The sequence below is a fragment of the Gopherus evgoodei genome, unplaced genomic scaffold (genome assembly GCF_007399415.2).
Source record: "Gopherus evgoodei ecotype Sinaloan lineage unplaced genomic scaffold, rGopEvg1_v1.p scaffold_58_arrow_ctg1, whole genome shotgun sequence".
In the NCBI taxonomy this organism is placed as follows: domain Eukaryota; kingdom Metazoa; phylum Chordata; order Testudines; family Testudinidae; genus Gopherus; species Gopherus evgoodei.
Genome location: NW_022060079.1, coordinates 705061 through 774494, shown reverse-complemented (window position 1 = coordinate 774494; position 69434 = coordinate 705061). Strand labels below are relative to the sequence as shown.

The 69434-nt window shown below is 57.5% G+C and overlaps 2 protein-coding genes across 2 annotated transcripts; one reads left to right on the top strand and one right to left on the bottom strand.

Moving 5' to 3' along the window:
* Positions 1–31025: 31025 nt before the first annotated feature.
* On the bottom strand, positions 31026–35813 carry LOC115643414 (H-2 class II histocompatibility antigen, E-S beta chain-like). Its single transcript, XM_030547440.1, has 6 exons — positions 35617–35813; positions 34859–35128; positions 33871–34152; positions 32561–32671; positions 31991–32014; positions 31026–31622 (listed from the first exon to the last, which is right to left on the bottom strand). Exons 1-6 carry the CDS (start codon positions 35720–35722, stop codon positions 31609–31611), a joined length of 807 nt encoding a protein of 268 aa, XP_030403300.1. The 5' UTR covers positions 35723–35813; the 3' UTR covers positions 31026–31608.
* A 1934-nt stretch (positions 35814–37747) lies between these two features.
* On the top strand, positions 37748–41808 carry LOC115643415 (HLA class II histocompatibility antigen, DR alpha chain-like). Its single transcript, XM_030547441.1, has 5 exons — positions 37748–37866; positions 39289–39546; positions 40103–40384; positions 40523–40673; positions 41041–41808. Exons 1-5 carry the CDS (start codon positions 37785–37787, stop codon positions 41042–41044), a joined length of 777 nt encoding a protein of 258 aa, XP_030403301.1. The 5' UTR covers positions 37748–37784; the 3' UTR covers positions 41045–41808.
* The last annotated feature ends 27626 nt before the right edge of the window (positions 41809–69434 follow it).

Sequence of the window (69434 nt, the reverse complement as noted above, 5' to 3'; positions counted from 1 at the left end):
GCTGTTCCCAGGATGGGGGGCTGTGAGTGGGGAGACTGTCCCCCAGCATCCCCTTAGCGAGGGGCATGGGACTTGAGAATGGGGGGCAGGAGGGGGGATGGGGGGCAGGAGGGAGCAGACCCCCTCCCATATATCAGTAGCAGGCGCTGAAGGCCACCCCTGCCCCTGCAGCCCTGATTGCTAAGGGGGTGGGGGCAGAGAGGAGAACTCGCCTCTTCCCCCCCCCACCAGCTCCAATTGCTAGGGGGATGGGCAGACACCTGCTGGGGCCTCTCCCCCTGCAGAGCCCCATCTGCCTAGCGAGCTGGCAGGGACGCTCCCTGCATCCTGCCCCCTCCTTGGGCAGGAGGGCTGGCACCTAGGCCAAGAGCACCCTGTGGGGCAGGTGCTGCAGGACCAGAGCCCCAGCTCCAAGGCATCTGGGTGCACACGAGAGGAGCTGCCTTGGGGGGGTGGGGCGCTTGCACCGTGTGTCAGGGCTGGGCCTGCAGCCCCGTCCTTCAGCACCAGGGATTATCGCCTTCCCCACACTCAGTCCATTCACTGGCCCCCTGGTGCCACCCCAGTGCTAACCATGGGGGGTAGATCTGTGTGTGGGAGACATTGACGGGGACTCTGCCGCACCCAGTGCTGAGGGGGAGTTTGGGAGACTCAGAGGGAGGCCCCCACCCAGGAGCCAGAGGGGGAGCAGGGCAATGTGGTAGAGGGTAGGAGGGAACTTGGGGGGGGGCGGAGGGCTGTGGGAGGGGGTAGGAGGGAATCTGGAGGGGATAGCAGGTGGGGCAACCAGAGGTAAGCAGGAAGCTGCAGCGTCACCAACCCCAAGAGGGTGAAACGGCCATACAGACTCACACCCCATGGGAGTGTTTGTGTGTCAGGCTGAATTCCTGCTTCCCTCGGCTCTGAGCTGGGCACCTGGGAGGGGTGTGTGTGGGGCAGCCCTGGGGGGGTGGGCTGGGCACTGCAGGAAAGGTTGAAACCACCAAAACTCACACACAGACTAATGGGCCCCTGCCCTGTACTGCTGGGGGGGTGGGATCCTGACCCAACACTTGCTCCGGTCCCTGCCCATGGACACACACCAGCTCCCTCGCCGCACACCTCCCACCCCCAACACTGCCCAAGCCAAGCCCCTGTCTGAGCCAGCAGCAGAGGGGTAGTTGCGGGGGGTGAGTGCAGCCAGGCTGGAGATAGGGGGTGGAGCTCACCCATGGGATCCCTCCCCCCCACCACTCACTTTGGGTCCCCTCTGTCTCTCTAGATAGTAAGTGGGGTCAAGGGTCTGGCAGGAACTGCCTCTGAACCATAGAATATCAGGGTTGGAAGGGACCTCAGGAGGGATCTAGTCCAACCCCCTGCTCAAAGCAGGACCAATCTACCCCTCCCCCCCACACACAGTCCCACCAGCCCCAGCCCCCTCTGCACACACCACTCCTGGGGGAGTTCTCTGCCACTCTACACATGCAGAATTCATGTCCCCCCCAGATTTTTTTCCTCTGCAGAAGATACATTCAGCTGGAGAGGTGCTGCAGTTACACCTTCAGCCCAGCAGGGGATGCTATGGCACCAGAACAGCCAGCGGGGTTCCCCACAGCACCCCGCCCCACAGCCCCCTGCCTCACAGCACCCCGCCCGTGGGGCCAGGCCGGGATATGGGGGGCGGGACAGAGAGCGAGACACATGGGGCTACTAGGGGGTCACAGACTGGGCTCAGCAGGGCTAGCAGGGGGACAGACTGAATGGGAATGGAGGTGCAGGGCCCCAGGGGAACGGGGGCAGATGTTCCTCACTGAATGGGAGAGGCTGGGATCAGCCAGGGTCTGCAGGGGGGAGGCTCCCCAGCTCCCGAACAATCTCCCACCAAACAACCTGTTCCACACTTCTCCCAGCCACCCCCAATAACTCTCCGGGTTCACTCCTCGTTCCTGCACAGCAATTCCCCCCCTCTCAGCTCCTCAGTTACCCCGACTGCTCCCAGCCTTTGCACTGCACCTGAGCCACAAGGAACCCAGGTGTCAGGAACAGGCAGGGAATTCGCTCTCACTGCTGCTACTTCAGTGTTGGGGGGCGGATACCAGGAGGGGCTGGGGACACTCCGGGGTGAGGACCGATGCCACGGGCCGGTATCCCAGACACAGGGAGTCACGAGACCGGGCAGTGATAGTCCCTGCTCAGGAAGGGCAGGGCAGGGCAGGCACGGTGGAGCAAACGCAGCAGAGACCTGTCCCTAGCAGGGGGGGTCAGCAGCGCCCGGCACTCAACGCTTATGGATCACAACGCACAACAGCACAATCTCGGGGCCTGGCCAGGGGGCTACAGCCCCCCCTCAGGGACCCAGCAGGAGGAACGGCTCTTTACCCCTCTATTGATTGAGGCAGGTTCCCCTACTCACTCTCGGGGGGGTCCAACTGGGGGTGGGGGGAAGGGAAGCCACACGTGCTGGGGTTTGTGCTGCCAGGAGTCAGGCAGCCAGGGAGTTTCTGCACATTACAGGGGCTGATTCTCTGAATCGCCAGCCCGAGTCGATGTCAGACCCTGGTTCTGAGCAGGGGAGAGGAACCGACCGTCAAACTCAGACTGGAGACAAGACAAAACTCCTTCTAGGGAGGCTCCCTGCTAAGCGGCTTCTCCCCAGGAATGGGTGAACGCAGGGCTGCCGCTCGCCTGACTGTACTGTGCCTCTCAGGACACTGGGTGGGTTTGGTAAAGACCCAGCGCCTGGAGTCCTGGGATTAGGGGGAATCTCAGCTCTTCCTTACAGCCGTATGTACTAGCCCTCCTAGCGGCAGAGAGAACCCTGGAAATTTGACCCCTAAAGACACAAACCAGAGGCAAATAAAAAGAGAGCACAACTCCATTTATCCAACCCACCATTGGCAGCTCTCTGCATTAACCGGACACCCAGGAGTCCAGGGCCAGAAGCAAGAGCTCTCTCCCATGGTCGCTAGCTGGCCCTGTGGCACTGCATTTCCCCGTTATCCGGATTTCTGATGATCTGATCTCGCTCCAGATCCCAGCTAAGATCAGATACACAGGGCTCTGCTGTAACCGCCAACAGAATCACCACAAAACTGATATTTAAGCCAAACTCAGGATTTGTGGGGCCTGACTTGTGATTTCTGAACACATGGGGCAGAGGTGCTGGCACTAGGGGTGCTGCTGCACCCCCTGGCTTGAAGTGGATCCCACCATACCCAGGGTCCCAGTTTGGTTCAGTGGCTCTCAGCCCTCCCCCTCCATGTACAAACTGTCCCAGCACCCTGCCTTGGGGTGTCGATATTGGGACAGTGGCGCTGTCCCAGCAGGGAGGAACAGGGTCCCGCATGCAGGATCCGCAGGTGGGATTTTCTGGCCAGGGTGACCAGGAGACAGGACTAGCCAGGTCTGATGGGACCTTCTGGCCCTAACACTTGTGAGGGTCTGCCTGGGAACTGACCACAGCTGGACTAGGGGGCAGGGGGCCCTGAAGGGGGGCAAACTCAGCTGGAAGTGGGACTGATAGAAGTCTCGGGTGTTTGGGGTGGGGACTGTGACGAATTGTGGGGGGTTTCTTGGTTTTTCCGTGTTTTCCAGTGGGTTGCATGCAGTGGGGGTGGGGGAGGCAGACTCAGTTTCCCTGGATGTTACTGGTTTAATGAGGTGAGAGGAGAGGGAGTTTGTTGGTACACAGGACCAGAGAGGGAACTTGGGACCCCAGCTGATGGCCTGGAGAATGGAGACCCCAGCGACTGGTGACCCGGAGACCCGGCTCAGGAGACCCAGCCGGTTCTGGCCAGTGGGAGGACAATGGGCTGCGGGGAGAGGACCCCGGTGACCTCATAGACTCATAGACTCATAGGTCAGAAGGGACCAATCTGATCATCTAGTCTGACCTCCTGCACAAGGCAGGCCACAGAACCCCACCCATCCAATTTTATAACAACCCCTATCCCAGGACCGAGTTATTGAAATCCTCAAAAATGGTTTGAAGACCTCAAGCTGCAGAGAAACCACCAGCAAGCGACCCATGCCCCACGCTGCAGGGGAAGGCGAAAAACCTCCAGGGCACCTGCCAATCCGCCCTGGAGGAAAATTCCTTCCCGACCCCAAATATGGCGATCAGCTAAACCCTGAGCATGTGGGCAAGAGTCACCAGCTAGCACCCAAGAAGGAATTCTCCGCAGCAACTCAGTACCCATCGCATGCAACATCTCCCCGCAGACCATTGAGCAGACCTGTCTGGTGGTAATTCAAGATCAATTGTCCAAATTAACGATCCTATCATAACATCCCCTCCATATACTTATCAAGCTTTGTCTTAAAGCCAGGAAAGTCTTTTGCCCCTACTACTTCCCTCGGAAGGCTGTTCCAGAACTTCACTCCCCTAATGGTCAGAAACCTTCGTCTAATTTCAAGTCTAAACTTCCTAATATCCAGTTTATATCCATTCGTCCTCGTGGCTACATTCGTACTAAACTTAAATAATTCCTCTCCCTCCCTAACGTTAACCCCCTTGATATATTTATATAGAGCGAGCACATCCCCCCGCAGCCTTCTTTTGGCCAGGCTAAACAAGCCAAGCTCTTTGAGTCTCCTTTCATAAGGCAGTTTTTCCATTCCTCGGATCATCCTTGTAGCCCGTCTTTGAACCTGTTCCACTTTGAATTCATCCTTCTTGAACATGGGACACCAGAACTGCACACAGTATTCCAGATGGGGTCTCACCAACGCCTTATACAACGGTACTAACACCTCCTTATCCTTGCAGGAAATACCCCGCCTGATGCATCCCAAAATCGCATTTGCTTTTTTAACAGCCATATCACATTGGCGACTCATAGTCATCCTGCTATCAACCAGTACCCCAAGGTCCTTCTCTTCCTCCGTCGCTTCCAACTGATGCGCCCCCAACGTATATCCAAAATTCTTATTATTAATTCCTAAATGCATGCCCTTGCACTTTTCACGATTGTATTTCATCCTATTTCTATTACTCCAGTTTACAAGGTGGTTCAGATCTTCCTGAATGGTATCCCTGTCCTTCTCCGTGTTAGCAATACCCCCCCAGCTTCGTGTCATCCGCAAATTTTATTAGCACATTCCCGCTCTTTGTGCCAAGGTCAGTAATAAAAAGGTTAAATAAGATCGGTCCCAAAACCGATCCTTGAGGGACTCCACTAGTGACCTCCTTCCAGCCTGACAATTCACCTTTCAAAACAACCCTCTGGAGTCTCCCCTTTAACCAGTTCCTTATCCACCTTACAAATTTCATATTCATCCCCATCTTTTCCAATTTGACTAACAGTTCCCCGTGCGGAACCGTGTCGAACGCCTTACTGAAATCTAGGTAAATTATATCTACCGCATTTCCTTTATCTAAGTAATCCGTCACCTTCTCAAAGAAGGAGATCAGATTGGTTTGACACGATCTACGTTTACTAAATCCGTGTTGCAATTCGTCCCAATTACCATTGACCTCTATGTCCTTAACTACTTTCTCCCTTAAAATTTTTTCCAAGACCTTGCATACTACAGACATCAAGCTAACAGGCCTATAATTACCCGGATCACTTTTATTCCCTTTCTTAAAAATAGGAACTACATTAGCAATCCTCCAGTCATACGGCACAACCCCCGAGTTTATCGATTGCTTAAAAATTCTTGCTAACAGGCTCGCAATTTCACGCGCCAGTTCCTTTAATATCCTCGGATGGAGATTGTCCGGGCCCTCCGACTTCGTCCCATCGAGCTGTTCAAGTACGGCCTCTACCTCAGTTGCGGTAATATCCACTTCCATATCCACATTCCCGTTTATCATCCCTCCATCATCACTAGATTCCTTACTAGTCTTATTAAAAACTGAAGCAAAGTACTTGTTTAGATGTTGGGCCATGCCTAGGTTATCCGCTGAAGGAGGCTCTGGCTAGCGGCCCAGTTCTGGCAAACCCAGATTTTAACAAACCCTTTATGGTGTTCACCGACGCCTCAGACACAGCACTGGGGGCAGTGTTAATGCAGGAGGATGAAAAGGGGGAGAGACACCCCATCGTGTACCTGAGTAAGAAGCTGCTACCCCGGGAACAAAGCTGCGCGGCCATCGAGAAGGAATGCCTGGCCATGGTGTGAGCCCTTAAGAAGCTAGAGCCATATTTCTTTGGGCGACACTTCACCGTGTACACCGACCACTCTCCCCTGACCTGGCTGCACCAGATGAAAGGAGCCAACGCCAAGCTCCTGAGGTGGAGCCTGCTCCTGCAGGACTATGACATGGACGTGGTCCATGTGAAGGGAAGTGCCAACCTGATAGTGGACGTGTTGTCCCAGAGAGGGGACCCTGAACTTCCCCAGGTCACTGGGCAGAGTGACCCTGCTCAGTTCAGGGGGAGTCTGGTCCGGCACCCCTCTTCCTGGGACCCACAGTGACTCTCAGCCAGCCAGTAAAACAGAAGGCTTATTGGACAACAGGAATGCAGGTTACAGCAGAGCTTGGATGCCCAACCAGGACACCTCAATCAAGTCCTCCTGGGGGTTCAGGGCCTTTGGATCCCAGCTTAGGATACCCTGAATTTCACCCACACAGCCCCAAAACCGAAACTGAACTAACCCCCTCCAGTCGGCCCCTCCCTTTGTCCAGCTTCCCAGGCAAAAGTGTTGACCTCCCACCTCCCTTGCCTAGCTCAGGTTACAGGCTCAGGTATAGTCCATCCCCTAAAGTCCTCCCCGCTCTCCCATCCCCCATGCAGACAGCCCCTACTCCATCACACCAACGCTGGCGCAGCCAGGCAGGGGCCACCAGTATGACGTCCGCCTTGTCCCGGAAGACCTTGAGGAGCACCTTGTGGACCAGTGGAAATGGTGGGCAGGCGTAAAGCAGTTGGTCTACCACACGATCTGGAAGGCATCTGCTATCGAGCCCAGGCTGTGGCCCCGGAAGGAACAGAAGGCTGGGCACTTCCTGTTGGTCTGCGAAGTAAACAAGTTGCAAACAAACCCTAACCCAGATGCGGAAAACAGGGTGAATGATGTCCGAGCGGATCAACCAGTCATGCGTGAGAAAACGCCTACTCAAGCTGTCCGCCGGTACGTTCTGGACACCCAGCAGGTACGAGGCCTGAAAGGTGATGAAGTGGGCTAAGCAGAAGGCCCACAGAAGGAGGGCTTCTTGGCAGAGCGGCGATGACCATGCTCCACCTCGTTTGTTGAGGTAGAACATGGCTGTGGTGTTATCCGTTAGGGCTGCTACACAGTCGCCTTGTAAGTGAGGAAGGCAGGCTTGACACGCAAGGCGAATCGCCCTGAGCTCTTTGATATTGATGTGTAATGACAGCTCGCTTTCGTGCCATAAGCCCTGCATTGTCAGGCTCCCAAGGTGGGCCCCCCATCCCAGGGCAGATGCGTCTGTAACCAGGGTCAAGGTAGGTTGAGCACTTCGGGCATGAACTACTGTTGCTTGCCTCGGGCAGCTTCTGTGCCTGCAACTCCGGCATCCACCATACGGGGATCCAGCCACCAGCGTAGGGAGTCAAGTGTGTGCTCTGGGACTGTGAGCACCATATCTAGACTGTCATGGCCCCATTGATAAGCTGATGCTAACCACATCTGCAGAGACCTGAGTCTTAGCCTAGTGTGTTGCACCATGTAAGTACAGGATGCCATGTGACCCAGCAACCAGAGACACTGCCTTGCTGTGGTGGTGGGAAACCTGCAGAGGTTGGTAATTATGCTTGCTATAGCCAGGTGCCGGGCCTCCGGGAGGAAAGCCTGCGCTTAGTTTGCATCCAGGACTGCCCCGATGAACTCTATTGTTTGAGCAGGGGAGAGGACAGACTTGCTGACGTTCAGGATGATGCCCAAGCGACTGAACGTGTCCATGACCAGTTGCACTTGAGACCGGACTTGTTGGTAAGACTGGCCCCGTATAAGCCAGTTGTCGAGGTACAGGAAAACATGCACGTGGTGTCGGCGAAGAAAAGCTGCCATGACCACCATGAACTTGGCAGAGACGCGAGGGGCTGTGCACAAGCTGAACAGGAGGCCTGTGAACTGATAGTGCATCTTGCTCACCATGAAACAGAGGAAACGTCTGTGAGACGGAGTAATTGAAATGTGAAAGTACACGTCTTTCATATCGAGGGTGGCATACCAGTCTCCCAGATCCAGTGAGGGAATAACAGTGGCTAAGGAGACCATATGGAACTTCAGGTTGACAATGTACTTGCTGAGCTCCCTGAGGTCCCGAATAGGTCTTAGGCCTCCCTTCACCTTGGGGACAAGGAAATAAGGGGAGTAGAAACCCCTGCCCCTGAGCTCCTGAGGCACTTCCTCCACTGCCTCTAGGGTAAGGAGGGATCGAACCTCCTGGACGAGGAGCTGCTCGTGAGAAGGGTCCCTGAGGATGGACAGGGAAGGGGAGTGGGAGGATGGGATGGAATGGAAATGGATAGAATATCCCATCTGCACCATGTGGAGGACCCAACGGTCCAATGTAATATGGGACCAGGCATGGCAGAAACAGGATAGACAGTTCAGAAATGGGTAATTGTCCGGGGCGTGAGCTGGTAGTCTGTCCTCGGGCGCACCTTCAAAATGGGCACATAGGGCCTGGGGGTGGCTTGGATTGTCCTTGACCCTGTCCAGAGGGGGGATGTGATGGTCTACATCGAGAGTACCTGCTTCTCCAATGGGAGAAGTCCTGCCTGGATCTAGATGGGAAGGGACGTTACTGGGTGGTCTAGGGCTTAAACTGCTTTCTTTGGTGAGCCGGGGTATGCATACCCAAGGATTTAATAGTGTGCTTGTGTCCTTTAAGGTATGCAGGCAGGAACTGGTTTGCTCCGCAAAGAGGCCCTGACCATCAAAGAGGAGATCCTGGATGCTGTGCTGCACCTCAGATGGAAATCCCGAAGACAGGAGCCAGGCTTTCCATCACATGGCGATGCCTGATGCCAGAGTGCATGCAGCTGTGCTCGGAGCATCGAGGGAACCCTGACGCGAGGTTCGAGCTACCAATTTTCCCTCCTCAGCAATGGCCCCCAGTTCTGTACGAGCCTCTACTGGGAGAAGGTCTTGGAACTTAAGGACCACAGACCAGGAATTAAAATTGTATCTACTGAGGATCACCAGCTGGTTCGTGATCCGTAGTGAGAGACCACCAGTAGAATAAACTTTTCTTCTGAAAAGGTCCAGCCTCTTGGCGTCCTTTGATTTGGGAGTGGGCCCTTGTTGGCCCTGTCTGTCTTTTGCATTTACCGCATCCACCACAAGCGAACATGAGGTGGGGTGGGTGAAAAGGTATTCGTATCCCCTGGCGGGGACAAAGTATTTTCTTTCACTCCATGGGATGGAGGCTGGGGTTTGCCAGAGGGTTTTGACATTGGTTTGAATAGTTTTATTCATGGGAGGGCCACCCTGGAAGGCCCTTCTAGGCCTAAAATGTCCACGAGAGGATTCTCCTCCTTCACAACCTCTTCAACTTGGATGTTCATATTAAGGGCCACGCGCCTAAGCAGTTCTTGTAGGACTCTAAAATCCATTGAGGGTGGACCAGACGTGGACGTGCCAGCCACAGCCTCATCAGGGAAGGACAAAGCCGACTCCACCGGGAGAGACGGGTCAGAGGTGGCCCCTTGGTCAGCCGTGGGTAGCTCTTTCTGGGCACCTGGGGTAGACCTACTCCGGGTGCTGACTCCACGGGTTGCTCCGGGTCTGGAAGGGAGCGGCTGAGGGTTGCCTCAGGAGGCTGGGTGTCTGGCCGTGACGATGGCCCGGCAACCTGGGGGGGAGGGGGGGCGCCCTGGGCCTGGTGATATGCCCAGGGGGTCCAAAATTGCCACTGGGGTTGCCAGTTGGGTGCCGGAGGAGGGGGTCATGATTGAGGGTTCCTGGGCCTGACTGAGGAATGTCCAAAACTCCCGAAGCTCTCCCCGATCTGCTGGAAGGGGATTGGGGTCGCAACAGCCAAGGAGAAGCGGTGCGCGAATTGAGCAAGGGGGGCACCCAGTCCCAGATAGACAAGGGTCATATGGAGATCAGCATCGTAGAGCTGATTGTGACCGTGACTGATGCCGTGTTGAGGAGCGGTGCCACGATGGAGAGTGGTGCTACGAAGAGGATCGGTGGCGAGTTGCAGGCCGGTGCCGTGGTGACAGCTGGTGCGGGGATCGGTGCGCCATACAGCATCGGTCTGAATGGTGTCGTGAGGTCACTGAACATGACCTGGACCTCAAACGGGACCATGTTGCAGCAGTCGACAGCGACCTTGAGTGTGAACGGCTCTGAGGGTCGGGGCTGCGGGACCAGCATCGTGAGCCAGACCGGTACTTGGAGCGGTGCCGGGTTCCAAACGACCCTGGGACTCAGAGTGGCGTGGCTGCTGGTTCGAGGGCTGACAGATGGATCATTGCCGGTTTGCCCTTGGAGGGTACCAGGACCCGGGCTGGCACCGGTGCTTGGATCAGGGACACCTGTGCTGTCATTTCGATGAGTTACTGTAGGATTAAGTATAGCTCAATAGTCTTAGGGCAGTTTCGCTTTTCAACGGCTGCCCTAGGGGCATGCTCTGCTGGAGCGACTCCGCTTTTCCTGTGGCCTTGGGGGGGAGGAGGAGGCTGACGGCCGTGGGGACTGGTCTGCCTGCCCTGTGGTGCTCCCCAGCACAATCTGAGGGTGACAGGGACGTCTCTCGCCGCAGGGCTCAGAGGAGGCCCTGGCAGAGGGGAGGGTCCCGTTCCCTGGGCCTGACCCCACTGTGTGCCCAGCACTGAGTCCCTGGCCTGTGTCTCCGGAGCAGGAGGCTCTGACCGAGTCTGCACAGTGCAGGGCACCCCAGGGAAGGTCGCTACGGCGGATCCGGGTCCATGATGGGAAATCTCAGGTTTCAACCCGTCTGCTGGACAGAGACGTGGAATCTCCCCCAGGGATCAGGCTCCAGCCCCGCAGGGGAGGAAACGCCCTGGGCCTGAGGGAAGGAGGAGAAGGCCTGGGAACATGGAGCCTGAGGCACAAGCTGCCTGCGCTGGGGGAATCTGTGCTGCCGGTCCCTTGACATCTTCTCCTGAGCTCCCCTCCCCAATACATCTGACGGGGCTGGGGGGCCAAGCTGCCTGGCCTGCGGCTTTGCTGCCCAGCCAGAGGACAGGGGATCCAGGATGGTCCCTACCCTGGCTGGCTCTGCTGTCCTTCTCGCTGCTCACACACTCCCAGAGATTAATCACCCACCAGAACCGTCCCTCGCTGAGCCTTCAGCACACCTGGTCCTCGTCAATCCCCCTTCATTTTACTGCTCCCCAGTCACTTACTGCAGGAAGCGCCATTCTCGGGGTGCAGTACATCGCACCGCTGCCACCAGTTGTCACGGAGTCCCCAGGCGCTGCTCTGGAACTGCTCCCCACAAAGCCAGTCAGGACTCTGGGAAGCCTCCTCTCCCTTGGAGCAGACTTGTTCAGGGCAAGAAGCTCACACAACTTCACCTCCTGGGTCTCTCCTTGGAGCATTCAGCATCCTCTGCCCCTCCACGCGCTTCCCACAGCGAGTCCACCCTAGCGGGGTCCTGGGGAAGCCACCGGGTCCTGCACCTCCACTTTGCAGTCAGACGTGACTCTCAGCCAGCCAGTAACACAGAGGTTTATTCGATGACAGGAACAGGGTCTAAAACAGAGCTTGTAGATACAGCGAACCGGACCCCTCAGCAGGGTCCACTCTGGGGCCCAGCGAGCCAGACCCCCACGTCTGCCCTCACTTCCCGTCCCCAGCCAGCCCCAGACAAACTCCCTCCAGCCGTCTCACTCAGAATTCCCCCAGCCCCTCCCCCAGCCTTTGTCCAGCATCCCGGGCAGAGGTGTCACCTGGCCCCAACCCCCTTCCTAGGTTCTCATGTTACCTGCTCAGGTCTCCTCCCTCAAGGCCTCCCCAATGCAGATCATACCAGCCAAACTGCCCTGCAACCTTCCCAGGCCAACACTCCCCACATTAAGAACATTCCCCCTTCATCACACCTTCCCAGGGACACACGCCAGCTCCCTTGCTGGGCACCTCCCACCCCCAACGCTGCCCCAGCCAAGCCAAGCCTTGTCTGAACCAGCAGCAGAAGGGGAGGTGGGGGGGGAGGTGAGTGTGGCTGGGCTGGAGATGGGGCTTGGAGCTCACTCCTGGGATCCCTCCCCCCACCACTCACTTTGGGTCCCCTCCCTCTCTCCAGATGGCAGCAAGTGGGGTCAAGGGTCTGGCAGGAACTACCTCTGGTGCCCCCCCATGTCCTCCCAGCCCCAGCCCCCCCTGCACACACCGCTCCTGGGGGATTCTCTGCCCTGCACACGCAGAATTCATATCCCCCCGCAGATGATACATTCAGCTGGAGAGGCGCTGCAGTTACACCTTCAGCCCAGCAGGGGCTGCTATGGCACCAGAACAGCCAGCGGGGTTCCCCACAGCACCTGCCCCACAGCACCCCGCCCGTGGGGCCAGATCGGGATATGGGGGCAGGGCAGAGAGCGAGACACATGGGGCTACTAGGGGGTCACAGACTGGGCTCAGCAGGGCTAGTGGGGGGACAGACTGAATAGCAGTGGAGGTGCAGGGCCACATGGGAATGGGTGGGTGGCTGAGTGGGGTGCAGAGACACATGGGGACAGGGGCAGATGTGCCTCGCTGAATGGGAGAGGCTGGGGTCAGCCGGGGTCTACAAGGGGGAGGCTCCCCAGCTCCCGAACAATCCCTCCCCTCCTCCAAAACAACCTGTTCCACACTTCTCCCAGCCACCCCCCAAAACCCTCCAGGTTCACTCCCCGGCTCCTGCCCCACAACTACTTCCCTCTCCCTCAGCTCCTCCGTTACCCCGACTGCCCCCAGCCTTTGCACTGCTTCCAAGGGGGGCAGGAAATCTGGTTCTGCAGTGTAGTTGAAATGAATTACTCAACGCTCTGTACTGATAAGCCTAGTAAGGAATCTACGTGTCAAAAAACCATTTCCTGAATTGCTGTTGTCTCTAGTGGTACAGATATACTTGCTGAAAGATATTTTGAACTAAATTACAAAAAATAATTGAAACTGAAATGATTAGATAATATTATTTTGACAAATAAAATATGCAGAATTTTAAAATATTGTGCGCAGAATTGTTAATTGTTTGGCAATCCCTGCTCAGGAAGGGCAGGGCAGGCACAGGGGTTGCAAGCACAGCAGAGACCCACCCCTAGGGACAGGTCAGCAGCGCCCGGCACTGAACGCTTACAGATCACAACACGTGACATGAGACAGCACAATCCCGGAGCCTGGCCATGGAACTACAGCCCCACCAGGGACCAAACAGGAGGAACAGCTCTTTACCCCTCTATCGACAGCATGTAGGGGAACCTGCCTCACCCGAGGGGATCCAACTGGGGGGATATGTGTTGGAGTTTGTGCTGCCAGGAGTCAGACAGCCAGGGAGTCTCTGCACGTTATAGGGGCTGATTCTCCGACTCGCCAGCCCGAGTCAATGTCAGACCCTGGTTCTGAGCAGGGAAGAGGAACCTGACTGACCATGAACTCAGACTGGAGACAAGACAAAACTCCTCCTAGGGAGACTCCCTGCTGAACGGCTTCTCCCCAGGGCTGGGTGAACTCAGGGCTGCCACTCGCCTGACTGTACTGTGCCTCTCAGGACACTGGGTGGGTTTGGTAAAGCCCCAGCACCTGGAGTCCTGGGATTAAGGGGAATCTCAGCTCTTCCTTACAGCCGTAATTTCTAGCGCTCCTGGCAGCAGAGAAAAGCCTGGAAATTTGACTCCTGAAGGCTCAAACCAGAGGCAAATAAAAAGACAGCAGAACCCTGTTTATCCAACCCACCATTGGCAGCTCTCTGCATTAACTGGACCCCCAGGAGCCCAGGGCCAGAAGTGGGAGCTCTCTCCCGTGGCCGCTAGGTGGCCCTGCGGCATTTCCCCATTCTCCGGGTTATCCTGATTTCTGATGATCTGATTTCACTCCAGATCCCAGCTAAGATTCGACACACGGGACTCTGTTGTAATCGCCAAATATAATCACCACAAAACTCTGGTATTTAAGCCAAACTCAGGATTTGTGGAGCCGGACTCGTGATTTCTGAACACTTGGGGTACAGGAGCTGGAACTAGAGGTGCTGGGGGGGCTGCCACACCCCCTGGCTTGAAGTGGATCCCACCGTACCCGGGGTTACTTTAGCGGGTAACATTCTGCTGCCAGCATGGAAGGACACTGGTGCATGCCTAACAGAGACCTAGCTAGTCCTTGTGCCTGGTTTTCCTGGCCAGTTACCGCCACAAGCTACGAACCCAAGCGGCAAAATCAAGCCAGAAGTTCAAGCAATGTCCAGGACTGGAAACTATGCAGCAGCTGCAGAACATTTGATGAGAATGTGTGTGTGTGTGTGTGTGTGTGTGTAGGTATTAGGTATAACGTGTGTGTATAAGCATTACGATATCAGTTTTGGTCATAAATCAAATTGTTATCATAATAAATGTGGCATCTTTGTCTTGCCCTGAAAAGATCCTGTGTAGTTTTGTCTGTACAACGTTATTGGTGGAGAATGCAAAGGGGGGGCAAGCATACAGTTATTATAAACACTGGTGTGCCCCCCGCCAGCTTTAGTAAGCCTGGTACTGTAGGAAAGAGACTGTAAACTTTCAGTTAATTAACCACAAACTCTGAAGGAAATAGGAGTTTAGGTTTGAATCTTGTTCAAATAGTAAAACACTATGCATTGAGAATGTTTATAATTAAGAGGTATACACACCCTCGGTCATAGCAGGGCTGAGAAGAAGGGGAGAGGTTTAGCATTCCTCTCTCCACCCCGGACTGCTGGGGGGAAATAATTGGAGGTGGGTACATCCCTGGTCGTAGTAAGGTTGGGAAACAGGAGGAGGACTTAGAGATCCTCACTCCACACTGAAAAATCCTGTGTGCGGACACCCTCAGCCGCAGCAAGACTGACCTAAAGAGGAGAACGTGATGCTTCTCGCTGTGATCCCAAGAAGGATTTTTATAGTTGGTGTATGAACCCTCGGCGGTAGTAGGCCGAGTGATACAGAGGGAGGCTAGTGTCTCTCCCTCTGGCCCAGAAAAGGGAAAGTTGCCCTTTCAGAAGCTGTAAGCTGCTCTTTTAGGAATTGGGGGTTATAGTGCTTGATATTGATCAGTTTGGTTTTGTTGTGGTTGGTCGTTGCTCACAACTGTTGGGGAAAATGTTTAAAAAACAACAACACTGTCTAAAGATATTCTTAAAAACAACAAATTGGCTAGGTATATAAACCCTCAACTCCAATGAAAAAGGAAGTAGCCTCAGTTTGGCTTTTATGGAAAACCTGTCATGAGGTTTTCCTTCAATTGGCTCAATGTAAACATGAAAAACTGCACCAAGATTTACAAGCCTCTGCTGCAAAAGCAGAGAAATAAAAATGTTTGTAGTACCCAAACCCAGTTAAATGCCCTTAAGGTTGAGTACAGAGAGTTAAAACAGCACTCAAATCTTACAGCAGCAGCAACATCAGAAAAAGGAACATTTAAGACCCTAGAAGGGACAGATTTTTGGGATCCCTCTGGAGAGTGGAAAAGGGCTATTTGAAATATTTGGGTAGATTCCTCCTCCCAGGGCCAAAATGCCATTGCAACGGAGCCTGCTTCTGCCTCAGCTCTCCAGGCCATGGCAAAGTGGCTGGGGATTTTAAAATGGAAAAAATTTAAACTCACAAAGAAATGCACCACTTAATTAGCATTTGTGCAGCGCCAAGGACCAAACACACCGTGGCAGAGACTGAGCAGGGTCTGCCACGTGGGAGCACTGTGCTAATTTTGTTTCTAAGCTTCTATCTTTCAGGCTCTGAACGAGAACATCAAGAGAGCTGAAGAGTTATAAAATACCATGATTATAGTGTCACGACAAAGTCTGTGTTCAGTGTTGCATGTTCTGTGTTGCATGTTCTGTGCCTGTCTCTAGTGGTGTCCTGTGCTAGCATTGGGTCCAGAAACAGAGAAATACTACACTAGACAGGGGAAATGTCCTTTCCGCTCTCTACTTCCCCAATGTCCGTCCAACTCAACAGTCACCACTTGTGTCCAGAAGACTTTGGTCCTCAGTGCACCAGGTTTATTTTTTGTTAGGTTCTCGAACAGTCATTTTGTTGTTAATTTTTGTTATTGATTCATTTGTATTGTTAGTTACATTTGCTTGTATTGTTAATTGCACACTTTCCTCTATGCACCCTGGTTCTACTTCCCCAAGCCCTAAAGGGTAGTTCTTGGGCCCCCATAACCTGTAAGACCTTAGCCCATAATTGTAGGGCCCCATCTTTCAGGTCCCCAGAAACCTCTTGAGAACAACTGTTAAAAATAGGGGATTCTACAACTAAATGTTAGTTTAAGTCCAAATCAGCTTAACCTTGCATGACAACTGTGGTCCTCCTACAAAACCTTGTTTGTTGTGTGTGCTTAAGAAGGTCCTGACTTCAGTAACGTTTATTGTTTGATAGCTATTGCAGCATCAAACTTGGGCCTCATTTTATTTGTCAATGTATCCAATGATTGTAATGGTTTTACTGTATTCTCAATTATTATAACTATAATTGTTTGCATTTGTGTGTAGGTTATATCTGGTGTTGAGTCAATTGTAATGGGTTTAGTTATATTCATCTGGTTATAATTGTTTAGTTTGTTTGTAACAGATCACCTGTGCCCTACAATGCCTGATTTGCCAGTCGGAGCACTGAGGTATGCGGGCCCGGTCCCTTTAGTGGTGCCTGCCATGTCAGAAAAGGAGGTGATTGTCAGGAGTACCTGCCTAAAAGGCAGTAAGGGAACATTAGCTGTGGTAGAGCAGCCAACCAAGGGAGAGCTCCCAGAAGGAGTGCTGGTTCTCAGCGGAGTCATAACCCTACCTGCTGAAGCCCAGGAGGAGGTGACGATACTGGTTGCTAATGAAACATGCCGTGATGTGTTTGTAAAACCAGGGCAGAAGATTGCAGACATTTTTGAGCCTGAAAGCGTTGTGAGACCCCAGTGTGAAGCTGAAGTTCCAATGATAGATCCTGCGAAGTTTGACTTCGGGGACTCACCGCTGTCTGAGGAGTGGAAGGATCGCCTGAGGAAGAAGCTTTGCGAGAGATCCAAGGTGTTCTCACTACATGAGTGGGACGTGGGATGTGCAAAGGGAGTGGAACACCATATCAGGCTACAAGATCCCCGACCCTTCAGGGAGAGGTCTAGGAGGATTGCCCTCTCTGAGATGGAAGACGTGCGCCATCATCTTCAAGAGCTGATCGCGAATGGTATCATCACAGAGTCACGAAGCCCCTATGCCTCACCCATTGTGGTCGTTCGTAAGAAGAGTGGAAAAATCCGGATGTGTATTGACTACTGCACCCTAAACAGGCGCACTACAGTTGATCAATACACCATGCCTCGAGTACAAGATGCCTTGGACTGTTTGCTGGGTAGTCAGTGGTTCTCTGTGTTGGATCTTCGGAGTGGATACTACCAGATCCCTCTGGGAGAAGAGGATAAGGAGAAGACAGCCTTCATCTGCCCGTTAGGGTTCTACCAGTTCGAACGCATGCCACAAGGGATTTCTGGGGCCCCTGCCACATTTCAACGACTTATGGAAAAAGTCGTGGGAGACATGAATTTACTGCAGGTGTTAGTTTACTTGGATGACCTGATTGTGTTTGGAAGAACCCTGGAGGAACATGAAGAAAGACTTCTTAAAGTGCTTGACAGGTTGGAGGCATACGGTTTGAAGCTTTCAATTGATAAATGCCAGTTCTGCCAAACCTCAGTGAAGTATGTAGGTCACATCGTGTCCCAAGAGGGTGTGAGTACTGACCCTGATAAAATAGAAGCACTCACTACCTGGCCACGTCCCATTAACTACAGAAAACTCAAGATGTTTCTTGGATTTAGTGGCTACTACCGCAGATTTGTGAAGAACTATGCTACGATTGTAAAACCTCTGAATGATCTTACCAGGGGATACCAATCCAACAAGAGCAAATCTAAGACCCAGAATAAGCGAAGGCCTCCAAAGACTCCTTTGCAGAGACACTATGGCCCCTTCGAACCATTTGGGCAGCGGTGGGATGAAAGATGTGAGAGAGCTTTTCGGGAAATCATTACTCGCTTAACTCATGCTCCCATCCTAGTCTTTGCTGACCCGAGCAAACCGTTTATCCTGCATACTGATGCCAGTTTGGAGGGTCTGGGAGCAGTACTGTATCAGGAAGTGGAAGGCAAACGCAAACCGGTAGCCTTTGCCAGCCGAGGACTGTCTGACAGTGAAACTCGCTACCCCATCCACAAGCTGGAGTTCTTGGCCTTGAAATGGGCCATCACTGAGAAATTTCGAGACTACTTGTACGGTGCCCAGTTCCAGGTGTGGACAGACAACAACCCACTGACCTATGTGTTAACAAGTGCTAAATTGGATGCTACAGGCCAAAGATGGGTGGCCGCCTTGGCTAGCTATGAGTTCAGCATTCAATACCGATCGGGGAGGAGCAATGTAGATGCAGATGCCTTGTCCAGACGTCCGCAGGCACCTGATGTCGCTGTGATACCCACGGATGGCGTGAGAGCTATCTGCAGTGTGAGTCGCCGAGAGCCGGAGGCCCCTGAGAGCCTTCATGGATGTGTTGCTGAAGCTTTGGGCCTGCCCCCTGAATGCGTGCCTTCTGCTTCAGTGAACTATATTGCTTTGGACCAATCTCCCTTGCCCATGCTCAATGCAGCTGACTGGCAGGAAGCCCAGCTGCAAGATGTTGACATTTGTGATACACTACTTGCCAAAAGAGAGGGGCGAGGCCCAGCTGCGGTTGTCCCACCTACCCCAGATGGTAAACTACTATTAAGAGAATGGACCAAACTGAAACTGATTCAGGGAGTGCTACACCGCGTGACCACAGACCCTCTACAAAAGCAACGGAATCAACTAGTGCTGCCAAAAGAGTACAGAGCCCTGGCCATGAGGGCCCTGCATGATGACTTTGGACATTTAGGGATGGAGAGGACCCTGGAACTTATCCGCAGTAGGTTCTATTGGCCTCGGATGGCCGAAGATGTTCGCAGAAAATGTGATACCTGCGCTCGATGTGTTCAAAGGAAAACTCTGCCCACAAGGGCCGCATATCTGAAGAACATCACCAGCAACAAACCTCTGGAGCTGGTTTGCATTGATTTCTTGTCCTTAGAAGTAGACAAGAGGAATATTGGGAACATTCTAGTAGTGACCGACCACTATACGCGATATGCACAGGCATACCCCACACGTGATCAGAAGGCCACTACCGTCGCTCGAGTATTGTGGGAAAAATATTTCTCAGTTTATGGATTCCCAGCCCGGATACACTCAGATCAGGGACGAGATTTTGAGAGTCACCTTCTGAAGGAGGTGCTGAGGATAGCAGGTATTAAAAAGTCGAGGACAACGCCTTACCACCCACAAGGCGACCCTCAGCCAGAGAGGTTCAACCGAACCCTATTGGATATGTTAGGGACTTTGTGGCCAGAGCAGAAGGCAACCTGGAGCCAACATGTTGCATTTCTGGTGCACGCCTACAATGCCACAAAGAACGATGCTACGGGGGTCACCCCATATCTCTTAATGTTTGGGCGAGAACCAAGACTACCCATAGATTTGTGCTTTGGTGTATCAGAGGATGGCGATAGCTATGAAACCCATCAGCAATATGTATCCCGACTACGAGAAAAGCTACGGGATGCTTATCACTTAGCTACATCTGCAGTTCGGAAGAATGCAGACCGCAACAAACAGCGATATGATGCTAGGGTGCGTCTGCAAGAACTCCAGCCAGGGGACAGAGTCCTGCTGCGAAATTTGGGTATTGCTGGCAAGCACAAGATAGCTGACAGGTGGAAGGCAATACCTTACTTAGTGATGGAAAAGCTAGGAGACCTGCCGGTCTACAAGATCAAACCTGAAGAGGGTACAGGGCAGACCAAGACCGTGCACAGAAACCTTTTGCTCCCTGTGGGGGAATTGGTAGGCAGCCCTTATGAGATTGGCCACAACCGGGCAACTGGGCAGAACAAAGGTGCTGCACCAAAGCCGCTTTCCAACGTGGACAGCCGGATCCCTGCAGCTAATCTACCCCTACTCAGCACATCTGAGAGTGAGTCTGAGGAGGAAGACACAACCATGGTGTATCCTGGGATCAAGACAAGATTTCAGTCTCGATCCGCTGAATCAGAAGAGAGCACATCCTCTTCCGCCCTAAACCCTATGGCAGAAGTATTTAGGCCCATTCCTGACATCCCTGAGCCACTGGTGGGACCCCCATGTAATGACTTACACAGGCTATTGGACAGTGGTGACATACAGATGGAGTATGTCCAGAGCACCTGCGACCCTCCACTGTTAGAACTAGAAATGCAGGAGCCTATGCCAGTATCTGAGGGGAACTCACAGGAAACTTCCCCATCCATCACTCAAGAGAATGTCCCCCCTACCACAGCAACAGAGATTCTCAATAGGTGAGACAGGGTAATAAGACCAGTGAAACGGTTAACTTACGATGCACCTGGGGTGATTAGTGAGGAGCCTATACATTTAGCACACAGGTTTGTGAAAGCTAAAGTGGGCTATCTAATGCCTTTTGGAGGGGACCAATAAGTTGGTATAGTAGGGAATGTGATTTGTCGGGACAACAAATTCTTGGCTGGGGGGAGGATGTAAGCAGAGTCAGGATAAGCTCTACCCTGACATCTGGTGGAAAGAAGTTCAGAGAGTGTATCTGCATAGGTACGCCCACCCCATCCCAGACTCCCAAGCTGTGGGATTGCTTGGTGACAAATTGCTCACCCTCAGTTGGGTAGTACTGGCTAGACAAGGGACATGGGTTCCAAAACCCAGAGAATTGAGAGAGGTTGGGAACAGGTATCTGTGCCTGGTGGTGCAGGCTCCTTGTGGAGCTAGAAGCACCAGTTGCACCCCCTCCTCTCTCCACTGTGGAATGTCAGAGTTGATTTTTTTTATCCCCTCAAGAATCTCGATACAGGTCACTGAGCTGAACTCACTTTTGGCTAATGATGCACTAGCACTGGGGCTCCCCTACTAAGAGCCGAGATCACTAAAAGCTTAAATCACTAAAAGCTGAAATCACTGAGCTGAGAGCACTGAGTACGGTGCTAACTAGTGGGGGAGCCTGAAGATATGCTGTGGAACAGAGCAGCTGGTGGAGTGGAGCAGTTGCGGGGACGGCTGGAGTGGATCACGGGACAGCTGGTGGCAGCAGAGCGGAGTAGCTGTGGGACGGGTGGCATGGCCCACAGAGTGAGCAGAGCTGAGCAGTTTTGCAGAGCAGCTGGTGGAGCGGAGCAGTTCCTGAGGATGGCTGGAGGAGCAGAGTGGAGCAGCTGGTAAAGCAGAGCAGTTCTTGGAGAAGGCGGAAGCAAAACCCACGGAGAGGCAGGGCAGTTGGCCCCGGACCACGTAAGGTGCCCCTTTCTACCCAGGCTGGGGGGAGGGACCTCTACAGATAAACTCTTGAACTCTGGGGTGGCATTGACCAGAGACTTTTGGGTTGTTGGACTTTGGGGTGATTGGACTTAAAACCCTAAGCAGAAAAAGGACAGTGGCAAACGTACTTGGAGGTGGGTTTTTGTTTATGGTTTGTGTTATAACCCTGTTTGTGGTGTTTCTCCAATGGGATGCTGCATTGATTCCTTCCTTTATTAAAAAAGACTTTGCTACACTCAGACTCCGTGCTTGCGAGAGGGGAAGTATTGCCTCCTAGAGGCGCCCAGGGGGGTGTGGTATGTGAGTGTCCCAGGTCACTGGGTGGGGGCTCGAGCCGGTTATGCATTGTGTTACTGAAACGGAACCCCTGGATACTGAACCCGGCCCTTGTTGCTGCCAACTAGAGGGGCAGAAGGGTTACATGTGTGTGTATAGGTATTAGGTATAATGTGTGTGTATAAGAATTAAGATATTAGTTATTAGTCATAAATCATATTATCATAATAAATGTGGATCTTTGGCCATGGCTACACTTAGAGTTCTGCAGCGCTGGTAGTTACAGCTGTGTTCGTACAGCTGTGTAGGGCCAGCGCTGCAGTGTGGCCACACTGAGGCCATGGCTACACTAGAGAGTTGCAGCGCTGGTGAAGGGGTTACAGCGCTGCAACTTAGGATGTGGCCACACTTGCAAAGCACGGCCAGCGCTGCAACTCCCTGGTTGCAGCGCTGGCTGTACACCCGGTCGAGCCTCGGGTGTAGCGATTCCAGCGCTGGTGATCCAGCGCTGGTCAGCAAGTGTGGACCCCACCAGCGCTTTTATTGACCTCCGGGGTATAAGGAGGTATCCCAGAATTCCTGTCCACAACAAACCGGAAGAAAGGGAGAGCTCGGAGTTCAGCCAAACTGCTTATTTAAAAAACAAACACAGCTCCTGTTTGCTGAGCGAGCGGAGGCAGGCAGGGGAATTACTTTGGAATGTTCACAGCTGTTTGCTTGAAGAGAGAAACAGCACGCTCACACGGCGGGGGGGAGGGGGAAGTCCGTGTTGAGCAGTTGCTTATCTGGTCTGACGGCTATTTAGGAGTGCATAATTTGCATTTAGTGAATGAGAGAGGAGTGGGGGAAGGGGGTCAGAACTTTTAAAATGATTGAAGCTAGGCACTGTGTATCTTCCAGTCCTTAGAACTTGCAAGGCAGGGAGCTGACACAGTGTCAACTCCAAAAATCCATTCTCTCTGTCTCCCCCACGCTCCCTTTCACACTCCACCCCACCCCCCTCTTTTGACAAGCACGTTTCAGCCACTTGAATGCTGGGATAGCTGCCCACAATGCACCACTCCCAACAGCGCTGCAAATGTGGCCACACTGCAGCGCTGGTAGCTGTCAGGCCATGGCTAAACTTACAGTTCTGCAGCGCTGGTAGTTACAGCTGTGTTCATACAGCTGTGTAGGGCCAGCGCTGCAGTGTGGCCACATTTGCAGCATTTGCAGCGCTGTTGGGAGTGGTGCATTGTGGGCAGCTATCCCAGTGTTTAAGTGGCTGCAACATGCTTTTCAAAAGAGGGGGGTGGGGTGGAGTGTGACAGGGAGCGTGGGGGAGACAGAGAGAGTGGAGTTTTGGAGCTGATACTGTTCTCAGCTCCCTGCCTTGCAAGTTCTAAGGACTGGAAGATACACAGCACCAACCTGCAATCATTTTGACCTTTCCCCCACCCCTCTCTTATTCACTAAATGCTAATTATGCACTCCTAAATAGCCGTCAGACCACATAAACAGTTGCTCAACATTACCCCTCCCCGCCCCTCCTCAAGCAAACAGCTGTGAACATTCCAAAGCAATTCCCCTGCCTCCGCTGGCTCCTCGCTGGAGCACAGAGCAGCTGTGTTTGTTTTTTAGCAAGTAGCTATGGGGAGATCGGAGTTCAGCCATTTTTCTGGTTTGTTGTGGACAGGAATTCTGGGATATCTCCTTATACCCCGGAGGCCAATAAAAGCGCTGGTGGTGTCCACACTTGCTGACCAGCACTGCATCACCAGTGCTGGAATTGCTACACCCGAGGCAGACCAGGTGTACAGCCAGCGCTGCAACCAGGGAGTTGCAGCGCTGCCCATGCTTTGCAAGTGTGGCCACATCCTGAGTTGCAGCGCTGTAACCCCTTCACCAGCGCTGCAATTCTCCAGTGTAGCCAAGCCCTGAGTCTTGTCCCCTGAAAAGATCCTGTGTAGTTTTGTCTATACAACAACATGCTGAGGGTCTGACAGTGGCGCTGTCCCAGCAGGGAGGAACAGGGTCCTGCATGCAGGATCTGCAGGTGGGATTTTCTGGCCAGAGTGACCAGGAGGCTGGACTAGGCTGGCCCAATGGGACCTTCTGGCCTTCACACTGTCATGGAGTGTGGGGGAGTCCGGTCCTGCACCCCTCTTCCTGGGACCCACAGTGACTCTTAGCCAGCCAGTAAAACAGAAGGTTTATTGGACAACAGGATCACAGGTTACAGCAGAGCTTGCAGGCACAGTCAGGACCCCTCCACCGAGTCCTTCTGGGCTTTCAGGGTGCTTGGATCCTAGCTAGGATCCCCTGAATTCCGCCCACACAGCCCCAAGCCCAAACTCAAACTGCTTCCCTCCTGCCACTCCCTTCCTTTGTCCCCTTCCCGGGCAAAGGCGTTGACCTTTCCCCTCCCTTACCTAGCTCAGGTTACAGGCCCTGGCATCGTCCATCCCCTAAAGTCCTTCCCTGCTCTCCCACTCCCCAGACAGACAGTCCCTGCTCCATCACACACACCTGTGCGGCTCTGCCTGGGACTGACCACACCCGGTCTGGGGGGCAGGGCCCTGATGGGCGGCAGAGGCAGCTGGAAGTGGGGTTGGCAGGAGACCTCTTGGGTGTTTTGGGAGGGGACAGAAAGAGAGTCACACTTTGGAGGGTATCAAACACTTTCTTTCCCATGAACCACCCCCTGCAGCCTGTCCATGAGTCCCTCTGCCCCCTCATGTTCACAGTGACCCCACGGGCCCCGTCTCCTCCCCCCAATACACATTGTGCTCCCGAGGGGTCCCTCTGTCCCCTACCCGCAATTCACACCAACCCCCAAGCCCCCACCCTGCTGTGAGTCCTTCTGTCCCCTCCCCCCATTCACACTGCCTTGTCCCATGGGTCCCCCTTCTCCACTCCCCCCACACTGACCCCCCAGCTGTGAGTCCCTCTGTCCCTTCCCGCTGATTCACACCGATCCCCCCTCCCCCCGCTCAGCCCAAGCCCCATGTCCGGTCTGGGGCAGTGACCAGCCCCACACTTACCCCCACCCTGGTTGTAGCTCTCGCGCAGGGTGTCCCGGTCCTGTCGGAACACGGCCTGTGCAACCTTTAAGTTCCACGTGTCCCGCTCCCACTGCTCTGGGCCCACATTCCGGCCATCCACGCCGTGCCAGGCTGTGAGCGCTGCATCTCTGGAGTAGGTAATAATGAGCTGCCTGTCCACCTAGCTGGCCCCGGAGAACTCGGGCAGCCCAGGGCTGGGCTCCGACACCCCCATGTAGAAATAGCGCAGTGAGCGTGGACCTGCAAGGGGGGGGGTCAGAGCCGCTGGCACCGGGACCCGCACCCCCAATCCCAGGCACTGGACAGCGTGGTTGGGGGGGAGGGAGACTCAGGAGCGGCAACGTGGCAGGGAGGGGGGAATTGATCCCACCGTCCGTGGGCAGCCCCCGCTGTGCAGGTACCTGAGGAGGTTGGGGAGCTCAGACCCTGGGTGGGTTGCAGAGAGCTCTGTGCGATCCCCATGTCTGACATGTGTCCCACACCTAGGACAGGTGAGATCCTGGCCAGGCTGGGGGGCCCCGTTCCTGATCACGGCTGACCTCACTAACAGGCATTGGCAGGGGCCTGGGCCTCAGATACCCGGCTCCAGGCGGCATTTACCCCCCCACTGAGGCTTTGCAGTTCCTGGTCCTGCCGTTTGGGCCGGGGGGGTCCCAGCTCCCTTCCAGCGGCCGGTAGCTCCGGTGTGGGGTGGGCTGGGGGTGTCCCCAGAGTGGCTAGAGAGTGTTTGTATGTTAGTCAGACCTGGGCAGAGCCTGTGACCCATGTCAGGTGGGGGCTGCGCAGCATCCAGACCCCAGCCCTGCCTGGGAACGGGGAGCCGGGCGGGGGGGATCTCGGCCATGGAGGCGGGAGGGGCTGCATGAAACCAGAGCCTGCAATAGTGGAGGCAACTGAGACCTGGGCCCATCCCCAGCCAAGGGAGCAGGTACCGGCCGTCGGCTGCTGGCAGGGGATTGCCGGAGATTGTCCCTCGCTGTGGTACCCACCCGCCCCGTCACGGGCCTATGTGAGCCGGGGCAGCCAGACAGGGGCGTCTAGTCTAACAGGGCCACGGTCCGGCTGGGAACAGGGGGCTCAGATCCAGCTCTGGGGAGCCCTGACTGCGACACACCAGTTGTGGGTTTCACAGCTGCCTCTGACAGGCTGTGCTGCTGTGACACCATGAAACACGAGACACCCCCGACTCCTGGGGCAGATCTGAGCAAGACGCTGCTTCCCGGAGCGAACTAGGGGACAATGAACGTCTGGCCTACGGCTGGACCCTGCGCAAACCACAGCCCTGTCTGTCCTGGAGCCATTTCCCTCGCCAGGGGTGAAAGTAACTGAAAGGACTTACGGGTCCTCCAGAGCCCTTAGGAGGGGCGGGGCCTTTAAATCCCCAGATGCTTTAAATCACCCCTGGAGCTGGGAGTGGCACAGGCGGCTGGGAGCCCCAGAGTTAGGGGTGATTTAAAGGGCCTGGGGCTCCAGCTGCCCTACCACAGCGCAGCCCCAGGCACTTTAAATTACCAGCCAGCCTGGGGGTCTCCCAGCTGCCACCCCAGGCTCTGGTGCAGCTTTAGCCCCATGCCCTTTAAGTCACCACTGGAGCCCCAGTGCCGCTACCCCGGGAGTCCAGCAGCCGGACTCGGGCCGTGATTTAAAGGGCCCCGGAGGTAGCCGCAGTGGGAGCCCTTTAAATCCTTCAAAAACCACCGACTGGGCAGGATTTTGCAGTTCCTTCTCAATTGCATGAAACTAGTCCCTAGATTGCTGGGGTGGGGGACCCAAACACCTATGAAACATTTAAAGATTTTCACTCAAAAACCATCCTTATAGGCTACAGCTATTGAGAACAAACACCTTCCACTTTCTAGCGCTCTGAAATTTCCTATATTTCAAATTACCCTGTGCTGCCCTGCCAACCGGTCCCCCTGCCCCACGCCCCTAGCAGCTCCCCGCCAGCTGGTCCCCCTGACCCGCGCCCCTAGCAGCTCCCCGCCAGCCGGTCCCCCTGACCCACGCCCCTAGCAGCTCCCCGCCAGCCGGTCCCCCTGACCCGCGCCCCTAGCAGCTCCCCGCCAGCTGCCGGAGCCCCAGCACTTTAAATAGCCACCAGGACCCTGCTGCCACCTCCTCAGGGATCCAGCAGCAGGGCTCAGGGACGATTTAAAGGGCTGGGTCTCCAGCTGCTGGCGGGGAGCTGCTGGGGGCGTGGGGCAGGAGGAACCAGCTGGCGGGGAGCTGCTGGAGGCGCAGGGCAGGGGGAACCAGCTGGCGGGACGCTGCTGGAGGCATGGGGTAGGGGGATCGGCTGGCGGGGAGCTGTTGGAGGCACGGGATAGGGGGATCGGCTGGCGGGGCGCTGCTGGGGTGTAGGGAAGGGAGGACTGGCTGGCGGCGAGCTGTTGGAGGAATGAGGTAGGAGGATCGGCTGGCGGGGAGCTTCTGGAGGCGCAGGGCAGGGGGAACTGGCTGGCGGGACGCTGCTGGAGGCACGGGCCAGGGGTGACCGGCTGGCGGGGAGCTCTGGGGGCCCGGGGTAGGGGGGACCAGCTGGCGGGGCGCTGCAGGTGGCGGCGAGCTGATGGAGGCACAAGGCAGGGGTGACCGGCTGGCGGGGCACTGCTGGAGGCACGGGGTAGGGGGGACCAGCTGGCGGGGCGTTGCAGGTGGCACGGGGTAGGGGGGACCAGCTGGCGGGGTGCTGCAGGTGGCGGCGAGCTGATGGAGGCACAAGGCAGGGGTGACCGGCTGGCAGGGCACTGCTGGAGGCGCGGGGTAGGGGGGACCAGCTGGCGGGGTGCTGCAGGTGGCGGCGAGCTGATGGAGGCACAAGGCGGGGGTGACCGACTGGCAGGGCGCTGCTGGAGGCGCGGGGCAGAGGGGACCAGCAGGTGGGGCGCTGCAAGTGGTGGCGAGCTGATGGAGGCACAAGGCAGGGGTGACCGGCTGGCAGGGTGCTGCTGGAGGCGCGGGGTAGGGGGACCAGCTGGTGGGGTGCTGCAGGTGGCGGCAAGCTGATGGAGGCACAAGGCAGGGGTGACCGGCTGGCAGGGTGCTGCTGGAGGCGCGGGGCAGAGGGGACCAGCAGGTGGGGCGCTGCAAGTGGTGGCGAGCTGATGGAGGCACAAGGCAGGGGTGACCGGCTGGCAGGGTGCTGCTGGAGGCGCGGGGTAGGGGGACCAGCTGGTGGGGCGTTGCAGGTGGCACGGGGTAGGGGGGACCAGCTGGCGGGGCGCTGCTGGAGGCGCGGGGTAGGGGGGACCAGCTGGCAGGGTGCTGCAGGTGGTGGCGAGCTGATGGAGGCACAAGGCAGGGGTGACCGGCTGGCAGGGCGTTGCAGGTGGCACGGGGTAGGGGGGACCAGCTGGCGGGGTGCTGCAGGTGGCGGCGAGCTGATGGAGGCACAAGGCAGGGGTGACCAGCTGGCAGGGTGCTGCTGGAGGCGCGGGGTAGGGGGACCAGCTGGCGGGGCGCTGCAGGTGGCACGGGGTAGAGGGGACCAGCTGGCGGGGCGTTGCAGGTGGCAGCGAGCTGATGGAGGCACAAGGCAGGGGTGACCGGCTGGCAGGGTGCTGCTGGAGGCGCGGGGTAGGGGGACCAGCTGGTGGGGCGTTGCAGGTGGCACGGGGTAGGGGGGACCAGCTGGTGGGGCGCTGCTGGAGGCGTGGGGTAGGGGGGACCAGCTGGCAGGGTGCTGCAGGTGGTGGCGAGCTGATGGAGGCACAAGGCAGGGGTGACCGGCTGGCAGGGCGTTGCAGGTGGCACGGGGTAGGAGGGACCAGCTGGCGGGGTGCTGCAGGTGGCGGCGAGCTGTTGGAGGCACGGGGCAGAGGGGACCAGCAGGTGGGGCGTTGCTGAATAGCTATAGGGATGTTTTTTGAGTGAAAATCTTTAAATGTTTCCTAGGTGTTTGGGTCCCCCCAGCAATCTAGGGGCTAGTTTCATCCTGCCTAGTCAGTGGTTTTTGAGCGATTTAAAAGGGCCCCAAGCCCTTTAAATGGCTGCTGAGGGAAGCCGATCTGCCCCGGTTGAGTGCACCGGCTCTTGCCGGTATGCCGTACCAGGGCGCACCGGCTTACTTTCACCTCTGCCACTCGCCGGCCCGCAGCCAGTGACAGGGGCTCAGGCCAGGGGACTAATGGAGCCTGGTGCCCCAGCGAATGGTGCGGGGATTATCCATGCTACAGGGAACGCAGCTCTCCCAGCTGGTGCCTGGCCAGGCCGTGAGTCACAGATTCCCCCAGGATGCCAGTCGGCCAGCCTGGGTCCATGACTGCTCCATGAGGAAGGTGATATCCCAGCCCCAGGCAGTGTCTGTGGGGCCCACGCTGGGTTACGTCCATGAAGGGTTTATGGATCCCTGCAGGCCAGGGATTGATCTGCTCTGTGGGGGGGGGGGGGGGGGTCCCCCCAGCTCCCCAGGCACTAACAGCAGCGGGGGGTGATCACTGCTGTGCCTGGGACTGTGACAGGCTCAGAGACGTCCCCCCACCCGGGGGGGTCGCCCAGCCTGGCAGGGCTGGGCCAGGGGAGAGGTGAGGGCCACAAAACGAACTGGGGCTAGAGAGCTCAGCGAGCCCCACTGAGGCAGACCCTGGGGAGACCTGGCCGCTCTTCGGGGATCAGTGCCCCCGGCCCAGCGTTTGCAGGGACACACACGGCGCTGTCAGAACAGGGGTTTATTTACCAGCTGCCCCAGCGTGGGGAGCTCTGAGGGGACCCCAGAGGATGGAGCGTTACAGCCCAGCCCATGGTCAGCCCAGTGCCCTGCCCGGCTGCAGGGACCCCCTGGGCCAGGCTCCGTCTGTCTCTCCTCCTTCGGCAGACGCCAGGTGGGAACATCAACTCCTCCCAGCAGCCAGCTCCTCCCCCGCCTCGCCCCACCCAGCCCTTTGGTCTCCAGCTGGGGGTCACTGCTCAGCCCCCTGCGGAGAGGCAGGGAGCCCATCTCCCCCTGGGTGCTGGTGTGTCAATGTCCTGGTGATTGGATCTGCCGTTCTCAGCTGCTCCACTGATCTGGGGCCTACAGCCCCGGCAGCTGGGTGATACCCACACCCGGGGCTCCTAGCCTGTCCTGAGGCTTGTCTCTGGGGGTTCGCACTGTTAAAATGGGGTTAGATGGATCCCAGTGGGGTCAGACTGTGTGAGATGCTGGCAATGACTGTCTGCATCAGTCTCACCTAGAACAGCGTGTCCCAGGCTGTCCGGCGACAGTGAGGGGTTTGCTCTGAATCAGTGACCCCAGGCAGGAGACGTGTCACCAGGGTGAAACACGAGTGCCCAGGACAGGTTCTCCCCACCGGCCCAGCGACAGACGCCCTAGGGTCAGTCTGCACTACGTGTGTGTCAGTGTGATTGATGTTGCTCGGGGTGTCGGAGGGCTGTGCACAGGAATACAAATTTGTCCCTTTTGGAAGGGCCCTTTCTGTGCCCCCCACAGTGCCTGGAGGAGTTGGCTCCCCCCTGCCAGCAGCCAGAGGAGCTGGACCCCCGAGCCCCCCAGCAGCCAGAGGAGCTGGACCCCCGAGCCCCCCAGCAGCCAGAGAAGCTGGATCCTCGAGCCCCCCAGCAGCCAGAGGAGCTGGATCTCCCCCCACGGCTCCAGGGCTTGAGGATCTGTCGTCTCCCCGAGGCTGGGGGAGTTCTGTAACTGCGTTGATGGGGGGAGGCTGCCCCTGCTTGACCCCCCGGCGCACGCCCCTGTGTGAATAAACCACCTCCCTGTATGATGTAAGTGACACAGACACAAGCACTCGTGTGCCTGGCGCTGCCAGCAGAGAGCCTCTCCCCCCACTCCCCTGCGGCGCAGAGATGGGTTATCAGGCCAAGGGGAGATCTCCCGCCCATCGGCACGAAGTGTCGTCACCAGACGTGCTGCAGCAGCGCTGGGTGTGTGGACAAGCCCTGTGCCCCAGGGGGGCCCTTGGGAGACCTCAGAGGACACAAGACTTGGTTGAGGGCCCCCCCACACCCCTGAAGAGGAGAGGTGCAGGAGCGCTCGTCCCACCAGCCTGAACTTGGGCAGGAAGGGCATGAAAACCCCGTCCAGGAGAAATCTCCCGCTGGATGCTGCTTGGCTGTGACAGGGCAGGAATGGCCAGGCATAAGCACCAGATCCCCTGGCTGTGCCGGGTCAGCCCCACAGCACACACAGCGCTGGCTTCTGACAGGAGTTTCTGTGACCTTTGGGCCCCTAGGGCTGTAACTCCCTGGCGTGTGGGGAACGTGCTGTAACCTTGTCAAGAACTCCCCGTGCTTTGTCTTCGTTAACAAATCTTTACTGAGGTTATTACAGGGTTGGCTACAAGCGTTGTCTGTGCAGTGAGATCGAAGGTGCCACTGAACTGGGGTGAGCGACTGTTCCTGTGGGACAGGGAGTGACCGAATGTCGTTGTGATTTGGGGTGGAAGGGACGATCGATCGATCACAAGGGCAGGCTGGCTGGGTGGCCAGACAGATCGGAGAGCCCAAGGGGACTGTCTGTGACTCCGTGGATATGTTGTTACAGGGCCTGTGGAGTTCACACCTGACACTTTGGTGAAATCTCAGTACAAAACTCAGCCAATTTGGGGTTGGTGCCCCGGGTACTAACTGTGCCCTGAGATTGGTACCCACAATCGTAAGGCACTCGACAGCGTGACAGGGTCACCCCAGGGCCCTGCTGGGACTGAGGGGCAGGGACGGGTCCCCGAGGGGGCAGCGCGGGCTGGAGCCGGGCAGAGTGCGGGGAGCAGATGGGGACAGGAAGGGACCAGCCCCAGGTTCTGCATTCTCCGGGCTGGGCGAGGTGCTGGGAGAGACGGACGGAAACTCCTGCCGGCCGGGGGATCCGACGCCCAGGATCTAACTCAGGAGCCCTGCAGGAAGAGGGGAGAGAAATCAGCCCCTGGCTGTGGGGCTAGCGGGACGGACAGGGGATTTTCTCTGCCAGGCCCCAGGGCGCCCCAGTTACTCTGCCTGGCAGCCGCAGGGCTGGGTGATGCTCGGCAGGACCCAGGACCCTCTGCCCCGGGGAGCAGCTCGGGGATCGGCCTGAATGGGGACTGAGGGAGCTGCAGTCTCCTCCTCCGCGGGGCCAGCGCCCCATTGCCCAGCTGCCCAGGGGCTGAGCTGGGCGGGTGTCATGGGCTGAGAGGCACAAACAGCCACCTCACAGGCACCCCAGGCAGCCTGTGCTCAGTGTGGGGGGAGGGGTGTTTAACGGGGGGAGGGGGATTGAAATTACCTGCAGGTTGGGGAACAGGGCGCCCTGAAAAACAAAGAGAAACATGGTCAGAGCCCTGGGCAGGAGGAGCTGGTTCCTGGGGGTCAGAGCTCCAGCCTCTGCTCCACAGCATGAAATGCCCCTCACTAGGAACCCAGTCCCCCTCCGCCCCCAGACCTGGGGTCCCCTCCCCGTTATTACTGTAAATCCCTGACCCAGGATCCCTGCCCCGGGGGATGGGACGGAAACGCTGAGCCCTGGGGCAGGGGCAGCTCCCTGCACTGCGAGGGGTCGGGGTCTGTCCCACCCCGGGGGCTCGGCCGGGGGAGGGGAGAGTGGGAGCTCCCAGCCTGGCCCCGGGGCCCCGCACTGAGATCTCCCCACGGCCCCTGCTCTGTCCCTGCCCTAGGAGTGGGGAGGGTCTGACCCAGCCCCGGCCGCAGGAGAGAAGCCGGGACGCCCCTGCCAGACTCTGAGCAGCCCCTGCTGGGGACGGGAGCCTGCAGCCAGGCCCGGATTCCCCTGAGCCCCCCGAGTCCCACATCCCCCCACAGACCCCCTGGTGCCCCGCTCCCACCCGGAGCCGTTCACCTTTCTTATTCTTCAGGTAGATGAGGAGTCCGGGCGCCAGGAAGATCAGCCCCAGCACGAAGCCCCCGACCCCCGTCAGCATCTTGCTCCTGGCAGAGTCAGACTGCGCCTCTGGAACAGGGACATGGAACGGGCCGGGTCAGAGCCAGGGGCCTCCGGGCCAGCTCCTGTCCACACCAGTGACCGGCACCAGCCAGGGCAGAGCCAGGGGCCTCCGGGCTGGGCTACCATCCATGCCAGTGACCGGCGCTGGCCGGGGCAGAGCCAGGGGCCCCCGGGCCGGGCTCCTGTCCGTGCCAGTGACTGGCACCAGCCGGGTCAGAGCCAGGGGCCTCCGGGCTGGGCTCCCGTCCACGCCAGTGACCAGCACCGGCCGGGGCAGAGCCAGGGGCCTCCAGGCCGGGCTCCTGTCCGTGCCAGTGACTGGCACCAGCTGGGTCAGAGCCAAGGGCCTCCGGGCCAGTGACCAGCGCTGGCCGGGGCAGAGCCAGGGGCCTCCGGGCTGGGCTCCCGTCCGCGCCAGTGACCGACATCGGCCGGGGCAGAGCCAGGGGCCAGGGCCTGCAGGAGCAGCTGTGGGACAATCTGCCCCACATCAGGGCTCCTCCTGGTCTGTGATCTTCAGAGATAGGCTCAGGCTGCAGCACGAGGTGTCATATCCCTGCTCATTGTCAGCATGAACTGGTCTAGCCAGGGCTGTCCCTAGGGGGGTGAGGGACCTGGGGCGGAAGTGACAGATTTGTCTCTTCCAGGGCCAACCGCGCCGGCCAATCACACTGTCCCGTGAGGCCCAGAGCAGTTACCCCGATTCGCCCTACCCAAGGCACAGCTCTGAGTCTAGCCCTGGACAGTCTGTGAGACACAGAGATAGCCAGTCTCTGTGTGAACCTTGCTCTGTTCTTGGGCTCAGTGACACCCTGTGGCAGTGAGTTCCAAAGGCTAATTACACAGTATGTGGGAAACGTCCTTCCTTTTGCCAGGTGTGAATTTGCCCCTTTCCATTCCACTGAGTGTCCCCTTGTCCCATTGCTGTGAGACAGGGAGAACAGACACTCCCGATCTCCCTTCTGCAGACCAGTCATTATTATGGAGGCTTTTCTCCTCCACCACCTCATCACTGCTCCATCAGGTTGTGTCTCCATGGCATTTTGCAGCCTGTGGACGTGAGCTCCCAGCCCAGGTTGATAGATTTGGGTTAGGAGGGCTCGTGTGAGTGCTCTGCCCCAGGCCCATCCACGGAGGGCTCCACATAGCTAGGGAGTGGGAGAAGCTGCAAGCTCAGGGGCTGCCCCACACCCAGAGGCTCTTACCCCAGTGCACGGCAAGGGGGTCCCGCAGGCTGATGTGCTCCACCTGGCAGGTGTAGACGTCCCTGCGCTGGGGGCTCATCTCCAGCATCACCAGGATCTGGAAGGTCCAGTCTCCGTTCTGGAGCAGCTCCGTGGACACTACCCCGGCCGTCTGCTCCTGCCCATTCTTCAGCCACTTGATCTCGATCCCCCCGGGGTAAAACCCCGTCACGGAGCAAACCAGCAGGTCGGGGTGGGGCTTGGACCCCGATTTCGTGGGGAAAACTGTCACCTCAGGCTGAACTGGGGGGAGAAAGAGACGAGGGCTGGGAAAGGGGCTGGAGACAGAAAGGTGCTGAGGAAAAAGAGGTGCCCCCCTCCCGTCCCAGGGATAGGCCCCAGACCCCCATCTACTCCCCCAGGCTGGTAGTCTCCTGCCCCCCATTGCCCTGGGCAGGCTCCAGCAGAAAGGGCCCGAGGGGAGCTGCATCCTGTCATCCCCATGGGGACAGAGCCAGGGACTGTCTGACGCTGGGGACCAGGGAGATGGGGTCTCAGCCCAGGGACCAGGAGCTGCCCCCACCCCTCAGCCGGGGGCACTCCGAGGGGGGAGGGGTGGGGTTGGAAAGTTGTGCCCCATTGCTGGTCCCCCCAGCCCAGGAAGGGGTGTAGGAGCTGCAGCAGCCCCCTGCCCTGCGGGGTCTGAGTGGGGGGCACTGGGGGCTCAATCCCCAGAGGAGTAGAGGGAGGGTCAGTCAACCCCCCACCCCGAGACTGACCTGGGCCTGGGGCTCTGCGCCCTGCAGACAGGGGGTGGCACAGCCAGACCTGGGGACCCGATCTTGGCCTCCCAGACTCTGGTTCCCTCCCCCACCTGCCGCCGGGTTACCCCTCCCCTGCTCCTTGTTCTCCGTCCCCTGCCCGTGTCCTGGCCCCGCTCCTCTTCCTGCCGCCCCCCAGCGCAGGAGCAGCTGAGCCTCCCTCGCACCTTCCCCCCCCCCGCACTCACCTCTCCGGTCGATGGTGAAAGGCGCGCCCACCCCGTAGTTGTACCGGCAGAACCGGTCCGTCTCACCCCGCTTCTGTGTCAGGATCTCGGGCTGGCTGTTCCAGTACTCGGCGTCGGGCCGCCCCAGCTCCGTGTCCGCCACGAACACCCCCAGCTCGCTGTCGAAGTGCACGTACTGCTGCCGGTCGTAGATGTAGCGCTGCAGGAACCGGACCCGCTCGGTGCCGTTGGTGAACAGACAGTCAGACTTCGCCTGGATCAGGAACCGCCCTGCGGGGGGAGACGGGCTGGGCTCAGGGACCCCCCAGCTGCCCCTCCCCATCCTGCCCACGGCCTCGCAGCCCATGGGGGGGGAACAGCCTGAGCCCCCCTGCCCCAAACCCCTCCCTTGCCCAGCAGAGCCCGGCGGGCAGGCAGGGCCGTGGGGTGAGAGGGGAGTGACGGTAACACTGACCCGGGCGTGGGGGGGCGGTGCGTGTAGGGCAGACACTGTGCCGGGCACAGGGGCGGAGACACCGAGCAAGGGTGACAGCGGTACAGGCAGGACGGGGCTCCCCAGGGCGCTGAGGTCTGATCCCCACGGATACACCCAGCACCGCCCAGGACGGGGCTCCCCAGGGCGCTGAGGTCTGATCCCCACGGATACACCCAGCGCTGCCCAGGACGGGGCTCCCCGGGGCGCTGTGATCTGACTCCTCCCGGATACACCCAGCGCTGCCCAGGACGGGGCTTCCCGGGGCGCTGGGGTCTCTACTCACCTTCGGGCTCCGTGCAATGAGCCAGGTGGGTTCTCAGCACCGTCAGTGTCACTAGCAGAGCCCCAGCCCAGCGGCTCCCAGCCCCCAGGATCCGACCCGCCCCCATCGCTGCTCAGGAGGGAGAGACCTGGAAACTCGTCAGGACCCCCCAGACTGAGACCTTCTCTGTCCAGCTCCGAGCACCAGCCCCGGGACGCTGCCCACGGCCCCGGGGATTGGGCACCCCCAGCCCAGGGGCCAGTCAGCATCGGGGCTGGGCAGCATCATCAGTCGCCAGGCAGAGCCGGCCCCAGCAGGGCTCGGTTCCCTACTTCTCCCTCGCAGGGGGCAGAGCAGGGCCTGGGGTCGGGCTGCAGGACTCGCCCCAGAAGTTCTGAGCTTCCCCCTCCCCCACCTCCATGGGCCTGAGCCCTGCCCCCCAGGGCCACCTGGGGAGGGCAAGTGGGGCAATTTGCCCCAGGCCCTGCAGAGGCCTCCACGAGAAGATAGTATTCTGTAGTATTGCAACATTTTTTTATGGAAGGGGCCCCCAAAATTGCTTTTCCCCAGGTCCCCTGAATCCTCTGGGCAGCCCTGGGGACCCCACCATAGAGCGGGGGCTCAGTCTCCATGGGTCAGGCACAGCTCGGCCTCCCAGCTGCTCCCATCATCGATCTCCCTAAGGGGCTTCTCTGGCCCCCGGTCTCTGAGCCCCTCCCCCTCTCTGCTGTATTCACCCCCCACCCCGTGGGGCAGGGCCAGGCCAGTGTCCCCATGGCCTAGGTGGGGAGGGAGGCCCAGAGGAGTCAGTGACTGGCCCAGGGTCACACACAGTCTGTGGCAGGGCCGGGAAGGAGCCCAGGGCTCCTGGGTCCCAGGCCAGCCCCGAACTGCTGGGCCAGCCCCGCTCCTGCCCCTCCAGCACCCGGCCCTTCCTGCAGGGGGCAGTGTGAACACCCAGCACTTTAGCCGGGGGGGTGGGGGGTGAGTTGGTGCCATGGGGGCGGGAGGCGAAGGGTTTGGGCAGGGGACAGGGACCAACGTGCCCCACACAGGGACCAGGACAGACCCTGGGGGGAGGGAGTTTGGTCACTAACAGCAGATTGGAGCCGGTGCCAGCAGAGGGGAAAGACCCCATGTCCCCGTCCCCACCTCCCCAGCCAGCCAGTCCCCGCCCTGGGGCCAGATGGGAAGAGCGACCCCTAGAGCCAGGGTTCTGAGACTGGGGGTCGGAACCCCTCAGGGGGTCGCGAGGTTATTACATGGGGGGTTGCAAGCTGTCAGCCTCCACCGCAAACCCTGCTTTGCCTCCAGCATTTATAATGGTGTTAAATATATAAAAAAGTGTTTTAAATTGATAAGGGGGGTCGTGCTCAGAGGCTTGCTATTTGGAAGGGGTCACCAGTACAAAAGTTTGAGACTCACTGCCATAGAGGGGAATGGTCCTGTATCCCAGTCTCCCATGGATGGTGCCCCAAACCCCATTTGTGGCCTGGTCTACACTTAACTCTTGTCCCTGCAGATTTCTGTGGGTCGGGCGGGGGGGTGACTCCCCAGTGCAGAGCTGGGCTGGCCAAGTCCCCCATGTGCACATACAGCTGTGCTGCAGAACAGGGGGGCTGAGGGTGGCATGAGCTCCGTGTGGGGAGGTGCTGTCCCCGCACCAGGTGTCTGGCTGGGAATTTGCAGGATCGTCAACCCCAAATGTTCAGAAATCCTGAGATTGGCTTTAAAATCCTGCAATGATGTACAAATCCCAGCTGTGGGGGTTATTTGCCTTCTGCTCTTTGAGCCTTAGGGTGCCCGGGGGTCACAGGTTGAAGCTCTCCCCACAGCCCCGAGGGCTGGGCACTCCCTTTGGCTCTAAGAACGAGGCTGGAATCGTCCCAGACCCACGTGACTCCCGGAGCTGGGGCTTTAGGAAAACACAAGAATTATCCTGAGACTCAGGACACGATCCTGAGAGCTGGGAACCCTGAATTTCTTCATCTCCTCTCAGAGGGCTTCAGCGCTGCTGCTCTGCCTGGTAACAGCCTGGTCGGTGCAGGGATTTCTGCCATTGGGCGCAGTTCCTGGGCCGGGCTCCCCTGGCCAGTGCTGGGTGCTGCCCGCCCTGGGGTGTGACATGTGCCCCTCCCAGCCCCTTTGTGCTGCCGGCCCTGCACCCAGCCCAGTGCCGGGGAGAGGAGATGGGCGCAGGACGGGGCGTCCCCATGGCCCAGCTGGCCCTGCTCACCCTGCTGACCTTGCCGGGTGCAGGGGCGGTGACAGGTACGGGTGGGGTGCGGGCTGGGACACCTCGGCGAGGGGAGGGGCAGCTTCACCTCCAGAGAGGGGACTATGGGGGGGCTGATGGGCCAGGGAGCGGGTACAGAGGGGAGTCAGATGGGGGGGTGGAGGGAGGAGGGTCTCACCCCTGTGGCAGGGAGGGGGGGAGAGGAGGCCAGCACAGGGGCAGCAGAAGAATCGTGAGGAAGTCGCTGTGGTTTGGGTATGACACAGCCCTGCTCTAGGGGTGCAGCCCCCTCCCCCACAGGGTATCGGGGGCTGATCCCCCCAGGGGGGCACCAGGCACAGGTAGGATGGGGGAACGTTCCCCAAAGAGCTGCACCAGGGCCAGACCCTGCTGAGCAGTGAGTGCGTCTGTGCAGAGCTGGGAGCCCCTGGCCCCGCTTCCAGGCCTGGCCCCATTGTCCCCCCTCCCCAGGGCTCAGACCAACGGGCTGCGGGGGGGGCTCTGTGGGGCCAACCAGGAGCAACGCCAGGGGTTTTGGCGTCCTAGGCGCAGGGCCATTTCGCCACCCTGCGCACCAGTCCCGCGGCTCCGGTGGACCTGCCGCAGTCGTGCCTGCTGATGCTTCACCGGAGCTGCGGGACCAGCGGACCCTCCGCAGGAACGCCTGCGGCAGGTCCACTGGAGCTCCCTACTGCCCCCCCGGCAAAATGCCGCCCCCCCATAATCCTGGCGCCCTAGGCGACTGCCTAGGACGCCTAAATGGAAGCGCCGGCCCTGGGGCCGACTCTCCTTGGCTGGTGGTGGCGGGTTCCCTCCTTTGCAATCGCTCGGTGAGATCCTGCCGGGCGAGCTGGGGTCAGTGAACGACTCCCTAGGATGCAGGTGCCCAACTCCTTTGGGCCCTGGGGAGTCCCAGCCTCAGCCTCCAGCCAGACCCCTCCCCCCTGGAGTGTGTCTGATCCCCCAGCGCAGCTTTAATGTCCCTGGCTGGGGAGTTCCCAGGTCTCTCAGTGACCAGCCCTGGGGTGTGAGTGTCGGGGGCCAGGGACTGAAATCGCCCCGAGAACCAGGTCATGGCGACCCCGGGACATGGAACCAGCCCCACGCACAGACGGGAGAATGAAATGTCCAGCAGTAATGACATCCAACGTCCCCCCTACACTGCTGTGGGCTGGGGCCATGTCCCCTTCACAAGCTAAGTGGGGATAGGCCTGGCCACGGCTTGGATGGGATTGAAGTGAGCAGAAGGGGGGGCACAGTAGGCAGGGCTGACCCCAATGCCCCAGCACGATACCCGGGGCCCCTGGGCTCCCTGCACCCGCTTTCCCCTCACACTGAGGTGCCCCAGTGCCAATGTGACGGCCAGCGGGCTGTGGCCCCAGGAGAAGAGATCAGAGACCTTGTATCCTGGGGAGGGGCTGGAGTGGGTGCTGATGGGGACGCCCGTCTCCCCGCAGTGGATCATGTGACCTCCCAGGCAGAGTTCTACCAGCGCACGGACCGATCCCAGCAGGAGTCCGGGCAGTACATGCACGAGTTCGACCAGGACGAGATGTTCTATGTGGACCTGGAGAGGAAGGAGACCGTCTGGCGCCTGCCTGAATTCAGCAAGTTCGCCAGCTTCGAGGCGCAGGACGCGCTGGGCAACATCGCTGTGGACAAGCACAACCTGGAGATCATGATCAAGAGGTCCAACCACACACGGGCTGAGAATGGTGGGACATTTTCCCTGCCAGGCACCATTCCCGTGCAAGTCCCCCCTCAGCTCCCCTCCCAGCCCCTGGAGGGCTCCGGGGAGCCAGTCAGCTGGGCCAGGGCTCTGCAGGGCAGGGGGGCCGGGCAGTTCACACCCTCCAGGCTGGGGGCCAAGGGCAGTTCCTTTGCCAAGGGCTGTTCGTGGCCCCTGCCCAGCGCCAGGCCCTGCCCCTGAGGGATTCTCTCCCCTGTTCCTTGTGCCCCATGAGCTGTCAGTGCAGGGAGCTGGGACGGCCCCGGTGACACCCCCACAGTCCTGGGGAGAGACCCTGAGCTGGAGCCTGAGCACCAGGGACTGGCTGGCTCAGGGGGGCAGGGAATGGGACACGGGGCCTTTCCCCTTTACGAGGTGCCAGCTCCCATCCGGCCCCAGGGCAGGGACTGGCTGGCTCGGGGGGCAGGGAGTGGGATATGGGGCCTGTCCCCTCTGGGGGCGCTGGCTCCCATCCGGCCCCAGGGCAGGGCCTGGCTGGTTCAGGGCCAGGCAATGGGACCCGCTAACCTCTGTCTCCCCAGTGCCCCCTGAGGTGACCGTGTTCCCCAAAGGCCCCGTGGAGCTGGGGGAGCCCAATGTCCTGATCTGCTTTGTGGACAAGTTCTCCCCGCCCGCACTCAGCGTGACGTGGCTGAAGAACGGGCAGGAGGTGACCGAGGGCGTCTACGAGACCGACTTCTACCCCCGCCAGGACAACTCTTTCCGCAAGTTCTCCTACCTGCCCTTCCTCCCCAGCCAGGGCGACTTCTACGACTGCCGGGTGGAGCACGGGGGGCTGCCCGAGCCCTTCACGAAGCACTGGGGTGAGGCCGGGGCACCTGGGGACCCCACTGGGCACAGGGCTGGGAGCCAGGACACATGGGTTCTATCTCAGCGCTGGGAGGGAGGGGTGGGAACAGCCCCCCTCACTCCATGCTCTGTCCCTCTCCCCCTCTCTCCAGAAGCCCAGGTGCCCACCCCCGTCCCCGAGACCACAGAGACCCTGGTGTGCGCCCTGGGCCTGGCCGTGGGCATCGTCGGCATCATCGCAGGCACCATCCTCATCATCAAGGGCATGAAGATGAATGCCGCCCGCAACCCGCGGGGCCCCTTGTGAGTAGCCACTGCCCAGGGAGGGGACCCGTTGCACCCATGGCCCACCCAGCACCCACTGTGGAGACCCCCCTGCCTGCTCTGCCCCCCTAGCCAGCCACAGCCCTGCAGCCCACCCACACCCCCTGGGGAGACCCCCCCACCTGCTGTGCCCCCCCAGCTAGCCACAGCCCCTGGGCCACCCAGCACCCACTGGGGAGACCCCCCCACCCGCTGTGTCCCCCCAGCCTGGCACAGCCCCTGCGCCCAACCAGCACCTCCTGCGTCAATGAGAGACTCCCTGGGGGTGCTGGGGAGTGGCCCCGATCCCTGCCAGTCTCACATCGGGGCCCAGGGCTCCTGGTAACTGACCCTCTTTGTTTTTCAGATAAACATGGGGACGAGCCGGCGCCCCCGAATGCCCCAGGTGCCTTTGTGAGACTCACTTGCACCGCCCCCCTGCCCCATCTCTGCCCCAGCATCCCTGCTCCGTGCCCGTCGGTGCCAGCTGCTGTACCCAGGCAGGAGTCCCCCAGCCCCGTAACTGTGCCGAGCCAACCCGCTAAGACTCACTGGGGAGCCGGCCCCTCGGACTTCCCTCACTCACCCCCTGCTGGGCTTGGGAGGGGGGCACCTATCCAGGGAGAGGGCTGCTGCCCATGGGGCTGGGAATGGGGGTCGCCTCTCGTCAGGGGGCAGCAGGGGAGAGGGCTGCTGCCCATGGGGCTGGGAATGGGGGTCACCCCTCGTTGGGGTCAGCAGGGCCCATGGGGCTGATCCAAACCCCATTGCCGTCACAGGGAAGGTTTCTCTCGACTCCAGTGGATGCTGGATTGGGCCCCGAGCCTGATCCCTATTGGCCAGAGGCTGCTGTCAGTCACCCCTGGTAAAGTCCCTCCAGCCATTACCCAGCAGGCTTTGGAGCAGTTTTGGCCATCCTGGGTCAATAGGGTCCCTGTGGGGCAGGATTGGGCCCATGGCTGGGGGTGATGCAGCCCCAGCACCTGGCTAAAGGCCCCAGTGCGGGGTCTGTGTGGGAAGGGCCCAGTCTCTGTACAGCCCCCGCCCTCTGCCCCATGTGTGTCCACAGCCCTGCGCCCCCCATCTCGCTCTGCAGCTTTGCTAACAGCAATAAAGTGGGTTTTTTGGGACATTTTTGAGGTTTTAATCCTAATTTAAAATCTGGTCAGTCTGAGCCATGCCTGCGGCAGCCTGTGTTATCCCATCCCAGCTGCAGCCTGTCCAGGGGCTCTGGATTACACTGGGAGTTAAGGGAGTTTGGTAGGAGGGCTAAGGAAGGAGCCAGGACTCCTGGGTTCTATCCCAGCTCTGAGAGGAGTGGGATGAAAAAGGGGTTAGAGCGGGGGGTGGGGAGGGCTGGGCATCAGGACTTCCGGGTTCTATTCCCGTTGCTGACACTGACTTGCTGAAAGCTGGGAGGCTGCCTGTGCCTCAGTTTCCCCATGTCTGAAATGTGGCCAGTCTCCCCCTGGGTCTGTGGGGGAGGCTCTGGGGCTGAGGGATGGTCCATGGAGCACTTTGAGCTCGTCCCGTGGCCAGGAGCCCTGGAGCAGGGCAGGGCTCATGGGTCAGGCTCCCCCGGGACTGAACCCCACAGGGCGAGCGGCTGCAGAGAGACACTGGCCTGTCTGGGGGCTGCGGTGACGTCCCCCAGGCTGGGGTCACTGTGACGCGAAGGGCAGATCCCCCCTCCCCCGACCATGGCACTGAGCCCCCAGCCCAGCTTCCTCACACCCCTCCCCTGGCATGTGCTGGGAGACCCCACCCCACCCTGGCTCCCACCAGCAGCGATTGGCTGCTCCAACCTGCCAATAACGCCACCAACCGACCAAGCTCTCCCATTGGCCGCTGGAGCCTTGGACCAGCCTCCTGCGCGTTCCCATTGGCTGCCGCCGTCCAGCTGTCCCTGGGGGGAATGTTCCCAGGTCCCTTTAGGCAGCTCCAGACACAGGCCCTGGGGCCCTGCCAGCTGGGGAGGCCCTGGGGGGCTGGGAGCGAGCCTGGGGAGGGGCTGATTCCAGTGGGGTCTGGTGGGGCCTGGCCCCGAGGGGCTGGGCACGCAGCTGGGGGGCTGTTTGCAGTGGGGTCTGGCAGGGCCTGGCCCCGAGGGGCTGGGCACGCGGCTGGGGGGCTGTTTGCAGTGGGGTCTGGCAGGGCCTGGCCCCGAGGGGCTGGGCACGCGGCTGGGGGGCTGTTTGCAGTGGGGCCTGGCCCTGCGGAGGCTGGGCGCTCAGCTGGGGGGGCTGTTTGCAGTGGGGTCTGGCAGAGCCTGGGCCTGGGGCCAGGGCTAATCAGTAGCTGGGTGAGCCGAGAGACGATGTAGCCCCGCCATGGGGCGCGTCTGCAGGGACACCGAGGCTGGGGAGTGAGGGGTGATGCTGGGACGGGTCAGTTACACACAGTGAGCTGGGGCACGTGGGGAGCTGGACCCATTCACACAGCCAGGGGCCAGGCTGGACAGCGAGGAACCAAGGATGTGGGTCCCCCATAATGGGGGTCAGGTGAGCTGTACCCTGGGACGCAGAGACTCTGAACTGGACGTGGGGGTCATAGCAGAACCCAACTGAACGTGAGCTCCCAGGGCCGTGCTATGTCTTGGGGGGCAGGTGTGACCCTGGGCTGTAGGAACAGGGGAATATGGGGCAGGCGCTGGGAGATGGCGTCACGTGTGTACACAGCCCTGGTGAGAGCGTCACTGGCTGCTGAGTCTAGCCCTGGCGTTGGCCCTGCAGAAAGGCTGAAATGTTAGCGGGGTTCAGAGGGGAGCCACGAAGGCAGGGCCGGCTCCAGGCCCCAGCACACCAAGCGCGTGCTTGGGGCGGCACGCTGCGGGGGGTGCTCTGCCGGTTGCCGGGAGGGCAGCAGGCAGCTCCAGCGGACCTCCCGCAGGCGTCCCTGTGGAGGGTCCGCTGGTCCCGCGGCTCCAATGGAGCATCCGCAGGCACGCCTGCGGGAGGTCCACCAGAGCCGTGGGACTGGCCAGCTGCAGAGTGGCCCCTGCGGCATGCTGCCGTGCTTGTGGCGGCGAAATTGCTAGAGCCGGCCCTGCACGAAGGTGCCTCAAGGTCTGGTCAAGCTGCTTGTGAGTGAGAGATGGAAGGAGCCTGTTCTGTGCACGGCTCAGGTGTGACCTGATCCAGTCTGTAAGGAACCCCCCCCAGCCCCCGGGAGCCAATTTCCGGGAGCAGGGGGCTCGTCCATCTCCCAGACAAAGCAGAATGGGAGCCGGCGTCTGGGGCTGACGTGAGATGACCTCAGACTAGAAACCAGGGTCACGTTTTTTATGGGGGAGGGGGCCTCGAACCACTGCAACAGCTGAGCCGGTGGGAGTACACTGCTCTCCAACCACAGCCAGACCTTGAGACTGGATCTGCCCAAACAGACCGTGCATGGGGGAGCCCCATTGAGATCTGCAGGGGGCAGGAGTCCACTCCCCGACTGCCACCGGCAGGGTCCAGGCTTTGGGTTAAAAAGGCGTTTTAACAACGCTGCGTGAATGGCTGGAACATGCAAACCCCGAGCTGGACAGAGATCAAAGCCCAGTCAGTACAGAGGCTGGGAAACAGGATGTAAATACCAAAGAATATAAGTTACAAGTAAAAATGTAGGCAACTGATCAGGGAAACTAAAGGATCCAATGGCCATTTGTGTAAGGACAAGACGACAGCTTAAAAACACTGCAGGACCAAACAGCCCTGGGTCGGGTCCAGGTCCAGTGCTGGATGCCGATGGTGAAACTGTAACAAGTGAAGCAGGAAAGGCAGAAATGTCCCGTAGCTATTTCAGTCTGTGTTTGGAGTGAGGCAGGTGGCTGTGTCCGTCCCTGCTGATGCTGCGGATCAGGGGTCGGCAACCTTCCAGAAGGGCTGGGCCGAGTCTTCATTTATTCACTCTAAGTTAAGGTTTTGTGCGCCAGTGATACGTGTTAACGTTTTTAGAAGGTCTCTTTCTCCACGTCTATAACATATAACTAAACTATTGTTGTATGTAAAGTAAATAAGGTTTTTAAAATGTTTAAGAAGCTTCATTTAAAATTAAATTAAAATGCAGAGCCAGGCCCCGGCCGTGTGAGTGCCACTGAAAATCAGCTCGCGTGCCACCTTTGGCACCCGTGCCATAGGTTAATTAAAAAAAACAAAAAACCTGCTATGGATGGACCAGAAAATTTCCCATCTCTAACAAAGGAGGCGGTGAGGCAGCAGCTGCTAAAATCAGACACTGTCACATCACCAGTCCCGAATCATTTACACCCAAGAGTGCTAAAGGAACTGGCCAAGGGGTGCACAGCACACAGCCAGTGCCAGGCAGGCCAGCTGGGAGGCTGCCTAGGGAAGCCACAGCCCAGAGCAGGGCCCAGGGTCACTGCAGGTCCCTGCCCAGCACGACCTTTGCTGTGCCCTGGAGCAGGGGGGGTCCCAGCATCTCAGGGAGACAGGGTGGGGGAGGGGAGGTCAGCGCTTTGATTGGACCCACTTCCGCTGGGCCAGGGACGAGCTCCCGAGATGCCCAGAGCCCTTTACCCTCCCCCCTCCAATTCCCAGCAGTCCCACTCGGGGCTTTCCCCAGAAGCTTCCACTTCACCTCGAACTTAAGTAACCCCCACCCCGGCCAATCAGCGCGCGGCTCTGGCCAGCGTCATCGGTCTCCGGCAGATTCCGGCCGGGCCGGGCTGCGCTGGGGCAGGTTGGGCTGGTGATGGGAGCGGGGCTGGGGGGCAGCGGATCCCCCAACCTCTCACCCCCGAGGGCTCAGGCCACCCCCCATCCGGGAGCTGAGTTCAGTCGCCCTCTGAGTCCAGGAGAGTTTTGCACAGACTGAAATCAGGATCGGGGGGGGGGGGGCGTGGACCAAAGCCCAAATTGCCCCCCCCCGGCCTGGCTCCCCTGGCTCCCTGTCTGAGCCCCCATCCCGGCCCTCCCCCAGCACCCAGCCCGCCCCAGGACAGCCAGCGGGGTCCAGTACATGGGGAACTGGGAGCCTGGACCAGGGCCGCCCGGGGGGGGGGGCAAGAGGGGCAATTTCCCCAGGCTCCGCAGGGGCCCCCACGAGAGTTTTTCAGGGCCCCTGGAGTGGGGTCCTTCACTTGCTCCAGGAGGCCCAGAAAACTCTTGTGGGGCCGGGCCCCGGAGCTTCTTCTGCTCCCGGTCTTTGCCGGCAGGCGGGTCCTTCTGCTCCGGGGGGAAGGACCCCCCGCTAGCGAATTACCGCCGAAGCGGGACCTGCCGCCAAAGTGCAACCCGGTCTTCGACGGTAATTCAGCAGTGGGGGGCCCTTCCGTTCCAGGACCTGCCGCCGAAGTGCCCCGAAGACCCACGGCAGGGGCCCCCTGCCGCCAAATTACCGCCGAAGAGCGTGCACTTCAGCGGCGGGTCCCGCTTCGGCGGTAATTTGCCGGCGGAGGGCCCCCGCCACGGGTCTTCGGGGCACTTTGGCGGCGGGTCCCAGAACGGAAGGGCCCCCCACCGCCGAGCAGGGCCGGCTCTAGAATTTCGCCGCACGGGGGGCACCCTGCCACTTGCTGGTCCCATGGCTCCGGTGGACCTCCCACAGGCATACCTGTGGATGCTCCATGGGAGCCACGGGACCAGCAGACCCTCCGCAGGCATGCCTGAGGGAGGTCCACCGGAGCCGCCTGCCGCCGATGGCCCCAGGCCCCCGGAATCCTCTGGGCGGCCCTGGCCTGGACTCCTGGGTTCTATTCCAGCTCTGGGGACATAGGCATGCACAGCACATTGCATTAGGGTGTGCACCCAGGGAATTTTATTTATTTAAAGGCGAACATTTATTGATTAGGTTTCAGAGTAGCAGCGGTGTTAGTCTGTATCCGCAAAAAGAACAGGAGGCCTTGTGGCACCTTAGAGACTAACACATTTATTTGAGCATAAACTTTTGTGGGCTACAGCCCACTTCATCAGATGTCCCATTCCATGCAGCCGATGAAGTGGGCTGTAGCTCACAAAAGCTTATGCTCAAATCAATGTGTTAGTCTCTAAGGGTGGCACAAGTACTCCTGTTCTTATTTATTGAATACTCAGTCATAAAGGACATTATTTTTATTCAAACAAACAAAAGAAACTAAAACTTAATTAAACTTTACTTTAAAAATACAAACAAAAAATGTGATGCAAAATACCAAATTTTTGCTATGGTGATAACCAACTGTATACAAAAATACAGTCAGTTTTCATGATCTTTAACCAGATAATGAGCTAACCCAAACTGACCAAAACAGATTAAGGTTTCATCTTCCTGTCCTAGAAAATGAGGGGTCACTTATCAGGTGTTATAGACTTAAATTCCTCAATCACATCATTGTAATTAACTGACAAAGCCAATCCTTGTTCAATGTACAAAATCATGAGTGAGTCGAGGCGCTGTTGGGACTTCTTACTTTGTACTTCTTAGTTTGTTTCTCACATGTGCTAGTTTTGTAAAGGCTCTTTCACGTGAACAGCTTGTCACAGGTAAGACTGCAAAGCATTGAATAGATTTGTAAAAGGCCTGGGACATGGAAGACCGAGCCAGTTCCTTTAGCCAATCAAGCCACTCTCTGGTGGTGTTCGTAGTGCTGCCTTTAGGAACAGATCCGTCATAACCCCGAAGCAATCCGACTTCAACTTCCAGCTCTTCCAAGGACACTTTAAATTTGTTGGCAGTGATTCTCGGATCGTCCCTGCCAATGTCTAAGCGCAGCAGTTTTCCCACTGCAGTGACAACGTTACAAGTCTCCTGTTCAAACCGCTGGTCAATGCTGGTAATCACTGAGTCTGGAGTGGGTACAATGAAGTTATTCTCTCCCGCTCCTCTTTTGTATCAAAAAGTGATGCTGGGACTCAAGCACGTCATCAATACGAGTGGACGTTTTTCTCTTCTCAACTGGGGAAATCGATAGATCATTCTCTATACACATTTTCACACTGTCATTGAAAATTGATTGAAATATTCTGGGCCACGTCTCATTGCAGCCAAAGATTTACGCAAGCTTCTCACCCCTGTCATTGCAGTAAGTAAGTTGAGATCTGGAGCTTGAAGAGCGTTACTCACTTTTACCACCATCTGGAGAACAGTGAAGGGCAAAGATGAACTTGAATGAATTTAGTTCATGGACAAGGCCCCTGGCTTTTATTTTAGCATCCACAAGGTGAGTGGCTTCGATAATCTCTTGTGAAGCTCGTAAAATGATGGAGTAGTTTTGTTTTACAGCAGCCACGGCTTCTGCTCTGCATGCCCATCTTGTGTTTGACAGTGACTTCAAAGTCTTCAATTGGGATCCTACTTCTTGTGAAACCTTCGCCATTACTGCATGTCGCACAGGACTCCCCTCCAGGAAGGCATAAAGAGTCTGAATAACACCAAAGAAAGTTCTGTTTTGTTTACTTGAATTGCATGATCTACTAGGATGAGGGTCAAACAATGCGCAAAGCAGTGTATGTAGAGTATTTCACTGTTTCTTTCTTTACATTTCATTTGAACTCCCATAGTACATCCAGACATACTAGATGCACCATCAAAACAAATTGACATCACTGTCTGCTCCTTTTCTTATCTTAACAATGAACCGACCCGTATTTTAAAATTAAAGGGAGGGTATCATACGATTGAATTAAAACGTAAAGCCATGGGCTTGTTATGCTCTTTCAGCAGAGTACACACAACAAAGATGACAAACATTGTACACACTGCGCTGGGCATGCCTGATGTGGTCGCTTATATAGATCAAAGAATTTTCTAGAATAGTAGTTGGAGAGGGAGGGGAGGACCAACGGTAATGCGGTGCTGCAGTAGTGGGGAGGCATGCTGCGAGCGAACGTGGGCTTTCCATACATTTCTACAACATCTATATTACGCAATTCGGTGCTTATTGCCTAACACAACAATCCATACTTTATAACTAAGAGCGTATCATGCGATTAAATTAAAACGCAAAGCCACCTTTTTTTCCCCTGAAACATTAGGGCAGGCGTGGACAAACTTTTTGGCCCAAGGGCCACATTGGCATTCAGAAACTGTCTGGAGGGCCACGTAGGCAAGGCTATTCCTCCCCAAACAGCCAGGCCCCCACCCCCTATCCTCCCCCTCCCACTTCCCCAACTGCTCCCCCTCAGAACTCCCGACTCATCCAACCCCCCCTTGTCCCCTGACCGCCTCCTCTTAGGACCCCCACCCCAAACTGCCGCCTGGGATCCCACCCTCATCCAACCCCCCCGTTCCCCATCCCCTGACTGCCCCTCCAACCCCTATCCACACTCCCACCCCCTGACAGGCCCCCTGGGACCCCACCCCCTATCCAACCCCCCTTGCCTCCTTACCACGCTGCTTGGAGCAGCAGGAGCTCGCAGCCCTGCCGCCCGCGCTGCCCAGCAGAAGCAGCGGGATGGAGTGCTGGGGGGGCAGCGTGCTGAGGCTGTCGGGGAGAGGGGACAGCATGGGAGGGGGGTTGGAGGCGAGTCTCCCCGACCGGGAGCTCAGGGGCCAGGCAGGACAGTCCCAGACTTGGGGCCACCACAGCAGGAGGGAGGACACGTGGGGAGGCTGGGAGCAGGAGGAGGAGAAGGGCGGTGGGACTGGATGGGGCTGGACAGTCCCCTGTGAGGAGGAGGGGAGCAGAAGGGGACAAGTGTATTGGGGGGCTGCAGGGGAGTGTGAAGGAAAGGGGCTCAGGAAGGAGGCAGGACTAATGAGGGTGTGAGGGGGGGCAGGGGTGGAGGGGGACATGATTATGGGGGATGGGCTGGTGGGAGTGGGATGAGGAGGCGGAGGTTCGGGAAGGTCAGCACATTGTGCCAGGAGGAGCCCCCAGGGGAGGGTGGAGCAGGCAAAGGGTGGGGGGAGAGACAGGAGCTGAAGCTTGGGGGAGTCGGGGGGGGTGCCAGGGCCCCAGCTGTGCACACACTCGATCACTGATTCAGGCTGTGGCTGCCCCCCCAGGACCCCTGTAGGGATCGGGGCCCTGTTGTGCCAGGCACTGCATGAGCCCTGCCCCATGGAGCTCACAGGCTGATGCCCCGTCCCTGTCGTCGGGTTCACCCCATGGGCCGGGTCAGGGCCAAAGTGTGTGTGTGGGGGGCTGCAGCTCCCAGATAAAGGGCCTGGCGCTGCAGACTGAACCCCTGAGTCTCTTCACCCTGTGAGTGTCCCCCTGACATCAGTCACTGCTCAGGGGGTTGGGGCCTGGGGGTCAGGCTGATACAGCTTATTTGATCCCACTAGCTCCTCAGCGTGTCAGGGGGCTCAGACCCTGCAGAGTTGCCATGTGGACCCTCCCTCACCCAAACAGCCCCACTGGAGCCTGCCTCACCTGAGTAATGTTACACACACTGTCTGCAGGATCAGGGCCTTGTTCGCTAGTTAGACAAGAGCCCCCCTGCGCTGGGCACTGGACACATGCCAGGGACAGCCCTGCCCTGGCTTAGCTCTGTCTGGTTTCTCCCAGCTCAGACATAACCGGACACAGGCTCCCCCTTTTCTTCCCCTCTGCTCCCCTGGCTGCTAATTACCCTGTGTCCCCCGCATCAGCGCCAGCCACTTGCCCTCACTCCCTTTTGTTCAGAGCCCAGAGGTCTGATCCGGCAAGCAGGGCTGCTGCTGCTGCTCCTCTCTGGCTGGCTAGTTATCGAATCAGTGGAGCAGGGGGACCGGACCCACCGTCTTCCACCTCCTTGGCAGGGGCTCCATCCACATAAGAACGGCCACACTGGGTCAGACCAAAGGTCCGTCTAGCCCCGTGTCCTGTCTGCAAACAGCAGCCAGTGCCAGGTGCCCCAGAGGGAGTGAACCTAACAGGGAATCATCAAGTGATCCATCCCATCACCCATTCCCAGCTGCTGGGAAACAGAGACTAGGGACACCCTCCCTGCCCATCCTGGTTAATAGCCACTGATGGGCTTATCCTCCATGAACTTATCTAGTTCTTTTTTGAACCCTGTTATAGTCTTGGCATCACAACATCCTCTGGCAAGGAGTTCCACAGGTTGACTGTGCGTTGTGTGAAGAAATACTTCCTTTTGTTTGTTTTAAACCTGCTGCTGATTAATTTCATTTGGTGACCCCTAGTTCTTGTATTATGAGGAATAAATAACACTATTTGGTTTTGCCACACCCATCATAATATTATAGACCTTTATCATATTCCCCCTTTGTTGTCTCTTTACCAAGCTGAAAAGTCCCAATCTTATTAACCTCTCCTCACCTGGAAGCCGTTTCATACCCCTAATAATTTTTGTTGCCCCTTTCTGAACCTTTTCTAAGGCCAGTATATCTTTTTTGAGATGAGGCAACCACATCTGCAGGCAGTATTCAAGATGCGGGGTGGCATGGATTTATATAGAGGCAATAGGATATTTTCTGTCTTATCTGTCCCTTCCTTAGTGATTCCCCACACTGTTTGCTTTTTTGACTGCCACTGCACATTGAGTGGATGTTTTCAGAGAACTATCCACAATGACACCAAGATCTTTCTGGAGTGGTAAGAGCTAATTTAGACCCCGTCATTATATGTATAGTTGAGATGATTTCCAGTGGGCACTACTTGGCATTTATCAACACTGAATTTCATCTGCCATTTTGTTGCCCAGTCACCCAGTTTTGTGAGACTGCTTTGTAACTCTTTGCAGTCTGCTTTAGACTTAACCATACTGAGTTGTTTTATATCATCTACAAATTTTGTCACCACTTTTACTCCTTTTTCCAGATCATTTATGAATATGTTGAATAGAACTGGGCCCAGTACAGACCCTTGAGGGACACCACTATTTACCTCTCTCCATTCTGAGAACAGCCCATTTATTCCTACCTTTTGTTTCCTTTTCTTTTTTTTATCCAGTCACCTATCCACTAGATCCCCCTTGCCCACTTGCTTGTTGACCCCCTCAAAGAATTCTAGCAGATTGGTGAGGCATGATTTCCCTTTCCAAAAACCATGTTGACTCTTCCCCCAACAAAATGCGTCCATCTACGTGTCTGATAATTCTGTTCTTTACCATAGTTTCAACCGGTTTGCCCGATACTGAAGTCAGGCTTACAGGCTGTAATTGCGAGGATCACCTCTGGAGCCCTTTTTAAAAACTTGGTATACCACAGTTAGTAGCTCTGCAGTTAGATATCTGCGCTCCTCCAGAACTCTGAGGGGAATACCATCTGGTTCCAGTGACTTATTACTGTTTAGTTTAACTATTTGTCCCAAAACCTCCTCTAATGACCCCTCAGTCTGGGACAGTTCCTCAGATGTGCCACCTAAAAAGAATGGCTCAGGTTTGGAAATCTCCCTCACATCCACAGTCAAGACCGATTCAAAAAATTAAATTTAGTTTCTCTGCAATGGCCTTATAGTCCTTGAGTGCTCCTTTAGCACCTCCATCGTCCAGTGGCTACACTGGTTGCTTAGCAGGCTTCCTGCTTCTGATGTGCTTACATTGTTTTTTGCTATTACTTTTGGAGTCTTTGGCCAGCTGTTCTTCAAATTCTTTTTTAGCCGTCCTAATTATATTTTCACACTTCACTTACCAGAGTTTATGCTCCTTTCTATTTTCCTCAATAGGATTTAACTTCTACTTTCGAAAGGATGCCTGTGTCTCTCAGTGCTTCTTTTACTGTGCTGTTTAGCCACAGTGGCACTTTTTTGGTTCTCTTACTATGTTTTTTTTTTCAATTGGGGTAAACTTTTAAGTTGAGTCTCTCTTACAGCGTTTTTTAAAAGTTTCCACGCAGCTCGCAGGGATTTCACTTTGGGGATTGTATCTGTTAATTTCTGGTTAATGAGTTCTCATTTGTGTGTAGCTCCCCTTGCTGAAATTAAATGTTAGTGTGGTGGCTGCTGTGGTGTTTTCCCTGCCGCAGAGTGTGATGTTATTGACTTACACTAGGACCATACAGATCAGCGTTGCAACCATTGTTATATATTTGCAGCAAATATTCTACAAAGTTTGGCATGTAAGGTGTCTGTGGAGAGGTTATGATTTGCTGATTATGATTATGCTATCTGTATGACCATATTCTTATTATTCAAGCATGGAATTACTATCCATAGAGATTGTGTGGTACAGTTTGGTTCATTTAAGATTTTTACTTCATTTGACTCTACATTTTCTTTCACATCTAGTGCCACTCTCCCACCAGCACCACCTGTTCTGTCCTTCCAATATATATTGTACCCTAGTATTACTGTGTCCCATTGATTATCCTCAGTCCACCAAGTGTCTGTGATGCCTCGTATTAAATAAGGATATTGATATAACAGGCATTCTAGTTCATCCAGCTATGTAGACTTCTAGCATTGGTATATAAGCACTGTCTGCCATTACGTGATATAACTGAATGGGACTCTCATTTGACTGTTTCTCATCGGATCCTACCTGAGTTTTGCCATCTTCCATTCTCTCCTCCTTACTAGGACATAGAGAATCTCCATTAATAGATCCTCCGCAAGGGATGTCTCTGTCCCAGCCACGTGCTCCTCCACACCTGTCAGCTTTCCCCAGCCCTTAGTTTAAAAACTGCTCAACAACCTTTTTAATGTTAAGTGCCAGCAATCTGGTTCCAGTCTGGTTTGGGTGGAGCCCATCCTTCTTGTATAGGCTCCTCCTTTCTCAAAAACTTTCCCTAGTTCATAATAAATCTAAACCCCTCCTCCCTACACCATACTCCCTATACAATTGTCTCATCCACACATTGAGACCCTGCAGCTCTGCCTCTCTACCTGGCCTTGCGTGTGGAACTGGGCGCATTTCAGAGAATGCTACCATAGGGGTCCTGGACTTCAATCTCTTACCTAGCAGCCTAAATTTGGCCTCCAGGACCTCTCTCCTACCCTTCTCTAGGTCACTGGTACTTACACGTACCACGACCACCAGCTCCTCCCCAGCACAGCACATCCGTCCGTCTAGATGTCTCAAGAGATCCACAACCTTCGCACGAGGCAGGCCAGTCACCGTGCAGTTCTCCTGATCATCGCAAACCCAGCGATCTGTTTCTAATGATTGAATCTCCCATAACTGTCACCTGTCACTTCCTAGTAAGTGGAGTTTCCTGCCCTGGAGAGGTGCCCTCAGTGCAAGGGGACACCATGGCATCGTCTGGAAGGAGGCTGTTGTGATTCATTCTCCTCTGTCCCAATGCAAGGTTGCCCCCACCCCGGCTCACCCCCAACATCCACCTCCTTCATTTCCGTCTCTGGCAGAAATCTCGCGGCCAGGCTGACATCCTCCACTACAGATTCGTTCTCTTGTCCCTCAGCTCTGCCATTTTCCTTGCTACACACCTTGACTTTTCCAGCCCCGTTGAATCCCCCACCCACAGTCCCAGCTGCCTCTTCTCCAACTTCGTCTCCTCCCTCAAACCCTCCCCACCTCCTGCCCCCACTGTGCTCCGCACAGGATCTCTTCCTAGAAACGTTTACAAAATAACCCCTCCCCTCAGCTCCCCTTCCCACCCTACAATTCCTGCCCCTTCTCCCTCCTCGCAGAGGTAGGCGGTTCTCATCTGCTCTCCTCCTCCAACCCCTCCACTGACCCCATCCCATCTCCTGATCTCCTCACCGCACTCCCCTCCAGCTCTTCCCCTCACAACACAAACACACGTTAGCATCTTCCATCGAAGAGACTTTTGGCTCCATTTGCATCTCCAGCGACTGCCCCTTTTCCCTTTTATCTCTCAGCTCACTGAATGTGCCTCTGCAATCGCTGTCTGGAGTTCCAGTCCTCCACTTCCCTCCCAGACCCTCCCCACCCCGGCTTCCACCCCGTGCGCTCCAGGGAAATCGCTCCTGCCCAAAGCTAGGAAGAGTCATTACAGACAACAGTCAGACTCACTGCTCCATCCTCACACTGCTTGGCCTGCCAGCCGCCTGACATCGATCACCAGACTCACGTAGAAATTGTGTCCTCCTTGGCTTCCTTAGCCTGGGTCTCCTCCGACCCCTCTAACCACTCCTTCACCGTGTCTGCCAGAGCATCTCCCTCAATTCCCCTCCAGCTGTCTGTGGGCTCTGTCCCCCCAGGGCGCTGTCCCAGGTCCCCTTCTCTTCTCCCTCTACACTTCATCTCTGGGCAAAGTCATCCACAAATTCAGCTACCGTCTCCATGCTAACAACTCACAAATCTGCCTTTGTACTTCAGGCCGGTCTCCTTCTGTCCAAACGACAATCTTGGCCTGTCTCTGACATCTCCTTGTGGAGGTCTTGTCATCAGATCAAGCTCAGTGTGGTTAAAACAGAGTTCCCAATCTTCCCCCCACAGTCTCCCTGCTACCTCCATTCTCAATCGCTGTGGACAATGCCAACATCCTGCCCGTCACTCAGGCCCAGAACCTGGCGTCATCTTGGACTCACACCTCTCTTCAGGTCCTCACATCCAGGTTATGTCTAAGTCTTGGTCACTCGTTCTGCAGAACATCTCTAAGATACAGCCCTTCCTATCCACCTCCACAGCTAAAACTTTCGCCCAGGCTCTCAGCGTCTCATGTCTCGACTGCTGCAATAGCCTTTTCTCTGGCCTAGACACACGCAGTCTCACCCCGCTGAGGTCCATTCAGAACATGCTGAAAAGATCATTTTTCTAGCTCGCTGATCAATGTGACTTCTCTCTTTGCATCCCACCACTGGCTCCTTCTCCATCACAGATAGCTGGGAGGCCCTTCATGACCTATCCCCACCCTCTCTCATTTGCTACCGAAATGTCACCCCTCACCTCCAATCAGCCACATGTTAAATCTGCAAACAAGCCCCTTTGACTTGTGTCCCACGCTGCCCGTCACGCCTGTGAGGAGCTCCCCATAAACATCTGCAAGGTGACCTCGTTACCCTGCAAACCCTCTTTAATGCTCTCCTCTGCCAGGCTGCCTAAACACCAGATAACGCTGAGGCCATGGCTGTCAGGTTGACCCGTGCTGTCTCCTTGTTCCCTAGTAGTTCCCCACTGGTCTATATTCATCTCTGGTCTCATACTCAGATGGGACAGTCTGTGTATTCTGTGTCTGTGCAGCACCTGGAACAACAGGGGCCTGGACAATGACAGGTTCCCGGCACAAGACAATAAACAATGAGGATGATGGCAGAGCAGGGAAGCTTTACTTTTAAATTGGCTTATTTTTCCCATTAGAAAGGCCAGTTCTATTGACCCTGTTTTTCCTGAAAGATCCTGTGGGCAGCTGGAGAATTGGAGGGGAGGATGTGAAACACAGGAAAATGAGAGGGGAAGGAATTATTTCAGGTTGTGGTAGCACAGATTTGCTTTAATCATGCTGGGGCTCCACTGTGCCGGGCGTTGTCCATACAGAGCACGTGACAGTCCCTGCCCCAAGCAGCTCACTCTCTGCAGCCAGAGCCACAGGTGGTTTTCATTCTGATTTAACTATTTCAGTCGGGGATGTGATTTGTTTATTCGTCTGTTTCTTTTTACCAAAACTAGTTAAAATCAGCACGACCCCCGTGCGAGTGCAGTTACACCCGCACAGCCGGGCTTTACACAACCCCCCCGTGTGAGTGCAGTTACACCCGCACAGCCGGGCTTTACACAACCCCCCCGTGTGAGTGCAGTTACACCCGCACAGCTGGGCTTTACACAACCCCCCCATGTGAGTGCAGTTACACCCGCATAGCCGGGCTTTACACAACCCCCCCGTGTGAGTGCAGTTACACCCGCATAGCCGGGCTTTACACAACCTCTTCTGCGAGTGCAGTTACACCAGTACAGCCGGGTTTTACGCCAGCACCACTTACTGCTGTAAATGCACGGGAATCATCTGTCCCAGTGCAACTGTGTCCACACTGAATGGTTTTACTGACTTAACTGTGACGGTTTCAAACTGTATGAAAGTGGTACAAACACTGCATGTAGACCAGCCCTAAAAAGTTGATTCCAACTCTTTAAGCTTTGTTGTTAACACCTTGGTCTTGTCTACACAAATTTAGACTAGTCTAGGGGCATGGATACTCTGGAAACTTCAGGGGGCTGTCACAGGAGCACTCCCGCAGCAGCATTTTGAAGTGCAAGTGGAATCTCCTGGTAATCCACCTCCAAGAGATTAGCTACCAGTGCTCGGGGCCTGTCTACACCAGCGCTTTAAAGCACTCTGACTTGCTGCGCTCAGGGGGGTGATCTTTCACCCCCTTGAGCCAGCAAGTCAGAGTGCTATAAAATTTAAGTGTAGCCAAGCCCTAAATTAAGGTGTCAGTTAAAATTGGTTTAGTTAAACCAGTGCAGAAGGCTGTCTGGACACACCTATTCCAGTTTAAAAAAAGTGGCTTTTTTCAGTTCAGCTGAAGCTGGTTAGACCTTGTCCACAGGAAAAGTCGCACCAGTATAATTAAATGTAAACTAGTTCAGTTAAACTGGTGCAAAGCCCCATGTGGACACTCACAGGGCTTGTCTACATCACAAAGTTGCAGCGCTGCTGAGGGGGTTACAGCGCTGCAACTTAGGAGGTGTACACATCTGCAGGGCATCACCAGCGCTGCAACTTCCTGTTTGCAGCGCTGGCTGTACTCCCGTTTTGTCTCGGGTGTAGAGGATCCAGCGCTGGTGATCCAGCGCTGGTAATCAAGTGTAGACACTTACCAGCGCTTTTCTTGACCTCCGTGGAATAAGCAGGTATCCCAGCATACCTGAGGAAGCCTCTCCTTCAAGCAGGTCTCTTTCCCTGCGGTTTGCAGGGGGGGCCGGGGAACGCGAGAGCAAACCGCGGGGAAGCTGGTCTCCTTCCCTGCGGTTTGCTCTCGCGTTCCCCGAACCCCCGAGCAAGCAGGTCTCCTTCCCTGCGGTTTGCAGGGGGGTTCGGGGAACGCGAGAGCAAACCGCGGCGAAGCTGGTCTCCTTCCCCGGTTTGCTCTCGCGTTCCCCGAACAAGCAGGTCTCCTTCCCTGCGGTTTGCAGGGTGGTTCGGCGAACGCGAGAGCAAACCGCGGCGAAGCTGGTCTCCTTTCCTGGTTTGCTCTCTCGTTCCCGGAACCCCGAGCAAGCAGGTCTCCTTCCCTGCGGTTTGCAGGGTGGTTCGGGGAATGCGAGAGCAAACCGCGGCGAAGCTGGTCTCCTTCCCCGGTTTGCTCTCGCGTTCCCTGAACCCCCCTTGAAGCCGCCCAACAGCGCTGCAGTGTGGCCACATCTAACACCACTTGCAGCGCTGGTTGCTGTAAGTGTGGCCACTCTGCCGCGCTGGCCCTATACAGCTGTACTAATACAGCTGCAACAACCAGCTCTGCAAAATTGTAGATGTAGACATACCCTTATTCTGATATATAAACAGCATTTTTCAGTTAAGCCACTATTATACCAAAATAAGAAGGTCCACAAAGGAGTATGCACTGATTTCTCTGAAGCAGTTTAAAGTTTGACGTGTAGCAAAGGTCCTACTCAACCAAAGCACCTGTCAAGCAGTAGGAAGAAAAGCCGTCCTTGGGGAAGATTCAACACCCTATGGCCCTTCAGCTGAGGACTGAATTCCCACACCAGCTCTCTGCTTCTCCAAGGAGACCTCCAGCAGAACAGGGCAGACGAGAGCTAGAATAAAACAAGCTGGGGAAAAAACCCTTTGGGGCCTTCGCTATTCACTAGGAAGCAGCAGAAATGGACACAAACTCTATTCCCCCCTTGTCAGGTCACCTTTACTGTACCGGGCACAGACAGTTTCTCTCTCTCAGGTTATGTCTACTGTCACGGAGTGTGGGGAGTCCGGCCCTGCACCCCTCTTCCTGGGACCCACAGTGACTCTCAGCCAGCCAGTAAAACAGAAGGTTTATTGGACAACAGGAACACAGGTTACAGCTGGGCTTCCAGGCGCAGTCAGGACCCCTCCACCGAGTCCTTCTGGGCTTTCAGGGTGCTTGGATCCTAGCTAGGATACCCTGAATTCCACCCACACAGTCCCAAGCCCAAACTCAAACTGCTTCCCTCCTGCTGCTCCCTTCCTTTGTCCCCTTCCCGGGCAAAGGTGTTGACCTTTCCCCTCCCTTACCTAGCTCAGGTTACAGGCCCTGGCATCGTCCATCCCCTAAAGTCCTCCCCTGCTCTCCCACTCCCCACACAGACAGTCCCTACTGCATCACATCTCTCCCCCCTTCGAGACTGAACTGAGCGGGGTCACTCTGCCCAGTGACCTGGGGAAGTTCAGGGCCCCCTCTCCGGGACAAAGCGTCCGCTGTCAGGTTGGCACTTCCCTTCACATGGACCACGTCCATGTCATAGTCCTGCAGGAGCAGGCTCCACCTCAGGAGCTTGGCGTTGGCTCCTTTCATTTGGTGCAGCCAGGTCAGGGGAGAGTGGTCGGTGTACACGGTGAAGTGTCGCCCAAAGAGATATGGCTCTAGCTTCTTAAGGGCCCACACCATGGCCAGGCATTCCTTCTCGATGGCCGCGTAGCTTTGTTCCCGGGGTAGCAGCTTCTTACTCAGGTACACAATGGGGTGTCTCTCCCCCTTTTCATCCTCCTGCATTAACACTGCCCCCAGTCCCGTGTCTGAGGCGTCTGTGAACACCATAAAGGGTTTGTCAAAATCTGGGTTTGCCAGAACGGGGCCACTAACCAGAGCCTCCTTCAGCGCCCGGAAAGCCTCCTGGCACTGCTCAGTCCAGATCACCTTGTCTGGCTTCCCCTTTTTGCACAGTTCAGTGATGGGGCCGGCTATGGCACTAAAGTGGGGCACGGACCTTCGATAGTACCCCGCCATCCCAATAAAGGCCTGGACCTGCTTTTTGGTTTGGGGAGCAGGCCAGTCTCTGATCACCTCCACCTTGGCTGGTTCCGGCTTCAGGCAGCCGCTCCCCACCCGATGGCCCAGGTAAGATACTTCAGCCATCCCCACCTTGCACTTCTCAGCCTTTACTGTTAACCCAGCCTTTCGGAGTCGGTCTAGGACTTGTTTAACCTGGGACATGTGGTCCTCCCAGGTCTGGCTGAAGACGCAGATGTCGTCAATATACGCCACGGCAAAACTCTCCATCCCCCTCAGTAGCTGATCCACCAGGCGCTGGAAGGTGGCCGGCGCTCCCTTGAGGCCGAAGGGCAGGGTCAGAAACTCATAGAGCCCCAGAGGGGTGATAAAGGCCGATTTCAGCCTGGCATCTGCGTCCAGCGGCACTTGCCAGTAGCCTTTGGTAAGATCCATAGTGGTGAGGTACCGAGCACCTCCCAGCTTGTCTAGGAGCTCGTCAGGCCTGGGCATAGGGTAGGCATCAGATACGGTGATGGCATTGAGCTTTCGATAGTCCACACAGAACCGGATTGACCCATCCTTCTTGGGGACCAGCACCACTGGCGAGGCCCAAGGGTGGAAGACGGCTGGATCACCCCCAAAGCCAGCATGTCCCTGACCTCTCTTTCAAGATCCTGGGCAGTTTTCCCAGTGACCCGAAAAGGGGAGCATCTTATAGGGGGATGTGACCCGGTCTCCACCCGGTGGACAGTCAAATTAGTGCGTCCAGGCTGGTTGGAAAACAGCTGTCGGTACAGATGCAGCACCCCTCTGATCTCAGCGTGCTGGCCCGGGGTCAGTTGATCAGAGAGGGGAATCGCCTCCAGGGGGGAACCAGCTTTTGTCCCAGGGAATAGATCCACTAAGGGGTCATCTCCCTGCCCCTCCCAATGTCCACACACGGCCAACACCACATTCTCCCTGTCATAGTACGGTTTCATCATGTTCACATGGTACACCCGACGGTGATGTGCCCGGTTTGACAGCTCCACCACATAGTTTACCTCATTCAGTTGCTTGATAACCTTGAAGGGCCCTTCCCAGGCGGCCTGGAGTTTGTTTCTCCTCACGGGGATGAGAACCATCACCTGATCTCCGGTGGTGAAGGCACGGGATCGTGCTGTGCGGTCATACCAGACCTTCTGCCTCCTCTGGGCTCGGGCCAGATTCTCCCTGGCCAGGCCCATGAGCTCGGCCAGTCTTTCCCGGAAGGTCAGGACATACTCCACCACTGACTCTCCCTCGGGAGCGGCCTTCCCCTCCCATTCGTCCCTCATCAGGTCTAGGGGCCCCCTCACCCGCCTTCCATACAACAGTTCGAAAGGTGAAAACCCGGTAGATTCCTGGGGCACCTCCCTGTACGCAAACAGCAGGTGAGGTAAGTACTTGTCCCAATCTTGCGGATGCTGGTTCATAAATGTTTTTAGCATCATCTTCAGCGTCCCGTTGAACCTTTCTACCAGCCCGTTGGACTGGGGGTGATACGCTGAGGCCCAGTTGTGCTGGACCCCACATTTCTGCCATAAGGACTGGAGCAGGGCCGACATGAAGTTGGACCCCTGGCCCGTTAAGACCTCCTTGGGGAACCCCACCCGGCTGAAAATTGTCAGCAGCGCATCTGCCACTGTGTCTGCTTCAATAGAGGACAAGGCCACCGCCTCGGGGTAGCGAGTGGCAAAATCCACCACCACCAGGATGTATTTCTTCCCTGACCGGGTCGTCTTGCTGAGGGGTCCCACTATGTCCATGGCCACCCTCTGGAAAGGTTCTTCTATGATGGGTAAAGGCCTCAAAGCCGCTTTCCCCTTGTCCCGGGCCTTCCCCACCCTCTGGCAGGGGTCACAGGATTGGCAGTACTGTCGGACATGGGTAAAGACCCCAGGCCAGTAAAAGTTCTGTAGCAGCCTCTGCCTGGTGCGCCGGATTCCCTGGTGCCCTGCGAGAGGGATGTCATGGGCCAGGTACAGCAGCTTTTGACGAAACTTCTGGGGAACCACCAGCTGCCTCCTGATCCCCCATGACTCTACTTCCCCTGGGGGAGCCCATTCTCGGTACAGGAACCCCTTCTCCCACAGGAACCTCTCCTTGCAACCTCTCCTCATGGTCTGTACCGCACTAAGGTCAGCCCGGTCCCTGTGCTTCCGCAAGGAGGGATCTTTCTGCAACTCGGCCTGGAACTCAGCAGCTGGGACAGGGATGGGGACCAGCTCTCTCTTGCTGGCTGGGTCTGAGGCCACAGCCTCTCTGAACCGTGCCCCTGGGCGTTCCCCGCTCCCTGGGTTAGGGTCCTGCACCTCGGGTCGAGTACCTTCCCCGTTGTCGGGGAGCAGTGCCCTTCGCCGACTCTGACTACGAGTCACGGCCAGGGCACTCTGGGTGTTACTAGGCCAGTCCTCAAGGTCCCCTCCCATTAACACGTCAGTGGGCAAATATTGGTGTACCCCCACATCCTTGGGGCCCTCCTTGGCCCCCCATTTCAGGTGTACTCTTGCCACGGGTACCTTGAATGGGGTCCCGCCCACGCCCATCAGGGTCAGGTAGGTGTCGGGAACCATCCGATCTGAGGCCACCACCTCGGGCCGGGCCAGCGTCACCTCTGCGCCCGTGTCCCAGTACCCAGTGACCTTCCTCCCATCTACCTCCAGGGAAACAATGCACTCCTTCCGCAGGGGCAGCCCCACGCCCACCCGGTAAACCAAAAACCCAGAGCCTGGAGCATCCACAGGTGGTATGTTGCCAGCCCCCCTTTCCTGGGAATGTAGCCCCTCCTCCGATTGGGTTTTTACCCAGTCCACCCTCTGTGGGTTGGGTCTGCTTGGTCTGTCCCTGAGCTTGGGGCACTGGGCCCGTATGTGACCTCGTTGGCCACAGCGATAGCAGCCGATATCTCGTGGGTCCCCTTGAGTGGGTCGGAGGGACCTGCCGCTGGATGTTCCCCTTTTGGGGGGGTTCTCCATAGGCCCCCTTTGGGAGGTCCCAGGATGACTCTCTCTCTGCGTTGAGGCAGGCCTGCTCCTTCGAGACTCCTCCCTGCCATCCCCTGCCCGACTGTCCACAAATTGGTCGGCCAGCTGGCCTGCATGCTGCGGGTTCTCCGGCTTCTGGTCCATCAACCACAGCCTCAGGTCGGACGGGCACTGCTCGTACAGGTGCTCCAGTATGAATAGGTCAAGCAGGTCCTCTTTAGTTTGGGCCCCAGCCGTCCACTTGCGGGCATACCCCTGCGCCCGGTTGACCAGTTGTAGGTATGTGACCTCACGGGTTTTACGCTGGCTCCGGAACTTTTTCCGGTACATCTCAGGAGTCAGCCCAAACTCGCGGAGCAGGGCCTGTTTGAACAGTTCGTAGTCCCCTGCCTCCGCCCCTTTCAGTCGGCTGTACACCTCCACGGCTGTGGAGTCCAGTAAGGGGGTGAGAACTGCGATCCTGTCTGCAGGGTCAACCCTGTGCAGCTCGCAGGCATTCTCAAAGGCCGTCAGGAAGGTATCTATGTCCTCCCCCTCCTTACGCCGGGGCAGCAAGTGCTTATCAAAGCTCTTTGTAGGCTTGGGTCCCCCCTCACTCACCGCAGCCGGAGCCTCACTGCTCCTCAGCCGGGCCAGGTCCAGCTCATGTTTACGCTGTTTCTCCTTCTCCTCCCGCTCATGTTTACGCTGGTTCTCCTTTTCCTCCCACTCACGCTGGCGCTGGTTCTCCTCATGTTCACGCTGTTTCGCCTTCTCCTCCAGCTCTTTCCTCTTTAACTCGAGCTCCTCCCGTCTCAGCTCCCTTTCATATTCCAGCCGCCTCCGCTCCACGGATGCTGAGCGTCGCCGGGCGGATCCCCTGCTGGCCAGGGGTGTCACGGTGCCCTCGGTATACACTGGGCTCCTCCCCGCCCTTCCCCTAGGCCTAGGAAGGGGGGGTCTCGGGAAGCCCTCGTCCGCCGGCTGACCACTCCCAGCGGGGACAGACACTGGTGCCTGAGCTGCATCTGCCCGGCTGCTTCCCTCAGAGACAGGGCTCCGTTCATTCGTGCGGTCTCCCTGCTCCAGCTGGGCAATCAGCTGGTCCTTGGTGCGTCTCCCCGGGCGCAGCCCCCTCTGCTTGCACAGCTCCAGCAGGTCGCACTTGCGCCGCTTGGCATACATCTTCCTGCCGGCCACTCACAGGCTGGGGTGCTCGCCGCTCCCCACGGTTTCCAGGGGGACCCCTAGTGCACCAGCCCTTCGTGAGGTCACCACCTCTCTGCCAGGGTCGAGCTGCAGACTCCTTCGCCCCTGGGACCGCTCGCTGCAATCCCCCGGGGGACCCTGTTACTGCAAAGTCCTTCTCACTGGGCACACACTCCCAGGGGTTAGTCACCCCTTCGTTTTACTGCTCCCCAGTCACTTACTGCAGGAAGCGCCGTCCACGGGGTGCAGTACGTCCCGCCGCTGCCACCAGTTGTCACGGAGTGTGGGGGAGTCCGGCCCTGCACCCCCTTCCTGGGACCCACAGTGACTCTCGGCCAGCCAGTAAAACAGAAGGTTTATTGGACAACAGGAACACAGGTTACAGCAGAGCTTGCAGGCACAGTCAGGACCCCTCCACCGAGTCCTTCTGGGCTTTCAGGGTGCTTGGATCCTAGCTAGGATACCCTGAATTCCGCCCACACAGCCCCAAGCCCAAACTCCAACTGCTTCCCTCCTGCCACTCCCTTCCTTTGTCCCCTTCCCGGGCAAAGGTGTTGACCTTTCCCCTCCCTTACCTAGCTCAGGTTACAGCCCTGGCATCGTCCATCCCCTAAAGTCCTCCCCTGCTCTCCCACTCCCCACACAGACAGTCCCTACTCCATCACATCTACACGGCATTTTCGTCATTAAAACCTTTGTCACTCAGGGGTGTGAAAACAAAACAATCCACCCCCCGAATGACAAAAGTTTTAATGGTGAAAAGTGCCAGTGTGGACAGTGCTTCGTTAGGGGCAAGACACTCTCCCGGCAACCAAGGTACTGCCCCTCGTTGGGGCAGTTTTCTTTTGTCGTCAGGAGAGCTCTCCCGACAGCAGAGAACAGCTACTGTGTGTGCCTTACAACAGCAGGGCTGTGCCACTGAAAGGCTGCCTAGGGTGACCAGACAGCAAGTGTAAAAAATCAGGACAGGGTGGTGGTGGGGGGGAGAATAGGTGCCTATATAAGACAAAACCTTGAATATCAGACTGTCTCCATAAAATCGGGACCTCTGGTCACCCTAGGAGAGCCGTGTAGACCCAGCCTCAGTGACGAGAGCCTGGCCAAGCACAGATCGGAGCTGGTGCTGGATTCAACATCATTAAACAAAGCCAGACACTCTGATCCTCACTAACATCCTTCTCCGTGCACATACCCAGCCCTACAGGCCCCGGGCCAAAGCTCTGTGCAGCTGGAGTTGCATTGGTACTAGGTGTGACTCCCCGAAGGGCCTCCTGTCTCTTTGCTCCAGAGGCACTAACGCACAGACCCCCACTTCCATTCCCAGCCCCTAGTGTGAGTCGCCCCCCTGGGGCCAGGCTGCACTGGGGCCTAACCCTGGTTATGTCAAACCAGCCTGGCACTGAGGTGATGCGAGGGCAACCATGTGCCTGATACCACTTCAAACAAACCCCCAAACCCACCCCACAGCCTCACCCAGCTGGCTACGGGCTGTGGAGCTCCCTGGGTCTGAGCTGCTCCCGCCTGGGGAACTCTGGGGCCAGGCTTGGGCCATGGGAGAGTCACATCCACGCCAGGAAAAGCAGGATGTGCCCCTGCCCCTCTCCCCACACACCCCATGGGGATCCCGAAGCTCCTACCCAGCAATCCCAGGAGATCCCAACAGCACAAAGGCAGCAGCTGCTCTGTGCTCTGTAACTGGCGCTCGCCCGCAAACTGAGCCCTGATTAACGCAGATCCTGGGGCTCCACCTCTCCCCTGCCCTGGGCACACGGCCAGAGACGGGGGGTGGGGGTGACACATCCCCTCCCCAGGATGACACCTCTAAAGACTCATCCCCACTTACAGGCCCATCACTGCCCATGGGGGCCGCACCTAGCCAGGGCCAAGCCCCGCTCAGGTCTAGACACTGGTTAAACCCAGGGGTCGCGAGGGGGGGGGTATATTTACCCCTGTCACTAACCCCCTGGGCTCTGCAGACAGGGGTTGGGGGGAGAAGTCCATTTTGCGCCCCCTGGGAAGGACCCAGCCTGGCAGCGCCTGGCACAGGGGCTCCCCACAGCCCCGGGGCAGGGCGGGCAGCGGGGACCCCAGACCCCAAATCCGATTAGTCACCGATCGGTACCATTGGACCGGGACGGCCCCTGGAGCCGGGACCTGACAAACCAGAACTGACCCCCCGCCCAGAGCCTCCCGGGCGATCGGTCTGCTCAGTGCCGGGCACAGCGAGGCAACGAGCCTGGGAGGCGTGAACCCGCAACAGGCCGAGAACCAGCCGCTGCCCGGGGATCCCGGACGGACACCGACCGGACCCCCCGCTCCGGTCCGACCGCAGAGCCCAGTGCTGCTGACCCCCCCGCCTGCACTGACTGGAGCCACCCCCTGGGCTGGCCGCAGCCCCCATCCCCAGGACCAGCACCAGCACCGCCCGGTCAGCCCCACCGCCCAGCAGGAATCGGGCCCTTTCCCCCATCCCGGGTTCCCGCCATCCCCGCCAGTAGCCGCGCACAGGCCCGTCCATGTCACCGGTCGCTGGGCAGAACCCGGCCGGGCAGGTAGGACCCGGGAAAGCAAAATTCAGCAGGCATGAGCGCAGCGGGGAACCCCCGGCCGCACCCCACCCCGAGGCTCCGCCCACCGTCTGTCTTTCCCAGCCATCAGGGCACTCTTGGGTCACAACTTCAAACTTTGCTCCACAACCAGAAGGGCCAGAAACATCCCTTAGACTAACACCAGGCAAGAGTCTTCCCCACTCACGTGACTCCAGAAGCTGGGGCTTTACAGAAACACCAACAAGAGAGAGACTCACACTAGAGTCAGGAGAGGGGGCAGCCCTGGCAGTGGGACGCTGGCACCCACCTGGGAACCGCCAGAGCCCAGCCTCGCTACAGTCGCTGGGCGGGAGTATGGCCCAGCTGAGAACTTGGCCCCAGGTCTTCAGTTACCAGAATAGCAACTAACTGACAAGGAATTAATTCTCCGCCCATGGCCAGCGCTGCCTCTAGAGATTTTTGTTTACATTTATTCTAAGGCCAGACGCACTGTTAGCTAATCTCGTCAGCTGCAGCACCCAGGCCGGAGAGTTTATGTGTACCTGGGTCTGGAGCACAAGAACGGGTCTGTCATGCTGGGACCTTCAGGCACTTTAATGTAATGAATTAGCCACCACAGCTCCCCTTTGCTGTGAGTGACAACACAACAATCCCCAGGGCATTTAGAGCATCACTGCCCCATTGCATGGGTGGGGAGGGGCACAGAGAGGAAAGGGACTGATCTGCTGCATGACAACAGCAAAAATGGGAACAAAATCCAGGATTGCGCGCTCCCAGCTCAAACCCACTCGCCCCCGCTCCCCTCCCAGAGCCAGGGAGAGAACCAGGAGTCCGGCCCCCCAGCTCTAACCCACCAGCCCCCACAGCCAGTGAGAGAACCCAGGAGTCCTGACCCCCTGCTCTAACCCACCAGCCCCCACAGCCGGTGAGAGAACCCTAACTGGTGGCAGCGGCGGGACGTACTGCACCCCGTGAATGGCGCTGCTTGCAGTAAGTGACTGGGGAGCAGTAAAACAAAGAGGGATAATGAGGACCAGGCGTGCTGAAGGCTCAGAGAGGGACGGTTTCAGGGGGCAGTTAACCTCTGGGAGTGTGTGACCAGCGAGAAGGACTGTTGGAGTAACGGGGTCCCCCTGAGGACTGCAGCGAGCAGTCTCAGGGGCGGAGGAGCTTGCCGCTCGACCCTGGGAGAGAGAAGGATTTTGCAGTAGCAGGGTTCCCCGGGGGATTGCAGGAGCAGTCCCAGGGGCAGAGGAGTCTGCAGCTCGATCACGAGAAGGGCTGGCACACCAGGGGTTCTTCCTGGAAACCATGGGGGAGCCAAGAGCACACAGGCCTGTGAGTCCACAGCCACTTGGGAACGGTGAAGTGATGGCCTATCACCATCTCCTTGAGAAGAACATTGTGATCCTGTGCACAAAGAGAGGGTTACGCATGGGGAAATTCACCAAGGCACAGTTAATCGTGCAGTTGGAGGAGAAGCACCGCTCTTAGGAGCAGATTCCTGGCCCAGATGGGGCTACAAGAGGATCTGAGAGCAGCTGGAGCATCAGCCAGGCATCCCCGGGAGTCTGGTCCCCAATCAGACGAGGGTCTTCACGATTGGGTTCCCCATCAGGAGATTGAAGACGGATGGGATGGGAGCAGAGCCCGAGAGAGCGAGAGGACCGTGAGAGAGAGCAAGAGCCTGAGGAAAAGCTGCAGGAGAAGCAGCAGCAGCGTGGACTGGTGATGGTGGAGCAGAGAGACATAGGGGGCTGCCCAGGGGTCAGTGGGGAAACACGCCTGCAGGGGCGAGACCCTGGGACAGAGAGAACTGTGGTGGTGCAGCCCCAGATGCTGAGGGACTGTGGAACCTGGGTGACGTTCCCTGGGGTGAAGCCCCTCGCCCTGCCTATGGCCCAGATCCCTGTGCAGACCCAGGAGGGGTCGGGCTGGCTGGTAGTTGGGGTTCTCCAGGATATCGGCTGGGAGGCCCTGTTGGGGGGTGACTGTCTCCCCATGGGACAGGATCCAGGCCCCACTCCTGTAACGGCTGAGGGTTTGAATTCAAATCCAGGGAACCAATTGGCTAGGATGGAAATGGTCAGTGAAAATGCAAATAAACTGGCTGGCAGGGGGGAGGGGCTGCTGGGCTCAGGATACCTGCCTACCTGTAACCAGCCCCCTGGGGCTGAGTGGGAGGGAGAGATGCTCCCCGCCCCCCTGCACACCGGAGAGGGGGCTCACGCTGGCTCTGATGCTGGGACTGGAGCAGAGAGCTCGCTGCCTGGCCCCACTGGGACAGCAAGGGCAGCGCTGAGCACGGGGGGAGCTGAGACCCCAGCTGAGTGGGGGGACACCCAGGCAGGGCAAGTCAGCTGCCAAACAGGTTTGCCTGGTCCAGACTTGTTGCTGGGAAGTGATTACACAGCAGGGAGGGAGCTACCAGGGACAGGGCTCAGGGGGGCTGTGACCCCAGGCCCAGCCAGCAAGAGGGAGCAGGTCCCACTCCCTGCCCCAGTTGCTGAATCCCAGACCGAGCTGCAGAGGGATCCCTCCTTGGAGAAGCTGAGGGAACTTGCTGGTCACAGCGCTGCAAACCCCCTTGGGGAAGGCTGCAGGGACAGAGTCCTGCAGGAGGAGGGATTCCTGTACCGGGAATGGGCTCCCCAAGGGGAAGTAGAACTGGGGGGAATCAGGAGGCAGCTGGTGGTGCCCCAGGAATCCACAGGGTTCTTCCCTTTCGAGCTGCTAGATGGAAGGAGAGTGAGGGAACCCCTGAACCTGAAAAGGAAGGATTGGATAAAGAAGGGGGAAAACCCCCAGGGGGATCTCTTCCCTGAGGTGGGAGACAATCTCCCCATCAGGCGTTCCCCATTCAGAGTCACTGGGAAAGCAGCCCAGAACCTGGAGAGAGAGGTCAGGGACATGCTGGCTTTAGATGGGATCCAGCCGTTTTACAGCCCATGGGCCTCACCCGTGGGGCTGATCCCCAAGCGAGACAGGATGATCTGGTTTTATGGGGGCTATCAGAAGCTTAAAGCCATCACAGTGTCCGATGCCGACCCCATGCCTAGGCCTGGGGAGATTCTAGACAAGCTGAGAGGGATGGAGAACTTGGCCCTGGCAGACACTGATAACATGTGCATCTTTACCCAGACCTGGGAGGAACAGGTGTGCCAGGTGAAGAGGGGGCTGGGCTGCCTCAAGGAGGTGGGACTGACGTTAAAAGCTGAAAAGTGCAAGGGGGGACGGCAGAGGTGTTGTGTCTGGGCCACAAAGTGGGAAGCGGCTGCCCAAGCCCAGAGCTGGCAAAGGCCAAGATGGGGGCTCTTAACCAAGGGAGCCCGAATCACAGACCAGAGGGCTGGGAAAAGACCCAATCCCAGCTTGAACC

Bases quoted from the DNA above. Each gene is read 5' to 3' on its own strand.
- LOC115643414 (XM_030547440.1), bottom strand. From the start codon at position 35,722: ATGGGGGCGGGTCGGATCCTGGGGGCTGGGAGCCGCTGGGCTGGGGCT. The intron at 32,672-33,870 runs GTAAGAGCCTCT...TCCCTGTTCCAG, and splicing joins CCCCCTTGCCGTGCACTGGG to AGGCGCAGTCTGACTCTGCC. The intron at 32,015-32,560 runs GTGAACGGCTCC...TTTGTTTTTCAG, and splicing joins CTACCTGAAGAATAAGAAAG to GGCGCCCTGTTCCCCAACCT.
- LOC115643415 (XM_030547441.1), top strand. From the start codon at position 37,785: ATGGGCGCAGGACGGGGCGTCCCCATGGCCCAGCTGGCCCTGCTCACC. The intron at 37,867-39,288 runs GTACGGGTGGGG...GTCTCCCCGCAG, and splicing joins GGGTGCAGGGGCGGTGACAG to TGGATCATGTGACCTCCCAG. The intron at 39,547-40,102 runs GTGGGACATTTT...CTGTCTCCCCAG, and splicing joins CCACACACGGGCTGAGAATG to TGCCCCCTGAGGTGACCGTG.